General features: G+C 41.9%; 3 protein-coding genes across 3 annotated transcripts; 1 reads left to right on the top strand and 2 right to left on the bottom strand.

The window, feature by feature from the left end:
* Positions 1-3,702: 3,702 nt before the first annotated feature.
* Positions 3,703-28,492, bottom strand: SPRED3 (sprouty related EVH1 domain containing 3). The gene is made up of 6 exons (XM_075186859.1): positions 28,273-28,492; positions 12,905-13,073; positions 11,088-11,256; positions 9,471-9,550; positions 8,397-8,558; positions 3,703-6,960 (listed from the first exon to the last, which is right to left on the bottom strand). Exons 1-6 carry the CDS (start codon positions 28,281-28,283, stop codon positions 6,283-6,285), a joined length of 1,269 nt encoding a protein of 422 aa, XP_075042960.1. The 5' UTR covers positions 28,284-28,492; the 3' UTR covers positions 3,703-6,282.
* Positions 28,493-35,875: 7,383 nt separating this feature from the next.
* Positions 35,876-46,267, top strand: GGN (gametogenetin). The gene is made up of 3 exons (XM_075186860.1): positions 35,876-35,939; positions 39,585-42,012; positions 45,978-46,267. The coding sequence occupies exons 2-3, from the start codon at positions 39,632-39,634 to the stop codon at positions 46,132-46,134; spliced, it is 2,538 nt and encodes an 845-aa protein (XP_075042961.1). The 5' UTR covers positions 35,876-35,939; positions 39,585-39,631; the 3' UTR covers positions 46,135-46,267.
* Positions 46,268-46,519: 252 nt separating this feature from the next.
* PSMD8 (proteasome 26S subunit, non-ATPase 8) lies at positions 46,520-56,702 on the bottom strand. Its single transcript, XM_075186861.1, has 7 exons — positions 56,538-56,702; positions 52,805-52,877; positions 52,488-52,590; positions 50,010-50,175; positions 49,832-49,932; positions 48,073-48,184; positions 46,520-47,720 (listed from the first exon to the last, which is right to left on the bottom strand). Exons 1-7 carry the CDS (start codon positions 56,664-56,666, stop codon positions 47,583-47,585), a joined length of 822 nt encoding a protein of 273 aa, XP_075042962.1. The 5' UTR covers positions 56,667-56,702; the 3' UTR covers positions 46,520-47,582.
* Positions 56,703-72,089: the final 15,387 nt, after the last annotated feature.

The raw sequence follows: 72,089 nt of genomic DNA on the forward strand, positions 1-72,089 counted from the left end.
ACACAGTACAAAGACTTGCCTATGCTTTTACTGCATTGTCTGCGTGTACGAGCCCTGGGTTGAAAGTTTTTGAAACCAGATTTTGTTTTATTAAGTTTTAGAGGTGCTAATGGTACATCAAAATACATTTAGGGTTGTAGGTATAGAAAAAATTCTGGCTTTTACCCCATTCAAAAAGGGCATTAAACCACAATGACGTTCTTCTTATAAAGAGGTTTAGACTGCACCATATAGAATGTGGTTAGGTATGATGGGGATAGGTCAGTGTTGGCTAACCTGTGACACTCCAGGTGTTGTGAAACTACAAGTCCCAGCATACCCTTCCAGCGATAAGCTGCTATATATTGGCAAAGCATGCTGGGACTTGTAGTTTCACAACACCTGGAGTGTCACAGGTTAGCCAAGACTGGGATAGGTAATTTAGGGCATGTGGCTGGGAGCAGGTACAACTGTAGGAAAAACATCAGCCACCTTTAACTTAAAGTGGCCGGGTAAATTCACAGAAACTAGCTTGGCCACTCAGCATTTTAAATAGGTGTCTACATGGTTAACTTAACTCATAGAGTTAAGGACAGAACACAGTTTGTGAGACTACACCCCATCTGTTACATCCTCAAGACTACCATTATTGTGGAAATAATAAGTAAAGTGAGATGAGTTAGACCACCTTCCAGTGAGACCACTTTTCCCATGAGTGAGACAGTCCTTCCATTGAGTGATAAGTGAGATCATCTCTTAGGGCTAGATTTACTAAGCTGCGGGTTTGAAAAAGTGGGGATGTTGCCTATAGCAACCAATCAGATTCTAGCTTTCATTTATTTAGTACCTTCTACAAAATGATAGCTAGAATCTGATTGGTTGCTATAGGCATCATCCCCACTTTTTCAAACCCGCAGCTTAGTAAATCTAGCCCCTAAGGTGGTTTGGCAATCTGCTTTCCAGTGAGACAATATTTTTATGAGATATCCTTCGAGTGACACTGGCTTCCAGTGACTGAGACTGTCTTATCATACAGTCCCCCAGCTTATAAAAAAACAACCCACACAGAGGCAGATCTAATTTTTTAAATAAATTATCAGTATTTCACGTGCAGGCTCAGAATGATTGTTCTGCCCAATCAAAAATCTACCAGGTTACCAGTCACCTACACGTGTGGGCCTCTAATGACCCCATTGTTTGGTCTGAGTGCGAGCCTTTGCAATTTCACCTAGGTATGGCACATGTGCAGCATCCGCCTGGTGAGTGGGTAGCTCTAAGGCTTGTTTAGTCATTATGCGTTTGGTGTTTTAGTGCACCAAAACCACATTGCAACTGCAGCTATTTGTACATGCGTTTTTAAGTGCTTTTTTAATGAATTAACTCTGAATGCAGATGTTTGAATACCCTTATGACCCACAACAGGACTAATTTAATAGTATAGAGGAAAGAGCAATGATGTGTCTTAACCCAAACCAACCAATCAGAGATCGGCTTTTTGCAGTCTAATGTAGTCAGACTTATAAAGCTGTTATCTGATTGGTTGCTATGGGTTACTACGTGCATCATTCTATTAAATAAATACAAAGGTGTTTTTATGTTTAGTGCAAACCTTGACAAATGTAAACAGGCCCTTAGGACTTTGTAAGGCTGATTTCTAATGAGTTCCTATTGAGCCTTTCAATGAGTGAGACCATCTTCTCAGGAGTAAAACTATACGACAGGAAGTTAACCAGTTTTGTATGAATAACAATGCTACTGCTGTTTTAGTCATTAAGCTGTTATGGCTGATAAGAATGTTTCTCAATATCAACCTTTGCCCGGAGCCGCCTGGACATGAAACTGCACATTGTATTGTGCCATGCTTACAAGCTCAGCCCACTCAGATAATAGTCATGCCTCTGCAAAGGTGCTCAGAGTAATAATGGCTACTTTGGCACGCTGAGTAGGGGGAGGCAGCTCACCCCTATAAATAGAAGGTCATATTCCATCCCAAGTAGAACATTACTTCAACAAATGGAAGATCATGTCCCTGATAGGTGATATTTCCATTTCATGGAAGATTATTCCTCTATTAGGAAGTAGCACCACTATATGGAAGTCTCCCAGTAATAAATTATTATGTCCACACACATCCTAAAAATAGTACACTCAAACTGAAGCTTATTATGTGGGAGAGTACAACCAAAAAGAATGCTAAGGTGTATATTTAGTTAACTGCATGTTTGATTGGTTGCCTATAGCAACCAACCAAATTCTAGCTGCCATTTTGTAGAATGCACTAAATAAATGAAAGCTAGAATCTGATTGGTTGCTATAGGCAACATCTCCACTTTTTCAAACTCGCAGTTTAGTAAATATACCCCTAAGCCTTCTCTTACTGTGGAAACAGCAAGTACCACCCACATTATGGGCACAGTACCACTAAACCTATGATAAAACCCTAATAAGGGACAGTACCCATCTACCCTTTACATGCACATAATATAAGGTCAACCCTTTATACTATATTTGTTGTGTCGATTTTCCATTGCTTCCGTCATTAACAAACAAAACCCGAACAATGAAATTAGCAAAAAAAAAAAATTAGGAAATTATTTTCTCCAAGATGAATGCCCTAAGTTTATGTGACAGTAGCCTGGCTACTAAGTTCATCAATGCCAAATTTTACCGGGGAGAAATGTGATTATCCGTGCTGTGATCAACTATGAAATCAGCGCTGCGGAATTAGTGGCGCTATATAAATAAATGGTGGTGATGATGGTGATGAAATCAATTAACTGTACACAGGTTTAGAGAGCAATACCTAGGATTTGTGTGGTCTGATTTTGAAAATTCTTAAAAGGGGTTTAGTTTGCTGAATATTCCACACTTAATAATAAGATGACTTGCATGTTATTGATTTTAATTTTCTACTGCCATTTGGTTTAAAATAGACATTGATGTTACTTCTAAACTGTCTAGCTGGAAATTCAGCTGATAAGTATAAATTCAACTTGAAAAGAGAGTGGTCTGAGCTTGCTTTTTCCCCTCCCTTCACTATACACTACAATGGAACTTTGCAGACATCCACAATTGTTGCTAGAGTTTAACTTTATTGCCACAATGTTGGAGCTTTCTGCAAAACAATTATCTCAAAAGGTGGGACCACACCCAAGCAACTCAACACATATTTGAAGCTGAATTTCCCTAATGTGTTGGGAGAATATGGGAATGCTCTTTACTATAAAATGCCACTACCCTTGTAAAGAACTTTGAATGCTCTGTTTTTGTTTGGTGCAGAGTTCAGCGACTCTAGTGTGACACCAACAATTGTGCTGTAAATAAAATTATACGTTTAAATGTTGTTTTCCAGCCAAGGGGCAGCAGAAAAATGTATAAAATGATTGCGTATCTCTCTCTCTCTTTGGGTTCGCCCATTAGACAGTCATCTGTTATTGTTAGAAGGTAGTGGGTCTACAAAACACAATAGCACAAAAGGTGATAGGACCATTTCACCAACTGGAATTCAGCCCACTCAGGTGGACCACGGATAAATAGAAGTTTCCATGAATCAGCCATTTGTTCTTCATGGAAGCTTTCCCCTCCAGAAATGGAGACTTCGGGCTAGATTTCCTAAACTGCGGGTTTGAAAAAGTGGAGATGTTGCCTATAGCAACCAATCAGATTCTAGCTGTCATTTATATAGTACATTCTACAAAATGACAGCTAGAATCTGATTGGTTGCTATAGGCAACATCTCCACTTTTTCAAATCCGCAGTTTAGTAAATATACCCCTTCATCACAATTTGAATGCCCCTTCTGCACTGAAACCGAAAGGTAATAAGGAAAAGATATCTTTATATAAAAGTTATACGTCCAAGTGTTTGTTTGGTCAATTAGGAGACTGTGGAAATTAAATGGAAGATGTAGCCTCAAAAATGTTCAGATACAAATAAAGAAATATCCAACCAACTTATGGAAAATACAACTAGGTTACATGCCAAAATTGTTTGCAGGAGACTAACATTTTAACTAAGAATTCTAGTTTGCTCCACACCTCATTCGTCGTTGCTCAACAGAATATGGTCCCACTCATGACAAACAGGTCTCACTTACAATGATTGTCTTTTTTAAAAAGTAAAAATATCATTAAAAAGAAATATATATGTTGTGGGTCTGATATATGAATAATAAAAATGCAGGTATTTGTATTGTTTTAAATTGTTTTAAATTGTTTGTTTAAAAGTGTGTTGCTTGCCTAACCCACTAACCCTAACTCCACTCAAAAAGAATGTTACCTTATTAGAATAATTATACTGAGTACTAATATTTACTGAAAACTTCTCGTATGTGAAATAGAATTTTTACCTGAAATCGCCTGTTGAAAACACACACTTTGTTGCTGCCATTTGACAGATATGAATAACCAACCTTCCTTAGTAACACCTGAAACCATGGAAACAACCAGTCCACAGTTTGCTTCCATGGTTACAGATGTTGCTAAAGAAGATCAGGTCTCCACCTCCAATCAGACAAATGTCAGCAACTGAGTGTAAGCGGGTCATTTCAAGCAGTCCTATAGCAAGGATCAGGAGTAATTCCAGTAAGTTGTAGTACCCAGGAAAATGATTTTAATTAGGCAACATCACTTTTGAGTGCTGTTGCCCAGGTCTTTATAGACATCAACAACAAACAGTGCAACAACCATACAGGCTGTCAACGTTACCGTAGCCAATCTACAGTTTAGGTGTATGTAAATGAAGATCTGTTTTTTGTTCCCGGGGAAGTGACCTACAGAAAATCCTTGAATGCATACCTTTAATGTAAGAAGTCATATCCCTAGGGTCTAGCCTCACTTAATATGATACAAGCTTGATTTGACCATTTAGATTGCAATCAATGACAGCTATGTCATTTACTTTCATAATCAGCGGCACTAAACTTGCATTGGAACACTCTTACCCTCCTCTGTTCCTCACTTTGTGGGCAAGCTTTTTGGTCAAAACAGCTATACAAAGTGACAGCTTTTGGTTTGCATTCTTTTAATTATGCTTCAGTTTTTGCCTTTGTATAGCTGTTTTATTTTTATAGTTTTATCCAATACAAGTGTTCTCTTTTGTCGATATGATAAACATGGATTTAAAAGGAAAATACACCAAAGATCAGGCTCTGAGTATAAGGACACCACTGCAGGAGGTCCAGTTAACACTACTCCGCCATGAGACAACCCACGTCAAACAGCGATTTCCTTTACAACAGTTTTGAGGAAAGGACCCCAGCATCACTGTTGTAGATACAGATGGCATCTTGTGATACTCTCCCACATCAAATATCTCTGTCACCTTTTATGCCTCACCTCTGCAGTTCCTGGGCCACCGGCCAACATTGTTTACAGTATGGATGTAAAATTGCACAAAAGACCAACTTCAGAACACGCCACATTCTTTAGAATATTTGATACCATCCTCAAACGATGTGGAACGGTCAAGTGGTTTCTGTTTTGCCATAGTGTCAACTTTTTACTGTGTTAGTGTTGCGATAACTGTCCCTACATGGTGTAGCTGCAACTGTTATCACTGTAACTTTTATGCACTGGATATTAGAAGCTATTTATGTTATCACTAATGAGCCGATAATGTTATCTGTAGCTTAGTAAACCTGTGGCCGACCCATTACATGGATGAAGCAACAGATTACCCCAGGTGAGACTACTGTGCGTGAATCTTAGAGAGCCACAGTGGTCTACAGGCACAGGGGTTTTTACATAAATAAAGCTAGATTGACCCGAAATGTTATCTTTGTTACACCAATTACATGACACTGCTTAAATAAATACCTTTTCAATGTTAAAATATATTGTTTTGGTTCCTATTATTTCATACAAACTAAAATATGAGTTAGAGCAAATATCAGAGGGTGTGTAGGCATCAACAATGAATATATGAGTAATATTCATGGTTTGCTCAGATTTGACACAACTCCGCCAAAAAATGTAGACAGTGGAAAATGTCCAATGGTTTGGCTTCTAGATTAAACTAGATCAAAACTGGACCTAGGTTTAGTTTGGTCTTCTGTGGAATCTAATCCCCAACCTGTAATACACTGTTGCCACCTGCTCCTGATAGAATTCCCCCTGTTTTTTTTTTGGTAGGCCACTGCCTTGCAACTGTATCCGACTGAAATACACATATCTCCGGGTCAGTCACATGACCTGCGCGCTCACAAAGGATGGCGCAGTTCCTGCCATATAAATAGGTTCTGGCTTTCAGGAGATTGGAAACTCAATAATACACTATCCTCCTTTCCACCCTTGTCACCTCCTCTCACCGCACAGCTTTATGCTTCCCGCCGCAGCAGCCACAGTGTTCCCCGCACCAGTGGCAAGCCCGTAGCGGGAGGTAGCAGCACATGCAGGGAACCACAAGAGATAATGCCACCAGGGCAGCCCAGCGTATGCAGAAGTGGGGGTGCCCTGGGTCACAGGAGCAGGGGTCCGAGTACTCGCCCTCTGAGTCTGACATGCAGTGGTATAGTAAGCTCTCAGCGCACCACATGCAGGAAAGCTGGTAGACACAACGTCCTATAGGGTCTGGAGCGTCTTGGCACTGGCCTCTGCCGTTCTCTTCGCTGCTAAACACGTCCCTGCAATAAACACACCGGGCAGTGGCCGTGTCCTCATCCCCCGCCACGTGAGAGTGCTCTTTGGACTTAGGAGAAGGGGTGCCATGAATCCTGCAGGAAGGGGAGCCCCTAGGGTCTTTTAAGGGCCCCTCGCTTTCTGCTGTCGTTGTGCTCGCTGCTCCTGTAAAGTGCCGGTCCTTGGCTTTGCTCCCGGTGGCTTTTTGGAAGTGGACTCTCAGGTCAGACTTGGGCTGCTCCGGCCGCTGGAGAGCCGCACGGCGATAATCCTCGTATCCCTTCGACACCCACAAATCTTTGCAAGGGTTGATGCTCTCGAGTTCTTCCTCGTCCTGGAAAGAGAGGCGCTGCAGAGGCTGAGACTGGGAGAACATGGAAACTCGCATTAGCCAACAAAACTTAAAAGTTTTTTTTCCGTTTTAGACGTTACTTGTGTCGCATTCAAAACAGAATACAAGAGAAGTAAACAACAAGCAAAATACTGCAGGCTGGAGATCAGTAGATCTGGATCCCATGCCGCACAAAGAAAACAATGAAAGATACAAAAGACATAGGGGGCTTTTCTCCTCGACCACAAATGTATACATAATTTTATGGAAAGGTGCTCTACTGCTGTCTCTAGCAGTCCACTCATCTATCAATAGGTGTTTTTCACTACAACAGCAAATACCCAGGTCCCTCAGGGGCGCAAGCAAGGTTTTTAAGGGGGGGTTACGGTTACCCCCACCCCCCCCCCCCCCCAAAAAAAAGCAGCTCCGTTTCGGCACCCCTGTACTATACAGCAGCCGCGGTGCTGTCAAAGAAGCGTCCGCGGCGGTGCTGTATACAGCACCGTCGCGGACGCTTCTTTGACAGCGCCGCGGCCGCTATATAGTACAGTGTCGCTATGTAGGGGCACTTCTTTAGTGGAGGGGAGGGGTTTCTGGAGACCCTGAAACCCCCCCTGCGTGCACCCCTGTCCCTATCAGCATTATTTGTAGTATTTAGACAAATGCCTCTGAAAGAGGTGAGTTCTCTGGTCCAGACAAAGGCTGTTAATGTAAGTACCCGTCTAAATTAGGTCCCCAAGGTGACCTAATTTAGACGGTCTGTCACCTGTTACCTTTGACCTTCTTCCATTCATGAGGTAAATTAGATATTGGTGGCCTAGTTATTGATCTTGGGCCTGAGTCATTAAGGAAAGTAAGGCAAAAAAGGTATTAAATGCTCACCGAGACAAACCATGTTACAATACAAGGGGTGGAAATTAGTTTGTTATTTTGCACATAAGATAAATACTGACTGTTTTGTCAGCTAGCGCACAAATACTTGATAGCTTTATTTTTACACTGAAATGTAAAGTTGATCTAGGACATGCCCTACCCCAACTATAAATATGTCCCCACATTTTACGTTTACCTCCCCCTCCAATCCAACATGGTTTTGCCAAGATGCAAAGTTACTCCTTTTTTTTTGCTTTACTCTCCTTAATGACTCAGCCCCCTTGTGTCTATTAAGGCTCCTTAAAGTGTACCAATACTCAGTGAAGTAAACACATGAGAATTACATACGTGGTCCTCGTAAATTGATAAGCAGCTATCTCATGATTATTGGTTCAGTCAACAAAACTAATTTCTCCATTGCGTGATGGCAGCCATTTTGTGACTATGTAACTTAGTGATCTGATATGCTGCATTTTCATGAATATTACTTTAGTCCACAAAATGTCTGAACCAGTGAAAATTGTGTGTGGGGGCAACAGGTAGACTTATAATGTAGATTGATAATGGACTGGTGAAAGGTTCCCAGAGATAGGTACCTGTGAGGTTGGACTGACTGATGGACCAGTGCTAAACCCAAACTCTTCGGACACGGGAGATCGCACGTAGCAGCTGGAGGACGACTCGCTAGTGACAATGGTGATGTGTTTTGGTAACATTTCCTTCTGGCTGTTAGAAGATGATTCACTGTCTGTGGGAAGCTGGGAGAGGAAAAGGTACACAAGATTTACATATAGAAATACAGGAATATAGGCGTGATGTATGACCCAATGAGAACGCAGGATGAAACCATGTGACACATGATCAGACCCATATTCTATGGTAATCGTTCATGAGAAACTCTTTGTACTATGTTGGTTAATGGGACTACATGCAGTCAAAAGAGCTAAAATATTGCGGTCAAGGTCATAGATTCAATACTGTACAATGATTTGGCCATTATTTGTGTTATTCTGTATCAAGCCTGCAGTACCTCTGTGTTACCAGGGGTGCCGCTGTTAAGACTCTGGATATTTTCTCCTCACCTGCAGGAGCTAATGTAATTTCCCTGTTGGAAAACCTGCACCCTCATCCTTTACTATATATTCCTGCCCCTCCCCGTGCACCTTGCTGGTCATTGTTTGCTGTTTGCCTTATGTTGTGCCCTGGACATTCTGCTCACCATTGTTTGTTCCTGTGTAACTCTGGCTCTACCTTCTACCATCATTCCAAATTCACAATTAGCCTATATTCCTTCAGCATCCTGCTTGCAGCAATTGCCTATGCCCTGTAATCTATTGCATTATAAATTTCCTTCTTTGCTCCTGCAAATTACCCTTTATCCAGTTTATCTTCAGAGGCTGTTTATTTCTACCCAGCCACATCCAGGTTCTGTTATACCTGGACTTTGATTATTCCCTGCTATTCCTGGATTGTGTTTGTTTATTGCATTACTCTGTCATGTTGTGCAACTGAGTGTTGGTGCAGCAATAAACTGATATATCTCTCACATATCCTGGACTCCTTAGCTACCGTCACAAACACACCAGTTAATCATAACAATCTGTTGAACAGACTGGTGTTAACTGGGAATAGAGAAGTTATCATTAGTGGGGTTTTGGCTATAAACTTACTGGCAAGTCATCTTCCAAAGCTCGCGCTTCTGCCCGAGAGGAGGAGGATGATGATGAAGACGTTGAATGTGACAAAGACCCTGTTGGGAGAGAATAAGTGAGCAATCAGATTATAAACTGACAGGTATCTAGAACAAGTGATCTAGATTATCTGTAACCAAAGACTCCATGGGGGGGTATTCAATTGTTAGCGTTAACGCTGAAAAACGAGCGCTCAAAAAATATTACCGTTTATACGGTAATATTGTGCGCGAAAAGCGTTAATACGGTAGTTCACTCGCCAAATTTCAGCTCGCAGCTCAGGGAGCAGCGAGCTGAAATTCCGCGAGTAATTACCGTATTTACGCTAAGATTTTTTGAGCGCTCGTTTGATAGCGTTAACACTAACAATTGAATACGCCCCCATGAAAGTAAAATTAATTCAAGTTCCCCCATGAATCCATCTAATTCGTAATTGATTGCATCGTCCACCAGTTTGGACACACATGGTAACAAATTTAGGGTTGTGTCAGCAGCTGTTGAACGCTACACTTTTCCATCTAGAAAACAGCAACGTTTATCAAAGATAAATCACTGTCGTAGAGACACATGAGGGTGAAAGGGAAACACTCTTCCTTTGTCAGACAAGAGGGCCTGGAAGATGCGCCAAACATTCCTTTCCACGATGAAGCATTCTGGTGTGTCAAAGAGTAGAATCAACAGTTTGTTCCAGTATCTGCTGTTACGTGAGCTACAACAATTCAATAAAGTTATTTTTAACATTTCTGGAGACTTTCTGGGGGCTCACACCTTGATGAGGACTCTGAGCATGCCCATTGGTAGCGTTAGGTTCAGAATCTGCTGACTGTAAGCTGGAAACATCAACCCATTGTTTTCATAAAAGACGGAACTTCAAAGGAAGTTTATACATTTTAAGGTTGGTCATACTTGATTTTTTGGTCATTCCTTGTCCACACACTAAGCAATATACACATTTGAATGCAATAACATAACAATAAATGATATTGAAGCATTAGATCACTATCTGTGTCTAATGGACTGCAGGAGAGATTCAGAAAAAAAGGCATTGGGTTAAAAGTAATTTTGTATGCCAAGGGGCACTGATGCACAGGTAACTGTAAAAAGGTGATGTTTGTACAGCAACCAATCAGATGTTTGCTTTCACTTAATAAGTTGTACTAGAATAAAGTTACAACCCCACCTCCCACCAGTCGCCCTTCCCCCAAATGAGTGAAATTATGTCACTTCTCCGGCGGTTTGGTACCCCCTAAACTTTGGCACCATAGACTACAGTCTAGGTTCCCTTAATGGTAGCGACAGCCCTGATTATTGCTTTATGAAATAAGGCAAACTTTGTACCATTTGTAACCACCATTGACCACGAGGGGTATCAGTACTGACAATGATGGACATTTCTCTTTTACTTGGACAAGTAAGAACAGCCACTACTATATATATATATATATATATATATATATATATATATATATATATATATATATATATATATATATATAATTTACATACATATTTTTACATATATATATATATATATATATATATATATATATAGCATGCAGTTTCTTGTTGCATAGCACAATACGCTGTCTTGCAAACCTTCAACAAGTTCCTCCATAGCAGCCTGCACACTCCTCTCGAACGTTACTGCGTCTGCAGGACTCTGGAAGGTCAGCCCGAACTTATTCTCCTCTACTTTCCAGTGATGGAAGATGGGATTGGCTTTATTGTACACTAGACCCTTTTTCAGGACACACTCTAGGATAGTCTGTGGAGAAAACATGTGTACAATGATTACCCACCAGCACGATTCATACATTTTTTGTATAGTCTGCAAATAAATTATTTAGCTTCTACCAACAAGCTTGAAATCATAACAAGGGGCCCGATTCATTAGTGATCTTATCTTGTGCAAAAGTTAAGATGCTTATTTTTTAGAAGAAACGGGGAGATAAGAGTGAAGTTAAGATGGATTTTCATCTTAACTTAAGAAATTCTTCACTTACGCAGTGGATTTTGCTTCTTATCTCCCTTTTCGGGGGATGCATGAGCGGATTTGCCTAAGATAAGCAAAAAACGGCAGATAAAATCACTAATGAATCAGGCCCAAGGACATTGTTACAGGTTCTCATGCATTCTCTTTGTAAGGGGGCAAAGAAGATACAACCCAGAACAACTAGCATTGTGTTTTGCACATAAGTTAAATACTGACTGTTTTTTCATGTAGCATACAAATACTTGATAGCTTATTTGTACACTGAAATTTAAAGTTGATATTTGTGTGCTACATGAAAAAACAGTCAATATTTAACTTCAAAACAGAAAACTAGTTTGCGCCCCTTGCATTGTAACATGGTTTTGTCCAGGAGACTGAAATAAGAAGTTTCTTCAGTTAAGATCCTTAATGAATCAGGCCCCAGAACAGGCTGTCTGCAGTGCCATCTACTGAATGAAAGTGGTACTGAGGGTTTTCTGCTACATTCCAAAAACATACTGACTTGTAGGTTAACTGGCTTCTGACAAAGTGTGTGTGAGTGTGTGTTTGTGCGTGTGTGTCTGTGTTAGGGATTTAGATTGTAAGCTCCAGTGGGGCAGGGACTGATGTGAATGAATACATAATCTCTGTACAGCACTGTGTAATATGATCCGCACTATATAAATAAACTATAATTGTAACGAATATCAGGTACAGAAGTTCATGGATAAGGTTGATAACTTTTTACATTGGGTAAAGAGTGCTCAGAGATGCACTTCTATGCTGAAGTGCAAAATGTGTCCCATTAGAAGAGTAGGCTGAGACCCTATCTCTACCAGAACTGGTGCAAAAATCAAGTTCGCAAATGTCTAGTGATCCACTGAGAGTTTCACTCAACAAGACGGATCCTGCAGCCAGAAACTAATTCACCTCCAGTGAAGACAGCATCCTATCAGTGAGACGGAATTAAGGGCTCTTGCTCTTAGTCATTGCGTTCTTCTGGCCCTTTAACAAGTCCCCATCACAATACACTGGAGGCACACATTTTGAGCAATAAGGCAAAATTCAGACTATAATCTCACCAGGAGCTAGTAATTTCACTGAGGCATGAGGCACAAATTACCTAGTAGTACCTCATGCCTCAGTGCTATGAAGTGCCTCATATCTCAGTGATATCACTAATTACTAGTGAGTTGAATGGCTGAATATTGGTTCATTCCACAATTCTTTTGTCTGCAATGTTTGTAGGTGACCTGTCCACCTTAGCACCCTGGCATTATTCTTGGTCCCAGGGATTCTATAGACATGTAATAATACTCCTATGTTAACCGATAGTACAATATGAAAATTAAAAAAGGTAATACTGAGAGTGAATATTGTGTAGACAATGGAGAATAACATCATCTGTTTTGTATGCATTTCATATGACGATGATACGTACAGTCTGATCTCTCAGCCTTTCCCCGCGGATAAGGTAGTCTCGGTGGGAGGTGTCTGGTCTTCGCACCTTGCAAATCATTACGTGACTAAGACCTCCTCCTCCCATAGGCACCCAGCCCCCACTAGAGTCGTCTCTGGACATCACCACAGCTCGAACTCTCACGATGTAACTAAAACAGCGAAAAAATAAAGGAAAAATTTTATTTGTATAGGGATGATTTTTCAAAATTTCTAAGAGATCTTCTGACAAGACATTAATAACAGAACAGGACCGGACAGTGCTGGGAGATTCTCTATAAGGTAGACAGATCTCTTCACTGGACATTATTAGGAGTGGATGAGATAGTGCTGTTTTTCTATTTTACAGCCATGGGTATTTAGAGAGCTTAGTTCAATTATATAAATATTTTATATATTAATAATATATTCTATTTACATCACTGTAGAAGCAGAAAAGGTTGTATGAAACAATTCAAATGTGGCATTCAAACATGTGGTATAACCTCTTAAAGGTGTGCATTTATTTTAGGAAGATTGGAGACAACATTTTTGGGGGCTTGGGCCCTTCATCGGGAACTAACAGTTACAAGCAAGTGATGAATATAAATAGCAAGTACAGTATCAGTGACATGTTAATTAGGTAATAGTATAATTATAAAATGTGTAAATGCTTATTATATCAATACATATTAATCTAAATCTTGATGAATGTATCATATTATTATTATTATCGAAGATTTTTAAGGCGCCACAGTGCTCCGCAGCGTCGTACAGTAGGGAAAACAGTACATACTTAAAAGATGGACATACAAGGTTGACAAAATAAATGCAGACATGAATACAAAGGGTATGAAGGACCCTGCTCATTCGAGAGCTTACATTCTAAGTGGGGGAGGGCACAGCTGAAACAAGAGGAGTAAATGTGTCTCAGAGTGGAGATTGGGACAGCTGTGAGGGTGTATTAGTGTGAATAGTGTTATCAAGGATAAAGTCACCTATAAAAAAGAGATGGGTTTTTAAAGAGCATCTAAAGATTTGAAGGCTGTGAGAAAGACTAAACAAGTCAAAGGTCAGACTCAGAGGTAGACCTAAGAGGGCGGAAGGGAGAGCATTTTGATATGAGATTTTTTACATGTATGCAAGGATAGTATTGCTGAGGGCTTTGTAGGTAAGGGTGAGTAATTTGAATTTGATTTTGGAGGACACATGGAGCCAGTGTAGGGATTTGCAAAGTGGTGCAGCAGATGTGGAGCAGTGAGAGATGAAGATCAGTCTTGCAGCAGCATTTAGGATGGATTGAAGTGTGGATATATATGTGTCAGGAATGCCAGATAGCAGGAGGTTGCAAAAGTCAAGACAGGAGATGATGAGAGAATGGATAAGAGTTTTGGTAGCATGTTGGGTAAGAAAAGGGCGTATTCTGGCAATGTTTTTAAGGTGGAGTTGACAGGACTGGGAGAGAGTCTGGATGTGAGTAATAAAGCAGTGGGTGGAGTCAAGTGTGACACCAAGGCAGCAGGCTTGGGAGACTGAGAAAATTGTGGTGTTATTGACAGTGAAGGAGATTTGAGGGCAGGTGGTGACTCTGGAAGGAGAGAAGATAATAAACTCTGTTTTGGACATGTTGAGCTTTAGGTAGCGTTGGGACATCCATGTGGAGATAGCAGAAAGACAGTTGGTTACACGAGATAGTACAGAAGGAGAGAGGACAGGGGAAGATATATAGATTTGGGTGTCATCAGCATAGAGGTAATATTGGGGGCCAAATGAGTGAATTAGTGCCCCAAGAGAAGAGGCAAGACAATGAAAAAAAGTAAAGGGCCAAGAATAGAGCCTTGTGGGACCCCAGCAGATAGTGGGAGTGGAGGGGAGGATGTGCCAGAGGTAGAAACACTAGAAGAGCTGTTCGATAGGTAAGAATTAAACCAGGAAAGAACTGTGTCATGAAGGCCAATGGAGTGAAGGGTGTGTAGGAGAAGAGGGTGATCAACAGTATCAAAAGCAGCAAAGAGGTCTAGGAGAATGAGTATGGAGAAATTACCATTCGATTTTGCAGTAAGTAGATCATTAGTCACTTTTTTGAGAGCAGTTTCAGTGGAATGTTGGGGGCAGGAGCCTAATTGCAGAGAGTCAAGAATGGAATGAGAGGAGAGAAAGTCAGACAGGTGTTGTACACTAAACGCTCAAGTAGTTTGGAGGCCAAGGGGAGGAGAGAAATAGGGCGGTAGGTGGAGAGAGAGGCTGGATCGAGAGATGGTTTCTGTAGAATAGGTGAGATGAGCGCATGTTTAAAGGAGGATGGAAATGTGCCAGTGGAGAGAAACAGATTGAAGAGGTGAGTTAGAGGTGGAGGAGAGTGAGCGGAGTAGTTGGGAGGGAATAGGGTCGAGTGGACAGATTGTAGGGTGAGATTATAAGATGAGTGCAGAGACTTCGTCTTCAGTTACTGGAGAGAATGAATTAAGGATGGATTTCGGAGTATAAGCAAAGGTGGTCAGAATGAGCGGAGTGAGTGAAATTTGGCATGAGGAAATATCTTGTCAAATGGTGTCAATTTTGTCTTTGAAATGGGTGGAAAAATCATGGGCAGTGAGGGAGGAAGGAGGAGAAGGTGCAGGTGGGCAGAGAAGTGAGTTGAAGGTGGCAAAGAGGCGACGTGGGTTTGAAGACTGGGTGGATATTAGAGATTTGAAGAACGTTTGTTTGGCAATTGAAAGGGCCGTGCTGTAAGATGAAAGGATGAACTTATAGTGGAGGAAATCGGGATAGGAATGAGATTTCCTCCAGTGGCGGGTGCACTTTTGCAGGTAGCGGGTCTGTTTAGGGTGCCATGGTTGGGGTTTGGATTGTCGGAGACTATATGTAGTAGCTGGAGCTGCAATGCCTAGGGCTGAAGTGTTTTGTTGTAGAAAGAGGCAGCCTGATTAGGACAGGACAATGCAATCATTGGAGAAAATAGTTGTTTTAGTGAAAATGAGAAGTGGATTTGGTTTAGAGTACTTAGGTTTCGTTGTGCATGTGTGTATGTGGGTACAAGGGGAAGGGCATGAGGTAAGGTAAGGCTGAAGGAAAGGAGGTTGTGGTCGGAGAGTGGGAAGGCTAAATTGGAGAAACTAGAGATGGAGAAGACAAGGTTAAGAGAGTGCCCATCACAGTGGGTGGGAGATGAGATCCATTGGGAGCGACCAAAGGAGGAAGTAAGTGAAAGAAGTTTATTGGTAGAACGCAAAGTTGTCAAGGAATTGGGAAACTGGACCTGGGTGGTGATAAATGACAGCAACACGAAGGTGGAGAGGATAAAATAGACGGATAGTGTGGACTTCAAAGGAAGAGAATGAGAGTGAGGGTTCAGAGGGTATGACTTGGAAGGTGCAGAGAGTAGAATGCCTACTCCACCACCTTGTCTGTTTCTGGGTCTGGGGAGGGTCCCCCATAGGAGAGAGCTGCAGGGGATGTAGTGTCAGAGGAGGTGAGCCAGGTTTCTGTAATGCCCAGGAGGTTGAGGGATTTAGAAATCAATAGATCATGGATGGAAGTAAGTTTGTTACAAACAGATCTGGCGTTCCATAGTGCACAGGAGAAGGGAAGAGAGCGTAGTGGAGATATGTGGATAAAGTTGATATTATTTTTTTTTAACAAACAGCTTACATGTCAATGAATGTATGAATAAAATGTATCAATAAACAAATGATAACTAGACTGAAATCTAAATTTCTAAGGAGTCCTTTCGTACACAGAGGGCCTAGTTTGGCTATCCATTTTATTTCACATGCTATTAACCTTTCCCCAAGCTAAATTACTGTAATATCTACAAACGCAAGTGTGACGCATTTTATCACATTTATAAATAATGTTGCGCTGAAAACGTCTCTCTGCCACAACGACTTCTCCGGAATTGTTACATTACAATGTATCGGTGGCTTCTTACAACTGATGGCATTAAATAATCCTCAGCCTTTCAAGAACACCACTTGATTGTTTAATTATATTAAAGATATTGATAACATTCAGGATAAATATTTATTTAGATATTCTCTCTTTATACTGCAATTCCTGATAATTACAAAGTGTACAGGTAGCATTATATATCAGCCATAGATTTTTCTTTTATGGATTATTCTATGGTTCCCCATTCGTGCCCCCGTATGTAGACCTTTTTATGGAAAATATTGATCAAGTATTTTCTCTTGATCATCGAATCTATAAAAGCAGTATTCATACTTACCATAGATATATCGATGATATTTGTGTAGTGTTGATTGAAAGTATAGAAGAATTCAGTTTGATGATGGGTACAGCTAATAAACTTCATCTATCAATTTAATGTGATTTTTCAGTAAGTGATCATAATATAACCATTTTAGATGTAGTTGGTAATGGGGTCTATCCAATGACATATCATCACCATTTATTTATATAGCGCCACTAATTCTGCAGCGCTGTACAGAGAACTCACTCACATCAGTACCTGCCCCGTTGGAGCTTATAGTCTAAATTCCCTAACACACACACACACAGACACACAGACTAGGGTCAATTTGTTAGCAGCCAATTAACCTACCAGTATGTTTTTGGAGTGTGGGGGGAAACCGAAGCACCCGGAGGAAACTCACGCAAACACGGGCAGAGCGTACAAACTCCTCACAGATAAGGCCATGGTTGGGAATTGAACTCATGACCCCAGTGCTGTCAAGCTAGGTACAGACTACATGGTTTTCGTCCAATAATCGGCTCAATCAGCCGACATACGACCGCTCTTTCAAAAGTCGGGTCAGTGTGTGTAGTGACACGATGGTCGAAAGTCTGCCCAAATGGATGATTGTCGCCTCATTTAGTTGGTCGTACCGTTAAATATTTTCGTTCCAATCTCGTTAACGTTGTCTAGTGTGTATAAACTTCCGACCGATCCACAACAGTGAGTACGAAATTACAGTCATTGCTCACGACAACATAGCTGTAAAAAGTCGCTAACGGGACAGCTGCTCTTCCCTTTATCGTCTAAAACAAGGCTAGTGTGTATGCAGTCCATGGACCGAGCGATCGGACCATCGATCGCATGTAAAATCGATCGGCATAAAAAGTTGGTGGAAAATTCTGTAGTGTGTACCCAGCTTCAGGCAGAAGTGCTAACCACTTAGCCACCGTGCTGACCAAAACCTACTGACCATAAAGCTTTTTTGAAAGCAGATAGTTTCCATTCTAAATTCTTAATTGATAATCTTCTTAGGGGTTAAAGGTAGCTGATAGTGGAGATAAAATTTGATACACATGTTGATAGTCTCACTAATAAATTAATTGAGGTTACAACCATGTACACTCAAAAGTACCTAAAATCATTAAAACACATGAAACAAACTCAAAGTATTAACTTGTAAATAGAGCAAAGCAAAAGATAGAATAGCACAAAATAACTTGTGTTTTAACATACAATATTAAAAAGTAAGACACCTTTTAATTCATAATTTGAATATATTACAGAATGTTCCACTTATAGAAATTCTTCCTTTATAAAACTAGAATGACTTTCAAAAGCAGCAAAAATGTTAAGTGATTAAGGGGTATATTAACTAAACTGCGGGGTTTGAAAAAGTGGAGATGTTGCCTATAGCAACCAATCAGATTCTAGGGGGGGTATTCAATTGTTGCCGTTAACGCGCTAAAACAAAAAAAAAAACGAGCGCTCTAAAAATATTAGCGTTAATACGGTAATATGCGCGTAAATACCGTTAATACGGTAGTTTACTCGCTGAATTTCATCTCGGAGCTGCGAGATGAAATTTAGCGAGTAATTACCGTATTAACGCTAATATTTTTAGAGCGCTCGTTTTTTTTGTTTTAGCGCGTTAACGGCGACAATTGAATACCCCCCCTAGCTGTCATTTATTTAGCACATTCTACAAAATGACAGCTAGAATCTGATTGGTTGCTATAGGCAACGTCATTTTTAGAGGCAAATATGATCTGGCTTTCACATAAAGGGATAATTTTTATTTCATTTCATTCATGTTATAGTTCAAATGCCATTTAACTTCTTAAAAGTCCTTGCGCTGTGTTGGCCAACAGAAAATTTAAACTTTCTTGCTGAAACATAAATGTTTCTAATCTAGATATAGGTGAAATTAGTGTTAAACCAGAGATCTTTTCAACACAACATTTTTTCATTGCGTGAAATAACTCTGAGCCGGCCCAGGAACTGACCATCCGCCAATGGACGCGATTGCCTGCAATTCATTTCTGAACACTAAAGACATTTAATACTGCCTACGACTTGAGAGGCAGAGCGGGGGAGGGCAGGGGCGGCCTAACCTAGGCAATAGACAGAGGTTAGAGGTTTAAGCTCACCTTAGGAAGTCACACTGTAGGGTGCAGCTAAGTATTTATGGTAGATGTAAGGTGATTGGGTCCCAGCTGCTTTGGTATTCTTAATGCTTTAATTGAATTTTGTGGCACAGCGTTTGGACCACATAGATCCTCAAAGCCGGTGTTACTGCTGCCGTTATTCTTGGGTCATTTGTAGAGTTTGACGAACTTTACAAACGTGAAGCATCAAAGCTGCCACCTCTTCAGGGTACAAAACAAATAATACAACCAAGTGTACCATGCTCCTACCAGGAAGAGCTTTTATACTCCAGCCAGATCACACCCCTTTAAACATGAGCCACAATTGGCAAAACCGGGCTTCCGGGCTTGCTCAGAATTGGACCATACTCTCCAATGAGACGCAACTTTCAGTGTTCTGGGACCCCAAGTGTCAGTGTGTCTGTGTTCTGTGACCTCAAGTGTCAGTGTGCCCATGATCTGGGACCTCAAGTGTCAGTGTGCCCGTGTTCTGGGACCTCAAGTGTCAGTGTGCCCGTGTTCTGGGACCTCAAGTGTCAGTGTGCCCGTGTTCTGGAACCTCAAGTGTCAGTGTGCCCGTTTTCTGGGACCTCAAGTGTCAGTGTGTCTGTGTTCTTGGACCTCAAGTGTCAGTGTGCCCGTGTTCTGAGACCTCAAGTGTCAGTGTGTCTGTGTTCTGGGACCTCAAGTGTCAGTGTCCCTGTGTTCTGGGACCTCAAGTGTCAGTGTCCCCGTGTTCTGGGACCTCAAGTGTCAGTGTGCCCATGTTCTGGGACCTCAGGTGTCAGTGTGCCCGTGTTCTGGGACCTCAAGTGTCAGTGTGCCCGTGTTTTGGAACCTCAAGTGTCAGTGTGCCCGTGTTCTGAGACCTCAAGTGTCAGTGTGTCTGTGTTCTGTGACCTAAAGTGTCAGTGTGCCCGTGTTCTGGGACCTCAAGTGTCAGTGTGCCCATGTTCTGGGACCTCAAGTGTCAGTGTGCCCGTGTTCTGGGACCTCAAGTGTCAGTGTGCCCGTGTTCTGGGACCTCAAGTGTCAGTGTGCCCGTGTTCTGGGACCTCAAGTGTCAGTGTGCCCGTGTTCTGAGACCTCAAGTGTCAGTGTGTCTGTGTTCTGTGACCTAAAGTGTCAGTGTGCCCGTGCTCTGGGATCTCAAGCGTCAGTGTGCCCATGTTCTGGGACCTCAAGTGTCAGTGTCCCCGTGTTCTGGGACCTCAAGTGTCAGTGTGCCTCTTATTTAGGTCAAACCTGGAGCTGAAATTATGTGCAAAAATAATTTGTGTGCCACTACATGTGCTACATACCTCATACATCCTGATACAATAGATGTAACTAGGAATACAGTACAGCCTATGCATTCACTAGGAGCCACTGACACCACTAAGGTATAAATACTTTCAAGAGGGCAAGGAGTACGCTGGAGAGGGGGGCCCAATTTGGTGACAGGGCGGGATGAGCTCAGTGTTCTTAAGTTCACAGCAGGCCCATAGATTGTAACAGCAAGGAGCTAAACCTGAGGCCGATTCCTTCCAATTAATCAGAACAATCATTAATCTCCCGTCCATGTTTGGAAGAGTTCAATGTGTAAATACAATACTCTAAATCTGGCGCTCAAAGATTGTGGACTGTACAGGTATATCTGAAATAGCTGCCCCAGTCCAAGGCAGACATAAAATTAGCATATTTATACCCATATGCTGAGCCAGCGCATCTCAAGATCCGTGCTGATCAGCACCAGCAGCATATACGCCAGGCACACGTCATGGACACTTACACCCAGGCACGGGCTGACGGACGTCAGCCTGGGGGGCACACGCCGCACAGGCGGCCGCATCACATTTATATTACTTCCGGGGGGCGGCCGGCCCTAACAGCCGTGATTCTGAGCGGCCCGCTGGGGGGGCCCAGCCCGCCCCTGCTTACACCCCACTTGTGCTCATCTTTATATCCATTTCATTTATGCGCAACAAATGCATTCACTATTTGGCATCAATAATACTTAAAAACCTCTTTAATGCAGTAGTAACAACTTGCGTACAAAAGAAAAGAAAAATAATTTGCTTAAAGACTGACAGAATAATATACGCCCCAGTGATCGAATAATGCACCAATTAGCATCAGCAGTACAACTGCAAACACCCAATCACAAGCTTCCGCATCATCATCCGCTATTTGCTCCTTCTCCCAACCAGCAGCAAATAATGCAGCTTTCTCTGTATATATGGATCCTTTTCCCACTCTGCATCCGTTTCAAATTGCAAACATACCCTCACTGTACTACATTAAAACGCCCCATCCCGCCCCGTCCGTCAGGTATTGGTGCGCCCTAGGGGGTAAAAGTATCAATCTACAGTATTTACAAATTGCCGATTCTCTGAGATTTGCCTGCGGTATTTAAAATTGCAATTTTATTAAACACAAAGCCAGCCGAGTTTTGCCTTTATTAAAATTGCCGTTTTGCATGGCGCCGGCAAATCGCAAATATTCACCCCAGCAGCTGAACACTTCCTGACAATAACCAGAAAACGCTGAATTAGAGATCTGTACTACATGTAGACCAGAGTCCAAACCACACTTTATTGAACGTAACATTCCAGGTTAATGCACTTCTTCCTGAGCCAGAAGACATATAGATCTTAGAGAGAAGCTCAGCTTTGCTGAGACCTCCTAGAAGGGCCTGATTATCCAATGGGATGACTAGACTGCAGTTTAGGGTGTGAGGCTTTTTGGAGAAGGGGGGCGCAAAATTTTGCGGGTGAAAAATTCTTACAGGAAGCGGTATAAACTGAAATTCATTTTAAAATATAAGAGAATAATTATTGCTAAAGTAAAAAGAAGAAAAATTATATTTAAAAAATAAATCTTTTCTAATCTTGACGTATTCCCATTGTAAAGACTGAAGACGATGAGTCATCCTTGGGCGGGCGCTTGAGGATAAGCGAGTAGCAGAGACAAGGATGGAAACAGGCGGAGGCGAAAGAGGCCCCTCCCGCCCAAGTTGAGCTAAATTTCAAAATACAGGAACATAAACATTGCTGGGGGTGGGGGTGCAGGGAACCGGGATTTTCAATTACGGATGAATTTGTGTTTATCTGGCATGAACGGTGAGGAAGCGCTACAAGCGTATTAGCCTAGGGCAGCCTGAACCTTTAATCAGACCCTTCCTCCTTAACCTGAAAACAACTCAGAGCTAAGGCGAGCAATTATTGTCTACAGACTACTCAAAACCTTTATGAATAAAATGAACATTAAAAAAGTAACACAAGAATTAATAGTTCAACATAAGGTAACATAGTTTAGACCAGCAAAGTATATATACATATCACATTCAGCAGTCTACAGCCCATGTTCTAGAATCAATTCTACAGATCTATTGTAGAAAGATCTTCTGTATCAACTGGTTCTCTCCGTCTCCAACTCCCATCCAATAAAAAAAATATACCACTTGATCCATCTCCCGGAAGTTACTGTTCTGCCCACTTTACATCAAAATTCCTTAAACACCTGGGGGTAAATGTATCAAGCTGAGAGTTTTCCGGCGGGTTTGAAAAGTGGAGATATTGCCTATAGCAACCAATCAGATTCTAGCTGTCATTTTGTAGAATGTACTAAATAAATGATAGCTAGAATCTGATTGGTTTTTCAAACCCGCCGAAAAACTCTCAGCTTGATACATTTACCCCCTGGTACGTTTCCTCTAATTTGCTATTTCTTAATTAACTCTGCCTTCAATCCATGCATTGTATTTTACAAAAAGGCTCTCTTTAAAGTATCTAATAATAAATATACAAGGGCCATCACCCACCTCTAGTTCTTGTAGACCTATCAGCTTCTTTTTGATATATATCACCAATTCATCCTCATCCAAATCATAATCCCACAGGTCTAATAGACATTTCTCAATCCTGGTTGTCATCCAACAGGAAATCTCCAACAGATCCTTTAGTATCTATACTTATGTGTAAGCAACTCTGCCGTTACATTTCCTGCTTCTGTCCTTTCCTCGCTATTGACACAACTAAATCAATAATATATGTACTCATCACTTCCCATCTTGATTATTGTAACCCTTCATCAGACTTATACTTATCATACTCAGTTAAGCTGGGTACACTCTACAGAAATTTCAACCAACTTTTTATGCCGAGCGATTTTACATGCGATCGATGGTCCGATCGCTCGGTCCATGGACTGCATACACACTAGCCTTGTTTAGGACGATAAAGGGAAGAGCGGACGTCCCTTTAGCGATGACTGTAATTTCGTATTCACTGTTGTGGATCGGTTTGAAGTTTATACACACTACACAGCGGAAACGAGATTGGAACGAAAATATTAAACGGTACGACCAACCAAATGAGGCGACAATCGTCTATTTGGGCAGACTTTCGACCTTCGTGTCACTGCACACACTGACCCGACTTTTGAACGAGCGGTCGTATGTCGGCTAATTTAGCCGATTATTGGATGAAAACTGTGTAGTGTGTACCCAGCTTTAGCTCTGTCCATCATTCTTAATACTAGTCCTACTGCCTCTGTCTCGTTACATTCACCAAGACACTTCTTCTGTATGTAAACAGAAAAAAGCTGTATGGATAGTCCATTGCCAAGTCCTCAATATTATTTGTTGAGGAATTGGCAAAGTTCATCCTTGTGGATAAATACGTGGCTTCTCCACTGTAAACGTAACCACCTGGGTGTTTTGGGTATCCTTACCATATATAACTAAACTGTAAGCTTAGTGAACAGTGGAACTACAGTTTTATTGTATGTTCATTTATAATATTCGTATGTTCCATATGCTTCCCTGCTTCTAAAGCATAATTATGTTGTATAATTAGGGCAATCAGCTCGGCTTGGACCAAGTGACAGGATCACAGTGCAGTTTGGTCATACAAATCAGATGAGGCATTTGGGACTGGCTGTAGGATCACTTTTGGCCTACACTGCTATCTGCTAAAGAGGCCAGAGCTTGTCCACATACACAGGTCAATGTTGGTCACTTTTCCAAGATGATTTAATGGATTTAGCTCTCATTTGGTGCCACACATTCTGGGCCAGTTGTCCAATACTGCCTTGTGCATGGCCAGCTTATATATCATATAGAGACAGCTAATCAGTGAACATATTTGACAAGACAGGAGCAGACAGTACCAGGTTTCTAACGTAAGGCTGGGTACACACTACAGGTTTTTTCATCCGAGTATTGGGCTACTCATACGATAAACGGCTGTTCAGCTATATATCTACGCTCCAATAATGAGCGATTATCCTTCCAAAGCTCATCATACCGTTTGATTTGATTTTATAAACAGACTAAAAATCCCGTTCAACGATGGAACGATGTTGTGTCATTCCTGCAGTGTGTACGCACTCATGGCCAGATCTACATAGATTTTACAGAGTCACTATCTTTTCAGCCGATGGTTATGACAGATGAAGAGCACAGATCTGAAGGTAAATCATGTAAAACGTGTATAGTGTGTACACATGAATCAGCATGCTGATCGGGACTTTCAGTCGTTGGTAAAATCGTTAACGATATCGCATCGGGAGAAATTTTCTGTAGTGTGTACCCAGCTTTAGAAAGAAAGCTCTTGATTGATCATTATCATCCATTAGACAACGCTGGGTTTCTATAACAAAAATAGAGGAATCTCTTAACTGGTCATTAATATCAGGACAGGATCAGACAGTTCTGGGCTTCTATATATAATATAGAGAGATCACCTGACTGGTCATTATTATCAGGACAGGATCAGACAGTTCTGGGCTTCTATATATAATATAGAGAGATCTCCTGACCGGTCATTATTATCAGGACAGGATCAGACAGGTCTGGGCTTCTATATATAATATAGAGAGATCTCCTGACTGGTCATTATTATCAGAACAGGATCAGACAGGTCTGGGCTTCTATATATAATATAGAGAGATCTCCTGACCGGTCATTATTATCAGGACAGGATCAGACAGGTCTGGGCTTCTATATAGAATATAGAGAGATCTCCTGAACGGTCATTATTATCAGGACAGGATCAGACAGTTCTGGGCTTCTATATATAATATAGAGAGATCTCCTGACCGGTCATTATTATCAGGACAGGATCAGACAGGTCTGGGCTTCTATATATAATATAGAGAGATCTCCTGACCGGTCATTATTATCAGGACAGGATCAGACAGGTCTGGGTCTCTTTATACACTCGATGGTCACTTTATTAGGTACACCTTTCTAGTACTAGATAGGGACCTACTTTACTCCAACAACAGCCTGAATTCTTTGTGGCATGAATTCAACAAGCTGCTGGAACCATTCCTTAGAGATTGTGGTCCAGGGTGACATGACGTGTTATTCTGCTGGATGTAGCCATTAGAAGATGGGTAGACTGTAAACATAGAGGGAGGCACATGGTCAGAAACAATACTCAGGTAGGCTGTGGCATTTAAACAATGCTCAATTGGTATTAAGGGGCCTAATGTGTGCCAAGAAAACATTCCCCGCACCATTGACACAAGGCAGGATGGATCCATGGATTCAGGTTGGTTACGTCAAATTCTGACACTACTATCTGCATGTCGCAGCAGAAATTGAGATTAGTCAGACCAGGTGATGTTTTTCCCATCTTCAACTGTCCAGTGTTAAGAAGCCTTTAACCAATCTAGTCTCAGTTTCCTGTTCTTAGATAACATTAGTGGAACCCGGTGTGGTCTTCTTCTGCTGTAGCCCATCCACTTCAATGTTCGACGAGTTGTGTATTCAGAGATGCTATTCTGCATACCACTGATGTAATATATGGCTATTTCAGTTTGGCCATTCTCCTCTGACCTCTCTTTCGCCCCACTGTTGTGCGTTACAATCACACGAGATCAGCAGTTTCTAAGATCTTCCCCCCCCCCCCCCCCATCATCTAGCACCACCAATCATTCCACGGTCAAAGTCACTTAGATCACATTTCTTCCCATTCTGGTGTTTGGTCTGAACAACAACTGAACCTCTTGACCATGTCTGCATGCTTTTATGCATTGAGTTGCTGCCACGTCATTGGCTGATTAGATATTGGCATTAATGAGCAGGTGTACCTAATAAAGTGCCCACTGAGTGTATAACACGAAGAGATCTCTTAAATGGACATTGTTATCAGGACAGGATCAGACAGTGCTTGTTTCTATATCTAATATAGAGAGTTCTCCTGACTGGACATAATTATCAGGGCAGACATCGCTGCATTTCTATATATAATGTAGAGAAAGCTCCTAACAGGACATTATTATCAGGTTAGGATCAGACAGCGCTTGGTTTTTATATATAACAGAGAGATCTCCTGACTGCGCGTTATTATCAGGACAAGATCAGACAGTTCTGTTTTCTTAGAATTAAAAAATAAAGGTAATAATATCTATTTACCCATATGACAATAAATATTGTTATTGTAACTCACTAAATATTTTGCTAAAAGCCACATATTAGTAGAATATTCCAGTACTAATGTGTCCCTAAAATTAAAAGCATTGCAATATTTAAATGTTGTATTGATGCTATACACATATATTGTATTATATTACTTAAATACATGACATAAGAGTCGTAATGTTACATTTGGATGATAGCTTGCTATAATACCATGCAAAATATACTATAGTATCCCAGAAATCTACATTTCTTTATCTTGTTTTTTATTTTATTTTATTATGAGTTTATGTGTTTTCTGACAAAAGTTTAGACCATATTTTTATCATTATCTTTGTATTCTTTAACATTAGTGCACCGATGATACATAGCCAATAATGTATATCAATAGGGTTATAATAACTAAGTGATATGCAGAACTGTAACTTCCTGGATGAATCACCCTTGATATTCCAGCTAGTGTTGCCAGGCTGACTCGAGGCTCTTAGGGGGTGGATGAGAACTGATATTATCTAACATATCATATCTAACAGTGCAATAAGACAACTAGGTATGTCATTAAGGACACACAGGATATTAGCAGGATTTATGGGCAGCACCAGTCACCCCCTAAAGTTCTGGACCCGATTCCTGCCAGGACAAGGAGACAACCAGGGAGAAAAATGGGATCTACTGCAATCACTGAGCACCATACCCCTGTAACAGCGACGGATTAAGGGAAGACAGTTGATGCATTACAACAGCTTGCACTTTTCCTTATTTTGTCATGTTGCAAAAATGAAACGAAATATGTTATGTGCAGATGTGCATTATCGAGCAGTGGTCCCTGCTAGCTGGCAGTGAGGGACCAGCTAGGGGCTAAACAGCTGATTCCCCCTTGTATGAAAACATGAAGCATCTCTGAATGGAGATTTTTTTTTTGTGAATGGCTGGTCACATGACCAGAGGTTCTTCTTTGTGCTCGCAGGTGAGAGTGTGACAAGGGTCCCTAATTCCCGGCTTGTGGGCTGGAGATCTGTGTGTTGGGTCTGGCCTGGGAACTGGCCATCACATCTGCAGAGACACACACACATGCACACACATACATACATACATACAAACACACACACACACACACACACACACACCAAGAGGGAGGGGGGAGAGGGTGGGGAGGAGAAGCAGCTAACATGGTTCCTCAAACTGATCACAGCCCTTTTTTTTATGAATGAATCCAGATGCAAATAGGGTTGATTCACAAAAATCTGCCCCTTCCTCTTCCCCACCTTGAACGGCAAAGTAGAGAGCACACGAAATGGGATTGCCCCCCACCCCCAGCCTCCCCTTCCCATGCCTTTCCTGAGTGCACACATATTTCAGCCGGGAACAAGCAGCTATTTCAGGACACAATACAGAATAACAGAAATCTGCCAGATTTAGGCAAATGAAAACAGCAGCCATGCAGAATGACAGGGGGATCATGACAGTCAAATGGTGGAGGTGGTGGTGGTGACTATGACTTGGTGCTGTGTTTAATGTCTAGATCTGGGCACTGAGGGTCTATATAACAGTATTCTATGGGGTACCTGGCAGCTGGGGTGGTCAGTCAAGGGTGCAATGATAGAAAAAAAGGCAAAACTCACTCTCTGTCCATAGCTGATTGGGAATCCAAGAAGGGATTTCTCTTGTATCCTGTGATCCTGCCTTTGCCAGTGTAATGTGTAGGGTGGATAAATGCAATTCCTGGCAGAAGGATTTATTTCTCATCTCCCCTGCTTTTTTCTCTCCTTCTGCATTTTTTCCTGGGCATCATGATGTGGCTGTTGGAGGAGCAGCCATCTTCCAGGTAACAACATCTCAGATCACCCCCATCCCTCCCTCCTCCTCCCCCCCACCCCCCCTCCTCTCTGCCTCCTGGGCTGTGTCTGTGGTGTGCTGCACCTGGAGGCTGAGCTGCGATGATCAGCGGGTCTGGCTGCTCCCAGAGCCGGGGATGGAGAGCTGGGGCCCGGGAGGCAGTGGGGTGCTACAGGGAATGGGGGGTGCATGAAGGAGCCAAAGAGAGGGGGGGAGGCGAGACTAGGCAAGGAAGGAGCCTGCACGGTCCTAGCGCTGGGCAGACATAGGGATGCACCTGTTTCTTTATAATATATATAATATAGCAGGACTGGTGGACCCCTCTAAATGAACTCAAGCATTTCCGTAGCGAGGGGAGACAATGCAACATTTAACAATTTCCTAGCTGGGAACTAGCCAAGCACACACTGAAACGGTACACATTGTTATTAGATGAGGGAGACTGTGCCCTCAGTGGTCCCAGGTTTTTAGGGAGAGATAACTGACATCTTAAACTGCTTCTAGTAGTCAAGCAGGAACGTGGCAGTTAAAGGGTGGGGAGGGTAAAATGATACTGCCCTCCACAGTTCGACTCTTGCATTGCATGATCATGCCTTCTGCAAGTACATATGTGTCTCACTCATCCTTTAGAGATGAAAGCAACGAGGGTTCCTTTTTAAATGTGATGAAATACAGAGGGAATAGCAAAACACAGTTCATTTATTGGATGTAAGAGGCCTATAGTTTCAGGGTTTGTCTGTATGGACATGGACAATGATTTGCACAATAGACGTGGCTCTGCATGCGGTTGGCGGATTGGTTGTGGCCCAGACGGTGGGCCAACGTGGGTTATATGAAATGGGGTTCAGCGATAAAATGTGCTTAGTTTATAGGTGCAGAAATAAGATCTTGCTTTGTGGGAGGGGGTCATAATCAGGGCTGCCAAGAGGTAGTTGGAGCCTTGGCTCAGCAGTTTCGCGCACCCATCTCCTGGTTTTGCTACCTCCTATCACCTGATGTATACATCTGTGTTGTGTTTCAGTGAGGCAGTTGTCTCAGGGCTTCTGTGCTGCTGGTAAAAGCTGGGGTGTATAACAACACAGGCTTATAGGAAGCCAGAAGCTCCCTGCTATTGGTCCAGACAGTCATCTGCTCTCGTTTTGAAGCTACCTAATGGGCCGATTCATTTGTGGGGGCCCTGGCTGGAGCCATGGGGCCCCTTACTGCTCTGGGCGCCATGCGGTGGCTACATCCACTGCTTTTTTAATCTGTTTAATTTGCCATGCCCATAAGTCAGGCCAACTCCCATGTATCCTCCTCCCCCTCAGTGCCCCTAACGATAACCACGTACAAGGGATGGAGAGTGTACATTCCAGTAGGATTAATGTAGGTGCCCACACAATGGTTGGCACAAACACCACCAGCTTGGAGGCAATGGTAATAGGCACTCAGCCATTGTTTTCTAATACAGACACTATAGAGGATACACATTAATATGTTCACACACAGTTTGGGGCTGGGTTTGAATTTATAAACCACTCCAATGCCAGGACTAAAGTATGAAGGATCACTACACAGTGCTATATTTCTATGACAATCCATCTCACAGGCCAAGTCACATATACGACATAGACTCATTTTATTTTATTTTATTCTGTTATAATATCAGGCTTTAAAAATACAGCAATGGGTTTTCATTTTTATAAAATAGTCTTTGCTTTGATTATACATCACATAATGCCATGCCACATAAGAACCCTAAGGTCAGAATTCCCCTATTTCCTCTTAGTCAATGCGCTATACACACAGGAGCACTACAATATTGCTACATTTGACCCTTTTAGTAAATGTAAATAACTATGATAATTTCTGCCACATTGGAGTCCAAGCACCTACATGGTCGTACCTGCTGAATGTTCCTTCTATAAGGCCTAATTTTGTGCTTGAAAATATTTTTGGGGCAAACAAAAAAAAATCATTAATGACCATCATTTTTTATTGACATGGTATTTATGGAACATGAACATTTATTAAATTATGTGTTAATTATTTATTAGGAGCTGTTTAGAGGAAAATTCGGTTCAAAAACTGAGTTAAGCCCATCCGATAGCATGGTGTATGTTATATGTAGTTCTACCACATAGTAGACTAAAGTTCATTTACAACCCTTGCAAAAGCACAGTACACATGCTGTTTTGTGATGTCACACAGCTCCGTTCTCACAAATACTTTTTATCGGTGAGTATTGATTTGCAGGCTAGGTTGGCGTTCCTTAAATATCCTGCCCAAACCTATCCCAGATCAGACAATTATCTATGTATCACCCCTACCCAAGGATTATAGGGACACACTGCTAATTTGCATACACAGGGGGTGATTTAAGGTAGGTTGTAAAGTTGTGGCTTGAATGCGGACGTAAACCTGCATTGGCAAGATTGTAGCCTTACTATCTTATGATACGTACAACTCAAAGCATATAAAAGGGGATGCCTCAAGATACTCTCCGAGTGTTTTTATTGCCCAGCACAAGTGCTGTAGCCTGGGCTTGTTATTGGTGATGTGAGAGACAATGCATGCAGACTCTCCCTGGAAAAGCAACACCCAGCACCAGGTTATGTCAGGCTGACTTCTCACACTATAACGATCAGGTCCTGTGCAGTCCCTCGCTTGAACTGCTGTGCCAGTTTCAGTTCCACTAAAGGCCTCGCAGTACGCAGGGGTCACCATTTGAGATCACGCCTCTTCAATGACATGAAAATACGCTGCTATAGATGCAGGGATTTTCATGCCAATGCCCAGAAGGAATCTGGGGCTTAAAATGCCAACTCTGGGTTGCAGCAGTGCAACCTCTGCACAGTGAGCCACAGGCTCAGTCAATAACATGCTGCATCCTTTTCATTTCATCTGTGTAGACTTGCATCAGGGAATGGCCTGCTGCTGGTAATGAGTTTCCAGCACCTGAGGCTTGTTACCACAGGTTCAAGCCTATATAAACAGCTTCCTGTGAACAGCACCTGGTCATTTTGTTGAGCCTTGCCTCTGTGAACCAGCACTGAGTCCAGCACTTTCTTGGTTGCTTTACCGTGCTTTTACCCCCTAAGTGATAAAAACACACAGACACCAATTTACAAAGCCTTCTAAAAAATAAATAAACACTCACATAGCTCTAGTTTACATATTTATTAGACACCTAAATCCATAGGTAATGTTCTTTCTTCTGGAAATAGTCAAAATGGTTTAAAATATAAAAAAAATTAAATCAGAAAAGAATGATGATACTTGCTCCTTATGGATCCTCAATGTGAATTCATTAACTTATTTGACCTCTAGGGGTCAATAAGTAAACAGCCAGTCGGAGTGGTTTTTGATCCAGCCAATCAGATGCAAGCAGCTCTGATTGGCTGTTTGCCATTTCCCCTTTCATTAATTTTCATTGCAGCTCCGCAAGGTCTTAGATTCTTCCACCGCTGTGCACAACTAGGTGCATTCTCAGATTGCAGGGGCATCTGGCGAGTGGAAGTAGGCGTGCATCTTGATGTGTGCCAGGCAGACCACCTAGATAAACCAACGAAACAGGTACGATTCAATTTTCAATGGTCAAAGAATCCATAGTTTTATCAAAGTTTTCTGAAAAGCATTGGAGAATAGAAAAGTGAGTTGTCACATTGTATTTTTTTTTTTAGTCAAATGATTTACTGATGGTTGGAACCATGGCACCACAGCCATTTCTATATTGATTTCAAGAGGCATTTTCAGCAGACTCAGCAAGGTGGACCAGATGCAATTGTGATAACTGTGCCTGGCAAATGGCTGGTTTATTGGCTAAATAGCAAGTAAAGCCGCAATTTGACATTTATACTTCACTAAGTATATCCATCATGCTCTCTTCCACCCCTCTGCAGCAGAATACCATGTTAGGAGACAGGTGTGTCTCTGAGTAAGCAGGCAGAGGCTGAGTGACATCTTTGCAGATTTCCTGAGCAAAAATGCAGCGTGCGGATTGACCGATTCACACATAAGGGAGGTTCAGGGATTTCACAATAAATAAATTGCTTGCAGACTTAACTTTTTGACCTGTACGATATCCCATCATATAATGTAATCCCCAATCCATACAAGGACATCAAAATACGTTCAGGTTATAGGAGCAGCACATTCATAGTGTTGTATCAGCTCTGCTAATAGCAGCATTATAAGGCCACTACCATAGCAGTGATTGACAGAAGGCACACCTCCCAACTGTCACAGTTTCAGCGGAACAGTCACGATTTTAGGGCCCGCCGGGGGAAGTGTTTGACCCACGGGTGGGAATGTTCGGGAAAGGGTAGTATGTAATGGGCAGCCTAGCACTTTACAGCCCTCTGAGTGTGTGTGACCACTCCCCCTGTTGTGACATGGCCATGCCCCCTGCCCCTCTGCCAGGGACCTGCATGTTGGTAGGTATGAGAAGAGAAGGGCAACACGGTGGCCTAGTGGTTAGCACTTCTGCCTCACAGCACTGGGGTCATGGGTTCGATTCCCGACCATGGCCTTATCTGTGTGGAGTTTGTATGTTCTCCCCGTGTTTGCGTGGGTTTCCTCCAAGTGCTCCGGTTTCCTCCCACACTCCAAAAACATACTGGTAGGTTAATTGGCTGCTATTAAATTGCCCTTAGTCTCTGTGTGTGTATTAGGGGATTTAGACTGTAAGCTCCAATGGGGCAGGGACTGATGTGAGTGAGTTCTCTGTACAGCGATGCGGAATTAGTGGCGCTATATAAATAGATGATAATGATGATGATGAAGGGCAGGGACATGACAAAACACAGGCCAGCTCCTGAGACAAGTGGAGGAATGGCAAACAACTTTTTCTATCATAAAATGTCTTTCAAGAAATGTTTTTGTGTGAATCAGCGCCAGGATGTGCAACAGGAGGTAAAAGTCTAAAACGCCCCAAACTTCACAAAATGGAAAAATGAAACAAGGCAATTTAAAGCTGATGGCCGTAGGATTGTTCTGTATTGAACAGTTTATACCACTAAGTAATATGGGCACACATTGTGAACTTTGCATGAAATTCAAAATCAGTTAAAATAAAAAAAAATTAACTTGGAGGGGAAAAATCTAATTTTCCCTAATGTATACAGCCCCATCTGCCATTCACAGAATCCCATAAATCGTCGCTGGCATTTTATAAGTTCCTTCATCTTGGGAAGTTAAATTTACCTATCACCTAATACATTGTAACTTAAATAACATACAACTTAGGGACAGTTGGTGAGAATTGTACCCAACAATTAAAACAAAGAAAGTAACTAACTAACACAAAAACCCAGGGACATTGACAAGTACAAAGACTCCAATGGACAATGTAGAACTTTTCATGGAAATCGGGAACTGTAGGATGTAGGAATTGATATTTTGTGGGACATATTTCTGATGGTACATACAGTATGCACAGGCCGGTACATACATATATAAAATCAACATTAACTCATGAACGGGAACATTCAGTTGAGAGAGGTGGAGAACCGACATATTTGTGAGAAAGAGCTTGAACATACTTATGGTGGAGAGAGAACATATTTCGGTAATGTGATATACAAGGAAAATTAGTATATTTCTGTGGGTACATGCCAGGAGGAATGGGATATATTTCTGTAAGCATGTGCTAAGTACTGGCGATATATCTGTGACAATACATGAAGAAGTGATACATATTTCAGAGGTAACACATGGAATGCTGGACAATATTTCTGTGGTGGCGCATTAGGAAAGGGATCAGGAAAGGGACATATTTTAGTGTGAACACATTTTTGAGGGATAAATGAAGAAATTGGACTCAACTCTCTTGGACATACAAAGTGCTGAAACTTATTTCTGTAGGGGCAAATGCAGATGTCAAAGATCTATGTAGAGCCAAGATATAGATCACATTAAGAGTTGGTATGACGTTCAGAGGGACACATGAATGTCTAACACACCTGTCTGAGAGCACACATGATCAACTGGGACACATGTCTAAGGAGACACATGAGCTTGGACATGTGTCAAAGGAGACATGTGAGCTTGGACACATGAACTAAAACATGTCAAAGAAGACACATGAGCTTGGACACATGTCTAAGTGGAAACATGAGCTTGGACACATGTCTAAGGGGACACATGAACTAGGAAAATTGTCAAAGTAGACACATGAGCTTGGACACGTGTCTAAGGAGACACATGAGCTTGGACACATATCTAATGGGACACATGAGCTTAGACACATAGAATGGGACACATGAGCTAGAACACATGTCTAAGGAGACACATGAGCTTGGACACATGTCTAAGGGGACATATGAACTAGGAAAATTGTCAAAGTAGACACATGAGCTTGGACATGTGTCTAAGGAGACACATGAGCTTGGACACATGTCTAAGGGGACACATGAACTAGGAAAATTGTCAAAGTAGACACATGAGCTTGGACACGTGTCTAATGAGACACATGAGCTTGGACACATATCTAAGGGGACACATGAGCTTAGACACATATCAAATTCTAAAGGGACACATGAGTAAGGGGACACGTGAGCTTGGACACATATAGAAGGGGACACATGAGCTAGAACACATGTCTAAAGAGACACATGAGCTTGGACACATATCTAAGGGGACACGAGCTTAGACACATCAAATTCCAAAGGGACACATGAGTAAGGGGACACGTGAGCTAGAACACATGTCTAAGGAGACACATGAGCTTAGACACGTCAAAGGGGATACATGAGCTTGGACACATAGAATTAGATATGTGTCTAAGCTTAAGGGGACACATGATCTTGGACACATATCTAAGTGAACACATGAAATATAACACATGTCAAAGTGGACACATGAGCTTGGACACATATCTAATTCCAAGGGGACACATGAGATTGGACGCATATATAAGAGGACATGTGCTTGGACACATATATAAGGAGACACTTGCGCTTGAACAAATCTAATGAGATACATCTAAAGCTAATACATATTTTGGACAGCTCACATGAACACCTCTGAGTAGACAAATGAAGACATGGCTCGTATTTCTAAGGAACTTATGAACAGATACATGAAGAGCAGGGACATTTTGTCTGACTACCAGCTGGGACATACATGAATGTCTAACACACCTGTCTGAGAGCACACACGATCAACTAGGACACATGTCTAAGGAGACACATGAGCTTGGACATGTGTCCAAGGAGACACACTAAGTGGTGATACACATTCCTATGAGAGCCAGGAGGGGCAGAAACACGTCAGAGAGGACACATTAAGAGCTGGACCATGTATCACGGGCAGGTCACGTGTGGTCCTGCTCCGCGGGTGAGGGTAACGCTTAGATCGGCGGCTGCGCGAGGGGGCGTGGCTATGAATACGTCACGTTACATCACTCGAGCAACCTCGCTGGCTCTGCCCGGGAGTAAAGAGGCGGTTGGGCTGCAGGAGACCAGTGCGGCAGGTAGGGCTGTATGTCTACAACTGCTGTGTGTAACCGATGCAACATGTCATCATTTGTTAGCAATTAATAGGTGCAAATGTCACTAGAGCCCTGCAGAAATATACCTGGAAAACAAAATGCAGATAACTACTATTGAAGTGATAGTAAGTAGTTATAGAGACGCTGCAAGAGATACAGGTACAGATAGAAGCAGGGGTGGACCACTGCCCCCTGCTGTCTGAGACAGCAACTGCGATTTCTTTCCATTTAGGATTTCTGTAGTATAAGGCAGGGGGTAAGTAAGCTTTTTGCATCATGAACCCTCTTATAATGGTAAATGTTTTCTAAGTACCCCTACTGTGGATCAATTTATCCTAAGAGCCCCCCGTCCCTGTGTAAATGTAGTACATCCAAATGAGTATACACATTTACCAAATGACCCTTTGGGGCGTATTCAATTGTGAGCGTTAACGCTGAAAAATGAGTGCTCGAAAAATATTACCGTTTATACGGTAATATTGCACGCGAAAAGCGTTAATACAGTAGTTTACTTGCGGGATTTCAGCTCGCAGCTCAGGGAGCTGCGAGCTGAAATTCCGTGAGTAATTACCGTATTAACGCTAAGATTTTTCGAGCGCTCGTTTGTTAGCATTAACGCTCACAATTGAATACGCCCCAAATTTTTATGTCTTAAAATGGTTGAAAGAACACACCTTCTATTTAGTTTTGAACATGTATTATTCATGAATTATTAGGGGGGTATTCAATTGACGGCAGGATCACCGAAAATCCCGCGCTCAAAGAATATTACCGTTAATACGGTAATCCTGCGCATAAATACCGTTAATACGGTAATTTACTCACTGGATTTCAGCTCGCAGCTCCCTGAGCTGAAATCCAGCGGGTAATTACCGTATTAACGGTAATATTCTTTGAGCGTGGGATTTTCGGCGATCCCGTCGTCAATTGATTTGTAAGGTACCACAGTGCTTCACATCAACAGGCAGGGAAAACAGAGGATACATCAAACAGATATATAAGGTAGAACAAATAAATGCAGATGTGAAAGCAAAGGGTCAGGAACACACTGGTCATGGGAGCACTTACAATGTAGAGGGAAATTCACACAGCAGCAAGGGCATACCAGTGGGAGTATAGGTGGGGTAGAGTAGTCTCTAATATAGAGGTCTATTCAGAGAGCATGGAAAGATTTGAAGGTTGGAAAAGAGTCTGATCAGGCGAGGTAGAGATTTCCATAGGTAGCATCACAGGAGATGTCTGGTAGGCGGAAGTCAGAGGTGATTATTAGAGAGGAGACGAGGTGTAGGTCAGAGACAGATTGACAAGGGTGTGAGTATTTTCCATATGAAGTTTGAGATGTACGAAGAGGTGATGTTGAGGGCTTTGTAGGCAAGTTATTTTCAATTGGATTCTGGAGAACATAGGGAGCCAGCATAAGAATTTGCAGTGTGAGTGTCATGGCTAACGGCTATTGTCATAAGCTTGTAGAACGGGTGGTAGAGGTCTTCACCTATAGCAGCCACCTTTCCCGTAGAGCATGTTGCGCTTACAGGTACTCAGATGCCCCTTGGTCTTATGCTCTGCATAGTACAACCTTATGGATATAACTGTAGCACGGGCAAGGGGATGACGGCAGGAGATAAACAAAGTCATAGACAGGCCGAGGTCAAAGGGCATAAGCAGGTAGCAAGCAAGGTAAGGTCCAGGGAAAGGGTCTGGTCTGGCAGAAAGACAGGATATCCGAGTCACAGGCAGAAGTCAGGGTCACCAGTAATAAATCATGGTCCAATAAACAAGCCAAGGGTCATAGACTGAAGGGTCTATCCAGGAGTACAGGAACAAAGTACAAGAGCAGGTCAGCAGCCAGGAAACAACGCTATAACCGGCAGGGAGGCTAAGCCCTCCCTGCCTTAAATACCCAGACTGTCCAATCAGATTTAAGGAGGGCTAAATGGTTTGAATCAGCCACCTGAGGCTGGGAATACACAGTTAATTTATTCTGCACATGCGCCCGGCTACCACTAATACCGGGACGCAGAACTGTCAAAGAGTGCGTCCCAACCGTTGCCACGGTGACTGCCAGGACCTCACACCCAGAAGTGACATTGTGGCCGTTGCTATGACAGCTGGGACACAAGCAGGAGGGACGAGTTGCGGATCGCCGCGGTTTGTAAAAGTGAGGTGGTTGGTCTGGAGCGGAGAGAGAGAGATCAGTCTTGTTGTGGCATTTAAAGGATGGAAGCAGGAACAGAGAAGTGAGGGGATGCCAGATTTTAGGAGGTTGTTGTAGTGAAAGTGGGAAATTGGATGTGTTTTGGTTGTATGTAGGTTAAGAAAAGTTCAAATTCTAGCTGTATTTTGAAGGTGGAAGTGACAGGACTTGGAGAGTAACTGGATGTGAGGTTTACAGCAGAGAGCAAAGTCAAGTATGACACCAACGCATGGTGTCTGGAGACTGAGGAAATTAAGATGTTGTTGGCAGTGAGGGAGGTTTGAAGGCATATGGTGACTCTGGGAGGAGGAGAGGTGATAAGCTGTTTTGATCTGTTGAGATTTAGGTAGCGTGGCACCGTCCATGTGTAAATAGCAGAGAGAAAGTCATACAAGATAATAGGAGAGGTCAGGGGATATTCGGTGGATTTGGGTATAATCAGCTAGAGGAGGTACTGGAGGGTGAATGAGCGAATTAGCTCACCAGGAGAAGATGTGTACCGTGAGAAAAGGAGAGGGCAAAGAACAGAGGCATCTGGGAACCCAAGAGATAGTAGGAGTTGAGAGGAGGATGTGCCACAGATAAAGGCACTGAATGAGTTGTTGGAAGGGAGCTAGGAAAGAACCATGTCATTCCATAAACTGTTCTTTTCAGCCTAGTTTAACTGGTAGAAGTACCACTTGAACTTATCTGATGTACACCTAGCGGTACATATACTACAGATTGGGAAACTCTGGAGTACACAATAAAAGACAACTTAGACTTTATTTATTTACAATATTTAGACATTTTGAGGTAGCAAACACATTTTTATTAACCAAATACAGTAGGGACTGTTATCACAGTATATCATAGATAGTAAGGTGAGCTAGGCACCTTTACCTCTTTTGTCTCGTTTTATTACTATGTTTCTTCCCAATTATAATGCACTTTGCCGATACATGAAGCCATGAGTCCTGTTTTCAAGGGAACTTGTGAGGAGGTAAGAAACACATAAAACGGGACACGTTTCTGATGAATCAGACCAAGAGCTGGACATATTTCTAGTGGAGCACATCTGTAGGAACCCACCAAGGATTGATACATTATTTTTTTAGGAAGATATTTCTTAGGGGACTATGCTGGACTTAGGCAGGCCTGTATGGTGTTGGAATTTAAAGTCTATTTATCACAGTGGATGAAACCATTGGTTTGTCTAAATCAATATTGATGAGAAGTTGGCCTAGTTTAGTAGTACATCGTGACATCAGAGATGCATGAGGTAGTTTGTAATATCACTCTTTTTTATTGAATTTATGGTAAATGGTTCACTTAGTAACTTTCACCCTTGGCAACTGAGCTCCTAATAATCTAGCCATGATCAAAAATTAGGTTCCTACTCTAAATAGTAGAATCATCACTTATATATTTGGCATTCTTTCTATGTTTTACAGATGTACACCTCAAATTCTGTTGTCTAGGTGTACAAAGAGCAGCGAAAATGGGTAATACACAGTCGGAGGCAAGTTCAGCGTCAAACCCAACAAACATCTTAAATCAAAAGGTGGTGAAAGGAAGACATGATAGAAAAGAGGCTGAAACATCTGTTCCAGTCTCTGATGTATCCTCTAAAAACTTGGTAACTCCGCATGTAGACAAAGAGCAGAGGTGGGGGAGGTTCTTGACAGAAGACGTAAGAGTGATAAGCAAGAGAGATCCTTATTTGAAAGTGACAAATAGGAGAAATTGTCAGACTAGCTCAGAAACACAGTTAAAATTGGAGCCACCCAAAACATCACCTTTAAAATGGCCAATACATAATGTCAAATGCCAATCAAACCATGTATCTACTTTGGAAAAAGAGCAAGGAGAAAAAAAGTTTACAAAGTCAGAAGTTCCACCGACAGAAACGGAGGACAAACATGAAGATAAGATTGATGTAAAAAAGAAGGGAACAGGTATTGTGACATTAAAGACGACAGCTGCCATGCTGCCGCCAACATCAGGACTTCCATCTCTAATGCCTTCACAGAACAGTCAGCTGTGCGCCAAGGCAACAGCTCATAGAACAGTTTCTGTGAACGAACATTTCTCAGAGCTACCGGAAAAGTCTTTAGATGTCAAGCTCCTCAATTCTAACAAACCTTGTGAAGTCCAAAAAACACAGCAGTTGGACTCAGTTGTGAACCAGCCGTTAAAGCCTACAGACACGGGTGCAGCCAGTCCAGGGTGTTTACTAAGAAATCACAGGCTTAACACCAAGGACATGTTCGATAATGTATGCGCGAAAGCTCAGCCTCCAGAGACTGGACCCCCTCTATCAGGTGGTAACCAGAAAGTCGTCAACAAGGATAAAACTCAGGCTGTTACTGTGAAACCATCACTTGCTGCACAATTGGGGCTTCCCAAAGCACATGCCAACACTGCACCCTCTGTGAACATTCAGGAAGTAAATGCTGAAAACATTAAACAAGACACAGCCGAGGCGCCAAATATGGTTTCCCTGAAGATACCTCAGAGGAAACTCCCGCCTTTAAGAAAATGTCAACCATCTTGCAAGCCCAAAACAAAAACGCCAGAAGCAAAACATTCAGCGCCATTAACAAGTTTCTCGTATGCAGACGCCCTCAAGCAAAGTTTGCCGGTAAAGCCTCCCCAGAAGCTTTCAGATGATTGGCCTGTGAGCATGCAACAACGGCCTTCAACAGTTGGCAAAGATTTTGCAACCGCACATAAATCTCTTGGTAAAGGTGAGAAAAGTGTGTCAATAAAGCCATTCAACGGACGGACAACCAAGGAGGAGAAGCAGGGAGGGGTTTGGAAAACAGAGAACATAAAGGGAGTGCAATTCAGGGGTAGGGTTCAAGAAATTGGTCACAGAAACACAGAGGAGGTCCAGGAGAAGATGACCGCAACAAACCTGAAAAGGACTGAAGGCAGAAAGCAAGCAGCAATGGATTCCGACAAACCCGTGCATCCACCATGTTATACCTTCACGGATGAAAAGCCCAAATTTGACTGGATTTCTCCCAATAAAATACCAAATGATCATTTTCAGTTCAGTGGCTCTTGGAATAGGGAGGAGAAAACACGGCCAGGGCGCAGAAAGGAACAAGAACATAAAGTATATGACATGTTCATTTCTTGGGCAGGAGGTACCATTCCTGAGAACCTCCCAAATCCTTCAGCTAAGGCACAAAAACAAAGAAATTCCTGCTTTTTTGGAGCTGGAAAGCAAGGATTGTCCTCTGAAACTTACCCTGTTCCAAAACAAGGCAAGTCTAAACAAAAATTCACAGACAGTGCCCAAACTTATACTTTCACGAACCATGAAGGGATTGTGAAGAATAAAACAGGGTCGACTTTCTTGCTACCGACTCTGGAATCTGCGTCATCAAAGGGGCATTCAAGTCAACAGCCCATGACAGATATTCCTGTATATCAGGTGCACCCTAGCAGGAACACCCAAACAAAAACACCACAGAAGCAGCCTAAAGGCAAGCCTGCCCCATGCAAAAACATTTTCCCATCACAAATTGAGGCAAAAGACCAGACCTCTTTCATACACCAGATCACGGTCTTTAATTTGAGAAAATCAAGCCCTCCTGTTCCTCATATCCAGCAGCTGCAAACAGGAGAAAATACAAATTCTAATAACTCAGAACAAGCTCTCCCGGCATCGGATAAATCACCTTCCCAGGAGCCCACCATCAGTCCAGAAACTCAGAATGACAGCGTAAGTCAGGATAAAGATAATCTGGATGGAGCTCCAGAAGATCAGCCTTCCAAAAAGTGGAAAGATTTCTATGTAGACAAACTTTGTACTATGAAATGTATCTGCAAACATTGTCCGGCAAAGCTTCCCCCTAATGTAATAAGCTGGTAAGTATTTTGTATCGGTAAGTGATTTTCTCCAAATTTCAGAAACAAAATGTATTGCAAAACATTTTAAATACAAGTTAGGCTACAGCTACACAGATAGTTTAGCCACCAGGCTACTGTGTGTTTGAACATGCAGACAATTATTGTCTACAGCTTGACTTTGACACCAGCATTAATTGAGTTGAGATAGATACCGGCTCCCCCATGGCTTAGAAAATATGCTGATATATCTGCCTTGACTTTAGGGAGGGATTCACAAAAATCTTCTGTTTTTACTCCATGTCGACGGCTGCAGCACACCCCTGCCTTGTTACCATGAGGCGTTTTACAGTACACAACTTACTACTCACCACGGTAACAAAGCGAGGGACGGTCTGATGCCCGAATAGCTCCTCCCTTGCTTAACACCGAGTGTAGGGGGGGGGCTGCTGAAAACTGCAGGCAGCACATGGCACACTTTGGTGCTCATGCCGAGTTTGCTTGATACGTAGGCTGTACCAAATATGCAAAATTGGGCGAATTGCAAGATGCACGAAGCTCTGCACCAGAAGCATTGGATCCACATTTACATAAGGCTTATATCAGATATACTTACACCCAATTTTAAAACTTTTGTTTATATAATATAAATTCAGGATTAGGTTGGAATAAAAAAAAAACTAAATAAAAACTCTCAAATACAGCAAGTATAACTGTCCTTGTGTACGTATAAAAGAAATAAAACAAAATCTTGCTAAAGTGCACTAAAAAAATAATATATGCCCGATCAATGCAGAAAGCACCTGTCAGCATCAGGGGTGAATTGGCAACAGCCGCGTTGTCGCCCTCATCAGTGTGTATTTGCATCAGCCCTCAGGCACCTGCAATTGATACAGCTACTGACAGGTGGGTATATGGGTTTCAGCGCAGGTCATCATCATTTATTTATATAACGCCACTAATTCCGCAGCGCTGTACAGAGAACTCACATCAGTTCCTGCCCCATTGGAGCTTACAGTCTAAATTCCCTAACATACATACACACAGACAGAGAGAGACTTAGGGCAATTTAATAGCAGCCAACTAACTTACCAGTATGTTTTTGGAGTGTGGGAGGAAACCCACACAAACACGGGGAGAACATACAAACTCCACACAGATAAGGCCATGGTCGGGAATTGAACTCATGACCCCAGTGCTGTGAGGCAGAAGTGCTAACCACTTTGCCCACATCTGTTCCCAATTATACGAATTCAGCCTGGCTGTACTTGGCCTACATTAGACCGCCCCTTCCCACCATGGTCCCACCTCTCCAATCACATACAGGCGCAAGTGTTAAATGGAAGCAAATCTACGTATACACACACACACCCCTGTATTGTCTGTAACTGCAGCACAAATTTGCAGATATTGCGATACATCCAACTTCGCACGAGCAGCTTTATGTTTTGGGATTATGACTCCACAATCCCAACCAATGCAATCCTAACAGGCGTCAGCAACACTTAAATAAAGGGCGAGTACTAGGTGGTAGGGGATTTGGGAAGTACTGGTTGTTTAGGAAAACATGAGTGGGTAATTTATTGCATGGGGTAGTGGGTGTGAATTACCAAGTAGGAGGGTGGGTGGTGAACTACAAGTGTGTGATGTACTGATGTTCCACTCTTTGTATGTACACATTAATCACAGGATAGACACATCCAGTTACAGGAGATGGTAGTGTATATTTCATATATAGGAAATCATTTCCAAAGAGATCACTGCCATTGACATTACAAATAAAACATTTTATTACTTTGTTCAATACAATGATCGCTCCAGTGTTACATTTCCATTTCATCAGTCACAGTCACCTTAACAAGCAAAGTGCAACTTTGTTTTCAAATGAAGAAATGTAAAAGTATAATTGAAGAGTTTGAAGTTAAATTATAGATATATTCTGGTGCTCAAAGTCAAACATGTTTATGGGGGGTATTCAATAGACGGCGTGATGGCCGAAAATCGAGTACTCAAAAAATATTACCGTTAATACGGTAATTACTCGCCGAATTTCAGCTCGAAATCCAGCAAGTAAATTACCGTATTAACGGTTTTTACGCAGATTACCATATTAACAGTAATATTTTTCGAGCGCTCGATTTTCGGCAATCACGCCGTCAATTGAATACCCCCCATAGAACGTTAAAGAACCCAGGGATGGCAGCATCTTGTGTGCTAAACAAATGTTCCTGAGACCGCAGCCATCAATTCACCAAGAACATCACTGCTTCGCACTGCCGCGATTTCACCGATTTCTAGCAAAGTGATAGGATGCGTTCACCTATATGCACCATACAAAATCCCCTATGTGGTGGTGATATCACTGGTTCCCAATACTCCTGAACATTGGTCTGACTCACAAGATGGCTGCTTCCCACTTTGTATAGGCTATATTATAAATCACATCAACCAAGTCCTTAATACTCACATCTGCCGGGTGTCTGTGAAAGGTGCATTTTAAACGGTTAGAATACTTAAGGACTTCCCTGGCTCCTTCATTCCTCTGCCATTCATGTAAAGGAGGGTCAGATGTCGGCAGTTTAAACTGAAAATATGGCCCTAATACTGTGGTCTTAGGAGCAAAGCACAAAAAAGGATTAAGTGTCTAGTTAGCACTGTACCTTTTTAGCATCAACCTTTTTTGTTCATTTTCCTAACTGAATCAGGCCTTAATTTTGCACCTTGACAAAACCATGTTGCATTGGAGGGGAGGTATATTTAAAATCTGGGGACAGATTTATTGTTGGGATAGATAGTGGCCTAGATCAACTTAAATTTCAGTGTAAAAAATAAAGCATTTGTGTGAGATATATGCAAAAGTAGCCAGTATTTTCTTTGCGTAAATAAAAAAATAAAAATAAAATAAATATGCACCACTTGCATTGTAGTATGGTTTGCCCAGGAGCAAATTTACTCCTTTTTTTGCTTTGCTCCTAACTCAACATCAGGCCCTTAACGTTTTAAAAAAAGAGATATTATACCAGAACATTACTTGCAAGTATGGTAGCAGGTTTTAGAGTATGACCATGGGCTCACTTTTCATTTGGTGCCTATGACTGATAATATTCAAAGCTGAAGTAGGTTATTCAGAATATTTTCATTAGAAAATATATTTTCATGGGTCATTATACAAAATGTACATTTATAAAAGAATTAAACCAAACACAAAAATGTGGCATTTCCACTTAACTCTAGCATAGATAGTTGTTTTTAATTTGTCTTTCTGGCTAAACCATAGTTGCCTACTCTCCCGGAATGTTCGGGAGACTCCCGAAGTTTTGCGAGTTCTCCCGGACTCCCGAGAGAGCAGGCAAAAATCCCGGATCCAGCTGTCGCCGTTGTTGAAGGGGGGCGGAACTAAATGCAGCATCGTGGCCCCGTCCCCTGCTGCGATTGGCTAAGCTTGACAGGGGTGGAGCCTAATGGTGTGCTACGCCCCCATAAGTAAATGTAAATGGGTGACAGTGGCCTAATGGTTAGCACCTCTGCCTCACAGCACTGAGGTCATGAGTTCAATTCCTGACCATTGCCTTATCTGTGTGGAGTTTGTATGCTCTCCCTGTGTTTGCGTGGGTTTCCTCCGGGTGCTCCGGTTTCCTCCCACACTCCAAAAACATACTGGTAGGTTAATTGGCTGCTATCAAAATTGACACTAGTCTCTCCCTGTCTGTCTGTGTGTGAATGTGTGTCTATATTAGGGAATTTAGGTTGTAAGCTCCAATGGGGCAGGGACTGATGTGAATGGGTTCTCTGTACAGCGCTGCGGAATTCGTGGCGCTATATAAATAAATGATGATGACGACGACTGTGGCAACATGGTTAGCATTGCTACAGCAATGGAGAATGTGTTCCCATGCCAACCATAGTACTATATGCAAGGAGTAGTTAGGATATTGTATGGGAAGGGCTTGCAGTATGTGCACTCACTCTACTGGCTTCACACACAGGTTGTCCGTGTCGGAGAACAGGCTGGCAGAGCCCATGTGGATCACTACGCTAAAACTAGCGTCCTCTCTGGTCACAGGAAGCAAACTCCTGCTTGATCACCCTGCTCTCACTGTCCCTGAAGACGGCACCGACGATCAGAACGAGCAGCAACAGTGATTGTCAGAATAAAGATTACATTTTGCAAAGGATCTGGTAAGATTTCTGATTTTGTTTTTTTATGGTACATGGGCCAAACGTAGGCAGAACATAAAGGAGAGTCCTGGGATTATACAGTATAAAGAAAACGTGTTTAAAAAGGTTATTTCAATTGATTGGAAACACATTCAGAACGACATAGCAGGCTGTGGATGAACAGAGTTCATTTCTGCTTTGTAAAAGTCCCAATAATAGTCATGTAACCTTCCATTCACACAGCTAATAAGTAATCTACATCTCCTGCCCTGGGCAGGTCGGTCCCATAGTACACAAGCTGTAATCTTCATGTCATACCTGCAAGACGAACGTTGTATTTAAGTTACAGACTTCAATAACAGATCAGGTCTTCACAAAAGATCAGTTTTTATTTTCATTTTAACATGTTTTAAATACAAGGTTTAAACTCTTAGTCTTTCTTTAGGTCCAGTTAAATACAGACCTACGGTGACAAGGCCGTACACTCTGTTTGTGCTGCCCTAAGCCATCGCAAATGGACACTCCCCAGTCTGGTAAATTGAACACCCCACAAGGCTCTGGTATAGTTTTGGACCTAACAAATGAGTGGCTGGGTCTGACCACTAGTAGAAACAGAAACAAGTGGTAATACAAAAATCTGTTGTAAGGTGCCCGAAAAGTGCTGCTCTACGCCCATACGGTAAGTTCAGCCCAGAATAGGTGGTCACTGGTCGCCCATACATCAGGACTGAAGAACTAAAACACCACACTGGAGAATGTAATGCCCAATGAGCATCTCAGCCCTTGTCCACATGAAATAAATGACTAAGTGTATTGCCACACAATCACTTTATGCTCCTGGGGTGAAGATATAAATAGATGGCATTTAATCCCTTCATTGACCAACCCATAATAATCTGTTACACAAGCACTAAAACACAAGTAATAGTAGATTTGCAGTATATTAGTGCTCTTATGACCAGAACAAAAAAGTTAAACAGAGTGTGGGCTGGTGAATGGAAGGATTGAAGCAATGTACCTATAAATTAAGTGCACAAAGTGCTTGCTTGACACTACCCTAAGCTGAACTGAAGAGAGCAGTGTTTTGCCAGTAAAAAAAGGAGTTATTGCAACAGAATTAGCATGTGGTGCATTTACTAATGTGATGCAACAGAATGGTATCTCCTTAAAATCACTGAATAATCCCTCTGTGCAGAAAAAAAATAAAATAAAAAATCTTGTATCATGGAGAAAGGAGGGGGAAGGGTGCAATTGTAAGTTCTCCATCAAACTGGCCTGGGGAGAGGGCACCGTTTCATTAATGTATAATGTTACAAAAGTTCCCTTGGCCCCCTATCTATTGTCTATAAAAATAAGAGTAAGAACGGCGAGTGAACAGACAGACCAGAAAAGAGAACACAAGTGGGAAGTTGGCTGGAGGGACTTCCCATTGTTTATACGATCATCTCCAGCTGGCGGGCATATTCAATCACTTGTTTGGCTAGTTCTGTGGAAGGGATTGTGGCCTCCTCCGGATTCTGTTGTTGGCTGCTGAAGCTATAGTAGCTATTTGGGCCCAATACCCAACCGCGCTGTAGAGACAACAGAAAGACTTTTAAGCACAGGCAAACTTTTCACATCTCTCATGCCAAGCCTGCACCCCAGATCAGTCCAGTTAACTAGTACCCATCACATACACACAGCGGAGACGGAAAACCAGTCATGGAAACGCAGGCTATCCACACGTCATGTCAATAAATCTATTGCTAGGCAACACAGAGAAGCATTCGGAGCCTAGAAGTGATCCTTGTGCGCTACCGAACAGCAAGTTATCAACCTATTGGTTTGATTCGCCCATCACACTGGAATACAACCATTCCAGTGAAAATACTCCTGAATATCAGTTTAAATTTACCAGGCCACCGATGTAATAGACATACGCACCTTCTTTGCATAATCTGTCATTTTTTTCGGAGTATTAAAGAATAATATCCTCGTGGCCTCGTTGAATAGGATCTTTTCATAGGCCTTCTCAATGCACCCCGCAATCTCATCTCTGCAACGGAAAGACAGTTGTGTTACTTGGCACCACTGGTCTGTGGCTGGTGTATGTGGGCTGGTGCAGATGCTTAAAGTTTTATAGCTCATGAATATATGCTATTACTGGGTGCAGGATATCTGCAAGGAACATGTAAATCTTTTATCATGTAACCCAGTGTGATCATACATACTAGCCCTACACACACCTTCATCTAATTAACAGAATACAGCTATCTTGGGGAGAAGAGACTTTATTACTGTACCTCCCCCCCTTCCAATTTATGGCAAACTTAAATGCTGCATTTTGAAAAAAAAGGAAGTAAAATCTCCCTACCCCCCTGTGTCTATTAACAAAAAACACACCAGTAACAATGTTAAGACATTTATAAATATCCAACTGACATGGATGCCTCATGCTTTCCATTACACACCTGATAGAGACTGATCACTACATGGATATCACAAAAACTGATACACATTGATCACTATACATAGGTCACAGTTACATTGATTTCACAACTGATCATATCCAGGTTGTGGAGGTCTGTGTTGTGGTCTCCATAAGTTTGTCTTTGATCTGATGCACTCTCACTCAAGCACTACGGCAGTTATTTTTCACATGCAAAAACTAATTCTGTGTCAGCCATTTTCCCGGAGACCAACTTTGTCTGATAATTATCACTCCTACACAAAATGGCAGCTACACAGAGGACAACACTGAACCTAAAGCTACCCCCACTGAAATCTAATACGGTAGATCGTAAAGTAGATGGAGTTTTTCAGTGATTGATACCCGTGGGCTTCTGAAACCGCAGGCAGCATTTTATTTGTTTTGGGTGGGTGGGACAGTGACACATGTAATACCAAAGTAATAAAGATATAGAAAATATATATATATATATATATATATATATATATATATATATATATATATATATATATGTGAGAGTAGGTGCTTTTGAAATTAAGGGACCAATAACATTGGGTTAAGAGCTCACATGTCTTGCCCAAAACGTGGACCAGTTCCTCATTTGTATTGTGCTAGATATGTACAGTGGCTGGGGTAACCATACAGTGCATCTATTTTCTGGCTTGCACATGTGTATCCTATTTATCCATCCCACAAATAATTATTTAGGTGTAATGTTACAAAGAAAACTTTATTAAAATTGTAGCCTTCTTGTCTGAAGTCGGTTGTTTATATCAAAGAATCACAGTAAAATAATTAAGCGGGAGCACTGGATTAGCCATTCAGATAATAAATCCATACATTGTTTACACACTACTCTATCACCTACCAGTCTCTTTACTCTTCTCATAGACAAAGAAGCTCATTACCTGGTTAATACTAACGTATATGACTGATTAAGGGGTTTTATAGTGTGAGTTTGTGTCAGTGTCACCAAGCACCCAGTCCCTCCTTAGCCCAGCACATGACAATGATCACTACTGAAGCTCACTCCAGCTTCACCAACTACGGCTCCTTAACTTGTTGCTCTCAGATAATGAAGCTGGGGAAGTCACGGGTATAATGGCCGCTGTCTACAAAACATGCAGTAACCAAAACAAATGTTGTATTCAGCGAGTTAGTTCTACAACTCGTACAGGACAGGCAGGTGATCCATGGATCAGACTCAAGTTAACGACTAGCTGTGCGACTGACCTTATTGTGTCCAGCAGGATGTCGATGAAGAATGTGTAACTCTCCGCAGGAATATTCCCTTTGGCCAGAAACACTTTGTTGTAACTTCCCTCCATCAAGTACTAAAGGACAGAGAAAGAGGGTATGAGTGCGATGCTGGTGGAGGACTGCTCATGCCCAGGGACCGGAGGATAGATACCTGCTCTAGGGAAACTGGGTGTTTTATGTATACATTTGCCTGGATCTCCTTGGCAGGTAACCGTTCCAGCTCCGTGTGGAATTCAGCCACTCTGTTCTGTGACAAGAGGAAGAGGAGATTGAGTCCAAGCAGCTGGTGTTTGTACGCAGATTCTGGGAGCTCTTCCCTGCAATAACAGAAACAGCACGGTCACTATTTAAATCATGGTCACCCTCCAGTTCTATTCATTATATTGGCTCTGCGAAGAGTCCCTCATGGTCCCATTGTGACTAACATGCTGACTTCAGTCCATCTGCAGTCTGATAGGGTCTTCCATATAGCAACTAATGAACAGCATACCTTGTACACATTACTGGGCTCTGCCACAGTAGTTTCAAGAAAAAAATATTAAACAGCTGGACTACTGCATCCAAGACCACTCAATTCCTGTGTATTTAGTTTGTTATTGTAAGCATTATATTGTATCAAGTGCCAGAGTAAGAACTTCCTTTTGGATACATGTGTGATTCTTCTATCACGTCACATAAACAGATCACAGACTGACTGTATTAATCAGAGCACCTTTAAACAGCTTCATTTGCTAAACCATAACCAATCTTTTTATAAACTCCTCCTTACACTACATTAGTACTTTGGTGGAGATCCCTCAACATTTGTCCAACTTGCCAGGATCTCGACACATTAATGAGCAGAGCTGGTGCTGACCGCCCTCTAAGGATGGCCAAGCAATGGAAGACTCAACACAGGTAGAGATGATAGCCACGTGCTGACTGGATGGCCACCATCGTCTTCCATCATGATATCACCTGTTACGCTAACCGTGCAACGACTCTGCCATTAGATCCTTAGGGCACATCTTATTCTATTAAAGCAGCTCCACTTAGCCTCTGTATTCTATGTACCACCGTCTTCTTTGCAATGTATCACTAAATATTTACATTATTATTTGCAATGGTCATATTATAATTGCCACATTATGCGACCGTGCAGCCTCCAACTAACATCTTTTCTTTAGTTCCCTAGTTTCATTAAGTTCAGAGAATTTCTAAACAATAACATCTAATAATAAATTAAATTGTTTACAAAAAAGAAAACGAGTCACCGAAAAACAACTCACCGAATAGACATGAAAACGGCAGAGTAAATGGGTAAAGATGCTGCCTAGGTCTAGGATGCTGATGGTGAATGATGTAATCAAGTCTTAGTCCTTACACCCATTTGCGTTGCACAATACAAGTGGAACCGAATATCAGATAAGCCCATGTCACACATACAGTGAACCACAGATTTAGTGGCATCCGGGATGTCATCGAAGCTTCACCAATGCAGTCACTTGCGGCATATCAGAAGTGTTCTGAAAACCGCAACACTACCAAACTCTAGTAACATTATTAGTGGGTATTGGGTCATAAGAATAGTTCCCAATCTCAGACCCAATTACATTTATGGTACCAGCATTCAAATAATAGATATAGGGGGGGGGGGGGGGAGGGGGAGCCCACAAAATTGATGCCAGTGGATATGATGCCTTAATAAAACAAACAGTTCATTTATACAATTAAGTGAATTTTTGTTTCACTCAAGATCTTTCTTAGAGTTTTATTTTAGATTAAACAATGTTTTGTAATAAGGCATTATATAAAAGGTATTGGCATTACATAACCTATCCAGCATCCTAGCCCATTTACTCTCATATACTGAGGATTTTCCTGTTTTGCTTAACCTTTCCTTCTAGTATAATTATTTGAAATAAAATATGAGTTCGTAGGATTATCCGAATGTTCTTTTGTGGTTTGCTTTGCATATTACGCCGGCATCTTTGTTTAGTCTTCTATGAATCTGTGCAGTGCAGTTACTTTGGGAAGTAGAACATCCCTGCTATGGGGAGCAGTGACTACCGTATGAGGCATGCTATGGATTTGATTAGAAGACCATATAGTTGAATGTATGCTAGAGAGGAGCGAAGTTGCAGTGAACTTTAGCACAAAGGAACAGTCCATTTTGCAGGGGTGCAAAGTCCTGGGGATGCAATTATCCTGTTTCACTTACACTATGCCATCGCACAATCTGTTTTTATATCCGATTCTGCATTGACTTTATAGTCCACAAAGAGTAGAGATGATGACTCCCAGTTCATTCTGCTATGTGACGTAGGACTGGGAACATTTAAGGCCAAATTTTGCTGTCGATAATTTTGCAACCGAATGCGGAGAATATTTTCCCCAACAGTTTAGAAAACTTTACTCATTTCTAATATATACAACTAAAAATAGGTGCGAAAAAAACCTTTACTGTACAAATATATGGTCAGTAAGCGTTAATGTAAAGATCCCAGATTGAGGGGGTACAGCTTAATGAAAGCTATGTAGTAAAAACTCACATTTGCACAATACAGAAGACCAAGTGTAAACAGTTATAATAACAGCCCTGCATATATACATATATTTGCTCTTACTGCAAAACCAAGTGTAATCTTACTTATAGTCAAAATAATAACACTTCAGTTGTGCCATATATCTTTCAAAGGATGGGATGTCCTTCTTCAGAATACTCCACTGAGCCCCAATTTCCAGGATGTCCCCTGAAAACAAAATAAAGAATTATTCTTAATAAAACAATACATTATAAAACGGACAGAACATAAGCTCTGAACAGCAATGAGCACAGCATGGGAAGTTACAACACAAGATTACTATGGATGCCCGACTGTACCAGGTATCAGACAAGCTCTTTAATGCTTAGTGATTTTCTCCTGGGAATTTAGGTTTACAATTTATAGAACAAGTCCTACTTACTGGCCAAGATAAGCTGCTGCTTGGTCAATTTGACATCAGTAGTTGGTAAAAAGTTCTGCTCCAAGAGAGCCAGCTGTAACAGAAGAAAAGAAAATGATTTAGAGACACTGGCAACTTTTAGTTAAAGATGCCCATACTTAGGCAAATACAGCTGCTCAAAGAGCATAGGGCAGCACGGTGGCTCAGTGGTTAGCACTTCTGCCTCACAGCACTGGGGTCATGAGTTCAATTCCCGACCATGACCTTATCTGTGTAGAGTTTGTATGTTCTCCCTGTGTTTGCGTGGGTTTCCTCCGGGTGCTCCGGTTTCCTCCCACACGCCAAAAACATACTAGTAGGTTAGTTGGCTGCTATCAAAATTGACCCTAGTCTCTCTCTCTCTCTGTGTGTATGTTAGGGAATTTAGACTGTAAGCTCGAATGGGGCAGGGACTGATGTGAATGAGTTCTCTGTACAGCGCTGCGGAATCAGTGGCGCTATATAAATAAATGGTGATGATGATAGGGCAGCCAAGTATACATTTAGTTATAAACATATATACAACTAATGCGGAAGGACAATTTTCTGCAACATGAATGCTGATCGGGATTGGCATCAGTTTTGTGCCCACATGCTGCCATATAAGGCCAATTAGAACTATAGAAAAGGTCTTACTGCCCATCAAACTTGCAGGGTGTATGGGCACCTTAACGAGTCAACAGACTCAAGATACCAAACAGGCATGAAACAGCTGAACAGACATGGTAGTAACTGGAGCTTACACTATGAGGGGAATTCAATTCTCCGACACAAGCGGACGAATATCACCGTAACATCCGGCTGCACTTGATTCCCAGTACTACGGTACCCGAATATCACAGATTTTTACTGCGCACCCAAAGTATTACCAAGTTTAACAATGTCAGAAGATGTCTAAATCATAAATATATATAATCCTGGCAGGCCTAAAAAGCAAAATATGCTAAGGAGTAGGGGCCTGATTCATTAAGGTTCTTAAATGAAGAGGATTCTCATTTCAGTCTCCTGGACAAAACCATGTTACAATGGAAGGGGTGCAAATAAGTGTTCTGTTTTACACATAAGTTAACTACTGACTGTTTTTTCATGTAACACACAAATATCAACTTTAAATTTCAGTGTACAAATAAGCTATCAAATATTTGTGTGTTACATGAAAAAAAAGTCAGTAGTTAACTTATGTGTAAAACAGAACACTTATTTGCACCCCTTCCATTGTAACATGGTTTTGTCCAGGAGACTGAAATGAGAATCCTCTTCATTTGAGATCCTTAATGAATCAGGCCCTAGAAGAGGGTGTAGGAGATCAATTACTGGTGTAACGAGAATAACCTGAAAAATGGATGTAACTTGTGGCATAGCCAGACTGTTAAATTGGTCACCATAGAAAAATAACTGGAATATGATTCTAGCGTGATATACTATTAATACGATTTATTTTTATGTTCAATCTCTATAAATATGGTGGACACAAAACAGTGAATGACAGCAAACTAAATAGAATGTATGCACATAAATTTGTAATCTTTGAACTGTCATCATGAGTCATGTATTTGCAATACAATATTTTGTAGGCAAAAACAACATCCTAAAAGAGTAGCCTATAAATTCGCTAGCAACCAGGTGGCACAGTCAAATCATAATAGGAAAACCATTGTCTGAAGTTCAGACATAATTTAGGTGCTAAAACAAAGGCTGAAAGAGTATGTCTGTATGTATACAATATATCTATCTATCTCTCAATCATAACATGACACAAACCAGCCTTTAAGAGAGAACAAAATAGCAGTGCTGAGGAAGAGAATATGACAGCAGAGCATGTGTACATTAGGTGTTATACAGAACACACAATTGCAAGGTACCAAAGGGGGTCACACATAAATGCCCCCCTCCGAGTGTTGCTCACCATGGCTAGACTGCCAGCTCAAAGGGGCCTATTTATCAATAATTTTTTTCCTGAAAATTTCCCGAAAATGGCCGTTTTTGGGGAATAGCTGCAAATCTAAGTACCCTGCAAATTTATTGGTGCATCGCTGCTTTGCATTTTTTTTCGAAATACATAGCAGTCTCCATAGAGGTCTATGGGGACTGCTATGTAACGCAATTTAGCAACTTTCGAAAATACTTTTACACATACTGTAATGTACGCAAGGCTCAGGCTGGCGTACATTACCGTTTCTGATTGTTTTCAGCACTGTTAAGCTCTGCTCCAAAGAGCAGAACTTTACAGCCCTGTCACATGACCCAGGTCCTTAGGGTCAGTGCGGTTTGGATGCCTGAGTTATCAATTGGCGCATGCGCACAGGATTTGAAAGTAGGAACGAAGATGCCCCCCCAGATCACATTACGAAGATGGAGTGGTAAGTAAGTTTTTTTTTCCACAGGAACAGCAGTTTATCGGAACTGCTGTCCCTGTGTATGTGTTATCAGAAATATGAGAAATAGTTCAATTCTTATCAATGTGATAAGGATTAAAAACTATTTTTCATGTTTTGCGGTCCTTGTTAAATATGCCCCAAAGAATCGAACTGCTCCAACCCTGTATCTCTAACCTCATCTGAAGTACCTACAGAATTTCCCTGTGCATGTCAATTACTGCATATGCACACAACAAATAAAAATATCTAATAAGCATGGCCGATTGAGGGCAACTGAAGAGAAGTTTAAGAACTTATGTATTTAGCTGCTCGGTCCTAACCAAAAGTCTGTCTGTTCTATCACTTCCTTCTAGCGAGAGGTCCATGACGATCTGCACCTTAAAATAAGTAAACAATCCCCACCTCTTTCCAAAGTCATAGCACAAACATTCAACATAGTTATACAATGAAAACCATTGGTTTCAAGTATTCTTCTTCAGCCTCCTGCCCCCTGATGAAGTAATTCAATTGTGGTAAACAATTGATAAAATGTACATAGTCTACATAGGTGGGATGAAAGTCTCATAGCATCTTAAGAGGACTTCAGACACATAGAAATTACATCTGGGGGCTATATTTACTAAACTGTGGGTGTGAAAAAGTGGAGATGTTTCCTATAGTAACCAATCATATTCTAGTTATCATTTATTTAGTACATGCTACAAATGACAGCTAGAATCTGATTTGCTGCTATAGGCAACATCTCCACTTTTTCAAACCCGCAGTTTAGCATATATATCCCCTGGTCTAAAACACGCAAGGTGACAGATGGCTCAAACAAGCCCCGTCCCCTTCTGTTCCCCCGAACCCTGGCAGCCCGCTAGCCCTCCTGTCCCCGCCGCCCAGCCCTGGCAGCCCCCTAACCCTCCTCTCCCCCTCATGTCCCCAAGCATAAGTAGCCCCCTGATCCAGAGGCAGCCCACCCCTGATCCAGAGGCAGCCCCCCCCATCATGATCCAGAGGCAGCCCACCCCCCTGATCCAGAGGCAGCCCCCCATGATCCAGAGGCAGCCCCCCCCCCATGATCCAGAGGCAGCCCCCCCCCATGATCCAGAGGCAGCCCCCCCCCCATGATCCAGAGGCAGCCCCCCTCCCCATGCTCCAGAGGCAGCCCCCCTCCCCATGCTCCAGAGGCAGCCCCCCCCTGATCCAGAGGCAGCCCACCCCTGATCCAGAGGCAGCCCCCCTCCCCATGCTCCAGAGGCAGCCTCCCCCCTGATCCAGAGGAAGCCACCCCTGATCCAGGGGTTGCTTAACTCTACACTCCGGTATCCCTGGCTCCCGTCTCCGCAGCTTACCTTCAACTTGCCCAGCACATCCCCGCACTTGCTCAGGTTGGGGCTCTTCTTGTTCCACTCGGCTTTCAGCAGCTCATACATGGCGGCCACTTGTCTAAGCCCAGCAACGTCCGCCCCGTTCACCGCCATCTCCACAATGAATCGGCAACTGCAAGACAACACATGCCGCAAATTACGTCACCGCGTAGAGCTCGTACGTCGGCACGCAACGTCCTGGGTGCTCGATGTTGCCATCTTGGAAAAGGTCAGCTGAGGAAATGGACTGTTCTTTACCCTGAACTTAAGAACATAACAGCGAATGAGGGCTGGGCAAAGCAAGCGGTGTATTTTATAGCGACCCTATCGTTAATATTTCTTCAAAACGTTGTGCTTGCTCGCCTTGCCCTCAGTAAACATGGCGGACGCTACACACTAATACACATCCGTATTTATGACTGACATAGTGTCACTGCCCCGGTGACCTATAGCTGCGATATGTAGATTCATCGTTACTGCTTAACTCTATGGCTCAGCTCACGAGTGAGGTGATAGTAACCCAGGACTGCCAGGTAGAGATCTAGAAGGAGCTCTGTCATGGCTGTGAGAAGCTATATGTACACTGTAGGCCTCAGGTAGAGGTGGAAGTAAGTCCTCTTTTTGGGCATAAAATACACCTAGCCTGTTCAGTATGTGGCTTAATTTCCTAGGAGAATCTGGCCTCACAGCAATTTGTATTGGTTAGTAGTGCCCATACTATGACAAAGTAAGGGGTGGGCCAGGGGCAGAAACAAAGTACTGGGGCCAAGAAGTTGTTGTACCGGAGCCCGAAATTTCACTTGGCAGCCCTGACTGTATTCAATCTTGGCATTCTTTCCTTTCTGCTGCATTACTAGCCTCTGCGTTTTGTAACCTCCTCTGGGAACTCACAAATACTCCATTTCATCATCATCATCAACAATGAGGTTCACTTAAAAGAGGGGTATAGCTTAGACTCGAACTGGCAACTTAAGTCCGAATGTTCCTTAGGACCCTTGCACCATTGTTCATTATTATTATCTTTTATTTATAAAGCACCACAAAGGGTCCGCAGCGCTGTACATGAACATTACATTCCGTGTACTGCACTCGGTAAATGACCTTCCACCCCTTATAGATACCTTCTGTCTGTGTTCCCAGTGAACATTTGCTGGATATGACAGTACCTTAATTTTAGATACCTTTTTTTTAGGACAAACTTGTTTTTCTTTGCCAAATTTTGACTTTATATTTTTTTAGATGAACATAGAAAATGGGATCAGGCGCAAATGGGGCGGTACTAGAATTTTGGTTTTTTGTTGTATGTTTCATGTTATTCGGGCATTATTTGTTACTGAGGTAACTGTTATTCTAGTACCGCCCCATTTGCGCCTGATCCCATTTTCTATGTTCATCTTTATACTGTGGAAATTTAGTAGGTATTTCTAAGGGGGATCTTTAGGCTGCATTCCCCATCCTATCCCCATCCATATAGGAGCGCAGGAGGGACTCTATATCTATTGTTTTATATTTTTTTAAGCTTAACACTGTAGCACAACTATATTTAGACTGTCCTCCTGGCGACAGAATGGAGTTTGATATCAACTACACAAAGGAATGTACAATGAAGGTGAACAGCAGATATTAGAATTGTGCAGACCCTGACCAATCTAGATGCCGTGTTTTTATTAAAAAAAAAACATAAAAAAAGTAAATGTCTGTACTCTTCCCTCTATATGCACAATTTCTGGAAAATGTTCTTTTCCCTAACTACCCCAACCTCCCTCACAGTCTAACTCCCCCCTGTGATCATTATCCACATAGCTAAAACTAACTTCTACCCGTAGCCCAACTCTAAACTCCCCCTGCTGTCTACTTATAATCTACCCCAGCCTTCAGTCCAACTCTAACCTCCAATAGAGGCTAATCCTGACCTACCCCCAAATAATACCATGAAAATGGACCAGTAGGAAGTAGTGTGGGAGGAGGGGGCTTTGCAGTAAGTTCCTAGAGTTTTTCATTACAGAAACTTCCCCATGTGCCCTACTTTACATCAACCAATTTCTATTATGCAGCACCCCCTTGACTGACCACTGTTTAGTAGAAAGGGGCCCTATTGTTGGCTTAATTCAGATTTCCACCTGTAAAAGAGGAGCTATCATGGGTTCAAGTTTGAGTTCCATTCACCTTGACTACTGATGTCAGGACATGAGTCAAGTGCCACGTCTAGGTACAAGCCACTCGAGATAGCCTTTACCTTGGTGGTAGTCGAATGGAGAAAGATTACTGACCTACACCGGGAATGTAAGTGGAGCAAGCTCTATCCCAGTGATAAGACAGGGAGGATCCAGGTATCACTGACTGCCATATGGAGCTGAGAAGAAACTAAAAGAACAGGTGAGCCTGTTGGGACCAAGACTGGTAATGTTAGTTTAACTTGTAGAAAGAGTGCAGAGACTGCTTACCCGAGTCAGACGAGAAGAGCGCAGAGACCTGTGTACCATATTAGCCACCTGAGAGAGTACAGGTGATAGAGATAGTGTAGAGCGACAATCCTCAAGGTAATTGAGTGTGAGCTCTGATGTACACTTGTGGATTAATGTTGACGTTCTATATTACTTGTAACTAAGTGAATGAGATTTAATCAAGAGATGGTGTGGAGCACATTCTTCTATCATCTATGTTGTTTATCAGCCTGTGCTTATTCAACAATTGTACGGTTTGCTCGCTTACTCAAACCATTTCTTCAGGAACGCAGCTAAAGTCCTGTTGTCATACTCTCCACCATTGTCCGATCTCAAGACTTTCAATTTCAGACTAGTTTGAGTCTCCAACATGCTCTTGTATTCCGCAATTTTGTTGACAACATGACTTTTGGCTTTGATGAAGTTTACGTGCGCCATCCTTGTGGCATCATCAATAAGTGTCATGAAATATTTGTCGCCACTAATCGATTCCACCTCCATTGGACCACACACGTTGCTGGGCACTAGAGTTGGGTTCACATGGTTTCAGTTAAGTGAACCATTCTTGTTTGCAGCTGAAGTGCCTAGTGGCCCCAGAGTCCTTTTACCAGCAGTCCTTCTTGTGGCCGTCTGCAACATTCAATGCTGCCTTGTTTGGTTTGCCACGCTTCTTCTGCGCTCCACTCGAATCCTTCAGCCTGCATTCAGAAGACGTGTGTCCCATATTGTGACATACAAAGTACTTGTACTTCGGCTTTTTGGACTTGGTATCTTTAGTGAGCAAAGCAGAACCTTCAGCAATTGTCTTGATGGGAACGCATTCTTGAAACTGCAGCAGCTTGGCCCTCACCATTTCTGTCGTCAGCCTGGACTCCAAAGCTACCACCAGGAAATCGAACTCTGGCGTCAGAGTTTGCACCACTGTCATCCCAACTTCTGCTTCCTTCACCTGTGCTCCCACAGATGCCAATTTCTGGGCTATTGACAGCACTTTGTCAGTGTACTTGTTCATGTCTTTCCAGGCACTTAATTTTGTCCTGTACAATGTTCGCCTCAAGTTTATTCTCCTCATCAGAGTTTTGTCCTCGTACACCTTTTGCATAACTGTCCACATGTCTTGTGCAGACACTTTCCCATTGATGATAGAATACACGTGCTGTTCTACAGCCAAGCTGATGGTCCCCATGGCTCTATCTACTTCATCAGCGTTTGAACCTGCTCCTAGATCAATTGTGACCTTCCACAACTTTTCCCACCTGAGCTACATTCCCATGACGAATTTCCATGTTGCGTAATCCTCTGAGCCTTTTAGTTCTGCAAAGCTCATACTGACCCCTGTATTTTGCTTTTTCCCTTGTATTATATAAAGGACTATTCTGAAGAATCAGCTTCCTTTTACACCTGTGCTTCTCTGCTACCGTTCTTTCATTTAACGCTTTTTTCAATGCGTGGTGCTGGGCCCATAACCTATTGGCAGATCCTTTTGATGTCTGTAAGATGTCAGCATTGTTGGATAGGGATGTTAGACCGCACAGCGTTAAACTTATCCCTGTGTGTACCTGCATCACTGCTGTTGTTCCTGTTCTCAAATAAACCAATAACTTGGTTAAGTTTCACGCTGTGTGGACTAACGTCCCTGTGCAACACTGTTGACACCTTACAGACAACAAAAGGTTCTGCCAATAAGAAGCACCTACACCCCCACACCAGTGTAAAAGACAAAATTAGATAAGCGGAGAAATGCTCCACTTAAAAGTTAATGCCAGACAAATGTTCTCTATTGAGGAAATGGAGGGTGCTTTTTTGTTAAATTGAATGTTATGGAAGCACAATACAGCCTCAATTCTTCCATGTTCTTTTTTTTTTTTTTTAAGAAATGTTTCCCTTATTAGCTAAGCTTTCCAGTATGTGGATAACCTTTTACGTCTTTCATGTGATTTATGATGGCCCATACTCAGCAATATCCAAAAATACTCTAAGGATCTAAGTCCCGCATGCCTCCTTCATGCCCTAACATGCCTGCTACAGATGAAGATGTTCTCAGCAGAATAGCCTTGAAGACCACCAGTATAACAGCAATGCAATGACAGGTTTTTCACCTACTGTTGGGCCAATCACACAATAAAGGACCGTTTGGCCCAGTATTGCATTAGTGTGTATGCTCCAAAGATGAATGATTATTGTTCCAAAGCACATTGTATCGTTTGATTTTATTTTATAAATGGACTAAAAATCTCGGTCAATGATGAAACAATGTTGTTCCAATTCTGCCGTGTGTACGCACTCAGTACCAGCAGTGTAGGCAAATCTCCATAGAGTTTACAGAGTCACAATCTCTTCAGCCGATGGTTATGACAGATGAAGAGCACAGATCTAAAGGTAAAACGTGTATAGTGTGTACACATGAATCGGCTGCTGATCAGGCCTTTCACTAGTAAAATCGTTAACGATATCACATCGGGAGAAATTTTCTGCAGTGTGTACCCAGCCTTAGAATTACTTGATGAAGACAGCATGGTGGCTCAGTGGTTAGCACTTCTGCCTCACAGCACTGGGGTCATGAGTTCTATTCCTGACCATGGCCTTATCTGTGTGGAGTTTGTATGTTCCCCCCGATTTTGTGTGGGTTTCCTCCGGGTGCTCCGGTTTCCTCTCACACTCCAAAAAACATACTGGTAGGTTAATTGGCTGCTAACAGCCACAGACTAAATTGACGCTAGTCTGTGTGTGTGTGTCTGTCTGTGTGTGTATGTTAGGGAATTAAGACTGTAAGCCCCAATGGGGCAGGGACTGATGTGAGTGAGTTCTCTGTACAGCGCTGTGGAATTTGTGGCGCTATATAAATAAATGGTGATGATGATGATGATGAAGGGATTTCCGGTTGTACTGCTGTACCATGCAAATGCCACAAGAGGGAGACAAAGGAGCAACAATATACAACAATTCAAAATCACTTGTGTTGCAATAAAGTACAGATGCACAGATCCGTTATAAAAACTGTCGCATCGTTGATGGAGACTATCGCATACAAATATAATAAAATCAGGGTCGTCAGATGTTTATAATTTACTATGTCTGTAAAATGAAAGAATAATTCCACCCAAAACTGAAAATGGCATTTTGGGCTGAGTACTATGACTGTATCCAAAAACTACTTATTGTACTTTCTGTGGATGCGCTGGGCACTGGATCTGTTGGGTATAGGTAGGAACCGATGGCTGGAAATGTATCCAGTTATTCCGTACCTGCCAGGATAATCCTGCCACTGGTTGCTGTTTATTACTTCAATATTAATCCATGCTTGCAAACAGATATTTTACTGTAACTATGTCATTATATACCCCACTTCAGCTATGAGAATACATTAATCGGGATGGTCCTTGATGCCGCAGTGCTAATCACCACGAAGGTGCATTATAAGAAGGGAGAAATGATAAGAGTGCTATGTCTGATGGGGTTCTCCTTGCTGTGTAGAGCTATTGACAGATAAATGGTTAAATGGTCACTCCTACCAATGACTCACATGTATGACATATGATTAATTATGCAGGACTAGGTTAATAAACAGCAAACCCTACCCATGGGTCAATCCTTAGCAGGGGCAGAGCTTTTTATTTAGGTGGGAGCAGTTTACTAATTGTATTATCCTCATAGCAAAAAACATCATATTAATCTCTATCTACCATTGTAATTTCCAACCTTCTGTGTCATTTTGTCCTTTATATCCTCCCCTCTCACTCTTTTGCTTGAAGGAATTTTGCATCTTGGATGTGACTATTTCAATTTGTTTGTATTCTCTAGGTGTTATACATGAATATTTATTGGAAAGGAGAATGTAGAATACATTATAATCCAGGTCAGTAAATATCACATGACACATCACATGATGGGCTTCTAGTGTTGTACTGTCCACTGCAGCTATTTTAAAATGTTGACAACTCTCCATTCACTCTTTTGTATTCTTTTCTCAATGTCTGCATTTTTCTTTCTCACTCAATACACATCCCTTTTATTTCATTGAGCCAAATCATCCATTTGATGCAGTACATGTGTTGCAATACATCCCTGTGGTCCCACGTTTGTTTCTCCCTGCGGGTCAATTGTCCCCTTTTATCCGCTGCACACCTCAATTGCTGCAGTTCATATTGTGGCCCTTGAGTCAAATTATCTCTCATTTGCCATACTCCCTGTGCCATATGACTCTTGAGACATTTACAGCCCTCTCCCCCAAGCTCCTCTTGTAGTTCACAGTTGGATAGTTACAGGTTCCCCAACCACAAACAGGCACTCCCGTCATTCTCAATGTTGGTAGAATGGAGCTGACATGTGAGAATCCTGTGACAGGGGAGGGGTGGGCAGTGATGTAGTACGTCTGATTGGTTTATGGACTCTCTGGGTCACAGGTACATTTACTGATCAGAGAGGTTGTGCAGTGCCCTCCACTGTGCAGAAAAACCACCTGCCACATCAGAGATGGCGAATGTCTGACATATTGCGTCAAGAGATGTCGCCTTAGAATTTACTCTCACCGTCTTGTTTCACGCAAGCGTAAAGTGTCATTCCTTGATGTTATATTGTAACCATTTGTTTAGTGTATTTAGCCAAATGACTAATTGAGTCAAGCCATTCCATTGTATAATCAAGGTAACAGAGACTGTGGGGTAAATGTATCAAGCTGAGAGTTTCCCGGCGGGTTTGAAAAGTGGAGATGTTGCCTATAGCAACCAATCAGATTCTAGCTGTCATTTTGTAGAATGTACTAATATAAATGATAGCTAGAATCTGATCGGTTTTCCAAACCCGCTGGAAAACTCTCAGCTTGATGCATTTACCCCTGTATGTCTAACAGAGAGAGAGAGTGAGGTCTGACAGTCCAAAATGTTTTATTGAAACTTTAGTCACTATTCAGTAAATGCCTCCTCACCAATACATAGATCTAATATGTGCCTATTACAACTCCGACAGCTCCCATTCAAGATGGCTCTATAATCATACTTACCAACTTGTTCTCCTCCACTCCGGGAGATCACAAATTGCGTCATGTTGCCTCATGCCCACGGCGCAATGACACGGTCGCGAAATTTCACAGTTGGAGGCAGGGCCAACATGATGCGATTCGTGACATCCTATCCTGGAGGCTGGCATCCAGCCTACTTCACTAGAAAGTGGATGCGGGAGAGTGGCCTTCTTATGGAAAACCTACCAGGAAGTCTGACGGAATTCTGGGAGAGTGGGCAACTATGTCTAAAACTTGAGAAAGAATTATATTGTAAGGACATGGAATAAGAGTGAAATGACAGTCTTTTTAAAATATATTTAAAAAATAAAAAAATAGCTTCATTTCTGATTTGAATATATTTTGTAAAATGTAAGTTCCATACATACATAATACTTATCAGATACTAATATGTAAAAATAGTTACAATTAAAAGGTTCTAAACAGTTATATGCATTTAATTTCCCTGTATTCAGTTATAAACTTCAGGCTGGTTAAGATTAAACAGCAGGCTGGTCATGTGACTGCATTACATCATAAGCAGCCTTTGTGATGTCACTCAGCTGGGTATCAAACACTCAGATATCAGCTGCTTGTGAGCCAGTGTGTCCAGTACAAATCCACTCTTTATGTATGGGACCGCGCGCTGGATTTCACATCTCATTCTCTAAGGTAAGCTTATTTTATATCTGATATGTATTATACCGTATATGTAACTTACATTTTACAAACTATAACAAGATATGGTTAAAAAATAACATTTCTCCAGATATAAACTGGGACAAATAACTAGTGGTTCTGGCAAGTGAAGCTATTGCTTTCATAAGTTTTTAGAACTTAGAGCATACTTGCCAACTCTCCCGGAATGTCCGGGAGACTCCCGCATTTTGTGAGAGTCTCCCGGACTCCCGGGCGAGTGTGGCAATCTCCCGAATTCTGCCCACTTCACTAGGAAGTGCCCCACTTCCTAGTGAAGTGGGCAGAATTAGATCCCAAACGCCGCGATTCCCGGTGAATCGCGGCGTTTGGCCCCGCCCCCGCTGTCAAATGACGCAATTTGCGTCATGACGTCACAGGGGGCGGGGCCGAAATGACGCGATTTCGGCCACCCCGCCCCTTCACGCCCCCCTCCACTGGCTGGCTCCCGGAAGGGAGCTGAAGAAAGTAGGTAAGTATGACTTAGAGCTGGAGCTGTTGGACTTGGTACTATCTAATACAGGCCTGGCCAACCTGTGGCTCTCTAGTTGTTGTGATACTACAAGTCCCAGCATGCCTTGCCAGCTTTCGGCTGGTTATTTGCTAGCAGAACATGCTGGGGCTTGTAGTTTCACAATGCCTGAAGAGACACAGGTTGGCCAGGCCTGCATTAGATAGTACCAAGTCCAACAGCTCCCAAGTTCTAAAAACTATTTAACAAACTTCATTAGCCAAAAAAAACTGTTGTTTTCTCCAGAGAATGGCTATCACAGGGCTTCACTTAATTTATCAAGGGGTTTATCTCATTTCTCCTGAATTAACCCACTTTTCATTGGTTACCGCAGTTCTCATGGCCAATCCTTGGTTCCCAGAGCATAGAATAGACCCCACTATCTGATAGACGGGTGAGGGGCCATTTAATTAATAGTGATAATATCTTGGTAATCTTTGACTTAAGTTTCAATAAAACATTGTGTACTATCAGACCTGACTCTCTCCTATATGACACAGTTATTTCTTAAGACTTATTTAACTACTTTTAATTGGATGATCTTTATCATTGAACTAACAGTCTTAAAAAGATTTAGTATATCAGCATTGAACACTTCGATTTCACCACACGTTTTATAACCTGATGGTGTACACCATGTTTTAAATGTATTGAACCCTGAGCTTGCAAGTGATCTTTCACTTATTTTATATTTTTATTTATTTAGCTTTAGTTATTTTAATTTATTGTCATAGTGACCTAATAAATACACACAGTTATTACACTTCTGAGTATTTGACATACATCATTTTACCCTCATTTTGCGCCTGTAGACATTTTTATTTACGAATATTTTCATATTGTTGTTTATTGCTATATCTTGGCACCCCCTGACCTGTAGCATTTGATAATAAGTTAAAAAGCACCTGTCACCTACGCACAGACACTGGGGGCAGCCATGTTGTGGCCAGAAACTATGGTCATGAGAATGCAGCCAATCAAATCACTCGGAACCAGTTATGTCCCTGAGGCACTTTGTGCCTACTGTATGGATAGGCTGCATTGTAATTAAGTTTGGTTGAAGACACACAATGGCTGCCTCCTCCATGTGTAGGTTACAGATCATGTTTACCTGTATGGGTGGGAATCTATGGGAAACTTTAGTACTTTGAAGTGTTTTTAAGATGTCATTACCTTCATTCCAATCATACTCTCACAGGTGTAATAGCCAGGTATATTTGGAATAGCTCCTTGTGGTGACCCAGCACTATGTATTAGATCTTCAAAAATCTTTTTAAAGGATACCATACAAAGAAAAACAATCCCTGAGTCATTTAGAATTTTCACTGTCATCTTACTGTTGTGTGTCAACTTCTAAAAATACTGAATGTCTTCATATTTTAAAGCAAAATCACCAGTAACCATATTACAGCAAGTTTACTCATTGCTATAAAAATGAAATCATTTTTCTCATCAACAACATGAATATTCCAATAGAAAACATTATTTCATTTGAAAACTGATTTTTTTTTATTTTGAGGTGGTGGGGGTGTTGTGCTTGGAACACCACTTGGGATCATTTACTAATATGGGAAAATTAGCGCCCATTAAAAGATTCCAAACCGTTATAAAGATACATTTCATTTCCTTGTATTCAGTTATAAAATGCAGGTGAGATATATAACAGCTTTGACTAAGCTGATCATGTGACTGCATGACATCATAAGCAGCCTTTGTGATGTCACTCAGATATCAGCTGCTTGTGAGCCAGTGTGTACTGTACAAGTCCACTCTTTATGTATGGGACTGCGCCTGCTGGATTTCACATGTCATTCTCTAAGGTAAGCTTATTTTATATCTGATAAGTATTGTGCATGTGTGGAACTTAAATTGTGCATCATTTATGAAAATAAGATTACAAAATTACACCTGCTGATATGTTTGGGGACAATGACATTAGTGGTTCTGGCAAATGAAGCTGTCTTTTTAAATATATATTTTAAAGACCGTTATCTCACTCTCCTTCAATGTGCTTTTGACTTATTTTACAAGTTTCAGAACCATCTATAGTGGGTGCTAATGGACTTTGTGATAATATGACTCATGTTGTATCTGATGTACGTGTGAGGGGGAATATATTATATCTCCTGTACGGGTGAGGGGACACATATTATATCTGATGTACTGGTGAGGGGACACATATTATATCTAATGTACGGGTGAGGGGACACATATTATATCTGATGTACTGGTGAGGGGACACATATTATATCTAATGTACGGGTGAGGGGACACATATTATATCTGATGTACTGGTGAGGGGACACATATTATATCTAATGTACGGGTGAGGGGACACATATTATATCTGATGTACGGGTGAGGGGACACATATTATATCTGATGTACAGATAAGGGGACACATTATATCTGATGTACAGGTGAGAGGACACATATTATATCTGATGTATAGGTGAGGGGACACATATTATATCTGATGTACAGGTGAGGGGACACATTATATCTGATGTACAGGTGAGGAGACACATATTATATCTGATGTATAGGTGAGGGGACACATATTATATCTGATGTACGGGTGAGGGGACACATATTATATCTAATGTACGGGTGAGGGGACACATATTACATCTGATGTACTGGTGAGGGGTCAAATATTATATCTAATGTACGGGAAGGGGACACATATTATATCTGATGTACGGGTGAGGGGACACATATTATATCTGATGTACGGGTGAGAGGACACATATTATATCTGATGTACGGGAAGGGGACACATATTACATCTGATGTACGGGTGAGGGGACACATATTATATCTAATGTACTGGTGAGGGGTCACATATTATATCTAATGTACGGTAAGGGGACACATATAACATCTGATGTACAGGTGAGGGGACACATATTATATCTGATGTACGGGTGAGGGGACACATATTATATCTGATGTACTGGTGAGGGGTCACATATTATATCTAATATACGAGTGAGGGGACACATATTATATCTGATGTACTGGTGAGGGGTCACATATTATATCTACTATACGAGTGAGGGGTCACATATTATATCTGATGTACTGGTGAGGGGTCACATATTATATCTAATATATGAGTGAGGGGACACATATTATATCTGATGTACGGGTCAGGGGACACATATTATATCTGATGTACAGGTGAGGGGACACATATTATATCTGATGTACGGGTGAGGGGACACATATTATATCTGATGTACGGGTCAGGGGACACATATTATATCTGATGTACAGGTGAGAGGACACATATTATATCTAATATACGAGTGAGGGGTCACATATTATATCTGATGTACTGGTGAGGGGTCACATATTATATCTGATGTACTGGTGAGGGGTCACATATTATATCTAATATACGAGTGAGGGGTCACATATTATATCTGATGTACAGGTGAGGGGACACATATTATATCTAATATACGAGTGAGGGGTCACATATTATATCTGATGTACTGGTGAGGGGTCACATATTATATCTAATATACGAGTGAGGGGTCACATATTATATCTGATGTACAGGTGAGGGGACACATATTATATCTGATGTACGGGTGAGGGGACACATATTATATCTGATGTACTGGTGAGGGGTCACATATTATATCTAATATACGAGTGAGGGGACACATATTATATCTGATGTACGGGTCAGGGGACACATATTATATCTGATGTACGGGTCAGGGGACACATATTATATCTGATGTACAGGTGAGGGGACACATATTATGTCTAATATACAAGTGAGGGGACACATATTATATCTGATGTACAGGTGAGGGGACACATATTATATCTGATGTACGGGTCAGGGGACACATATTATATCTGATGTACAGGTGAGGGGACACATATTATATCTGATGTACAGGTGAGGGGACACATATTATATCTGATGTACAGGTGAGGGGACACATATTATATCTGATGTACGGGTCAGGGGACACATATTATATCTGATGTACAGGTGAGGGGACACATATTATATCTGATGTACAGGTGAGGGGACACATATTATATCTGATGTACAGGTGAGGGGACACATATTATATCTGATGTACGGGTCAGGGGACACATATTATATCTGATGTACGGGTCAGGGGACACATATTATATCTGATGTACGGGTCAGGGGACACATATTATATCTGATGTAAAGGTGAGGGGACACATATTATATCTGATGTACAGGTGAGGGGACACATATTATATCTGATGTACAGGTGAGGGGACACATATTATATCTGATGTACAGGTGAGGGGACACATATTATATCTGATGTACAGGTGAGGGGACACATATTATATCTGATGTACGGGTCAGGGGACACATATTATATCTGATGTACAGGTGAGGGGACACATATTATATCTGATGTACAGGTGAGGGGACACATATTATATCTGATGTACAGGTGAGGGGACACATATTATATCTGATGTACGGGTCAGGGGACACATATTATATCTGATGTACAGGTGAGGGGACACATATTATATCTGATGTACGGGAAGGGGACACATATTATATCTGATGTACAGGTGAGGGGACACATATTATATCTGATGTACGGGAAGGGGACACATTGAAAGTTCACATCTTAATCTCTAACACCATTCAACAAGGATCACAGCAATATAATTTTGTAGTTCTAACATCAAACAGAAACTGTAAGTGATACAACGTCTTGGTTGAAGAGTTTTCAAGTTCTTAGGGACATCCAGGTGAATTTAAGTTTTCCACTTACAAATGGCTTTCATTCATTGGCTTGTACGTACTCTCCTGCAGCTTTTACGTTTTTCTTTCTAGCATCTTTCAGTGCTTTTCAGGCTTTATACGAGCGGACAGAGACGTTTGCCCAGGGAAACAACACATATATTATATGGACAAAAGTATTTGGCCACACCTGTTAATTATTGAATTGAGATTTTTCAATCAGACCCGTTGCCAGAGGTGTACAAAATCAGGCACCTAGTCATGCAGTCTCCGTTTGCAAACACTTGTGATACAATATGGGTTGTTCTGAAGAGCTCACTGACTTCAAGCGTGGTACTGTGATAGGCTGTCACCTTTACAATAAGACGGTCCGTGAAATTTCATCCCTGCTGGATATTCCACAGACAACTGTAAGTGATATTATTAGAAAGTGGAAGCGTTTAGGAACAACAGCAACTTAGTCCCAAAGTGGAAGACCACATAAAATCACAGATGGGGGTCAACGACTATTAAGGCACATGATGCGTAAAAGTTACCCGCGCTCTGCTGATTCCATAACTGAAGAGTTCCGAACTTCCACTGACATTAATGTCAACACAGAAACTGTGCGGCACGAGCTTAATGGAATTGGTTTCCATGGTCGAGCAGCTGCATGCAGCCTTACACCAACTAGACCAATGCCAAGCGTCGGATGGAGTGGTGTAAAGCACACCGACACTGGACTGTGGAGCAGTGGAAACGTGTTCTGCAGAGTTAGCAAAACAAGTGTAAACCGCTGACGTGGCGCCTCAATAGATATGCAGCCTAGTGTGTATCAAAGAAGACCCACTAATGCTTCAATAAATCGATATGTTACAAAAAACAGATTGATACATACATATGGCACTGCCTATACGTCCACTGTGTCCTGTAGCGGACATGTACAAAGGTGCTCTCCAAGCAGATCTCTGCAACGTAAAATCATATAACACAGAGACAATAATGGTGAAGTATGTTCAACACATCAGTTGTTCAAATACGAATCACCCTTTTCTGTTTGGCAGTCAGATGGGCGAGTCTGGGTTTGGCGGATGCTGGGAGAACGTTACCTGCCTGACTGCATTATGTCACCTGTGAAGTTTGGTGGCAAAGGTATAATAATATGGGGCTGTTTTTCAAGGTTTGGGCTAAGCCCCCTTTCTCCAGTGAAGGGCAATCTTTGGAATACCAAGTCATTTTGGACAATGCTATGCTTCCAACTGTGTGGCAACAGTTTGGGGAAGGCCCTTTTCTATTCCAACGTGACTGTGGCCCAGTGCACAAACTAAGGACTACAAAGACATGGTTTGATGAGTTCAGTGTGGAAGAACTTGACTGACTTGCACAGAGCCCTGACCTCAACCCCATCTAACACCTTTGGGATGAACTGGACCAGAGATTGTGAGCCAGGCCTTTGTCATCCAACATCAGTGCCTGACCTCATAAATACTCTACATAATGAATGGGCACAAATTCCCACAGAAACACTCCAACATCTTGTGGAGCCTTCCAAGAAGAGTGGAAGCTGTTATCACTGCACAAGGGGGACCAACTCCATATTAATGTATATGTATTTGAATACAATGTCATTACAGTCCCTGTTGGTGTAATGGTCAAGCGTCCAAATACTTTTGTCCATATAGTGTATATCCAGAGAGCAACTTTATGTCATATCAAAGGACAATGAAAAAGGAACAACTTTGATGAAGTCATGTTATGGTGGAAACTCTCATGTTTCCAGATACTGGTTAAAAATCCCTCTTACTGTATCATAAATGTATTTGATCATTTTAGCATTATAGCGTTTTCTGTTTTTATCAAGCATGTTAGTCAAGTTGTTCCCCGTTACATAGATATCTATTTTTAGCATTAATACTATTTATATATTGTACACTAGCTATAGAGTGGCATCCATCATTCAACGTCACTGCAATCAGTCCCCGTACTCACCAGCCCTCAGTACAATTATTTCAGTCTGTTGGAAATGCTTTGAAATTTTGCATTAATTTTGGGTGTGGGGGGAGGATGGAAGGGGTAGGGAGCCACAACACCGCAGAGGACCCCAAGCAACATTTGTGTAAACCAACTGAGAGAATAGTGGCTGTTC

Source organism: Mixophyes fleayi, chromosome 9 (assembly GCF_038048845.1).
Source record: "Mixophyes fleayi isolate aMixFle1 chromosome 9, aMixFle1.hap1, whole genome shotgun sequence".
Classification (NCBI taxonomy): Eukaryota; Metazoa; Chordata; class Amphibia; order Anura; family Limnodynastidae; genus Mixophyes; species Mixophyes fleayi.

Excerpts from the sequence above, each read along its gene's own strand:
- SPRED3 (XM_075186859.1), bottom strand. Across the intron at positions 11,257-12,904 it reads AAAGGCTGAGAGATCAGACT|ACTATCCTAGAGTGTGTCCT; the intron begins GTACGTATCATC and ends TTTTCTCCACAG. Across the intron at positions 9,551-11,087 it reads TATGGAGGAACTTGTTGAAG|GGTCTTTGTCACATTCAACG; the intron begins GTTTGCAAGACA and ends CTCTCCCAACAG.
- GGN (XM_075186860.1), top strand. The coding sequence starts at position 39,632 with ATGGGTAATACACAGTCGGAGGCAAGTTCAGCGTCAAACCCAACAAAC. Across the intron at positions 42,013-45,977 it reads CCCCCTAATGTAATAAGCTG|GTTGTCCGTGTCGGAGAACA; the intron begins GTAAGTATTTTG and ends CTTCACACACAG.
- PSMD8 (XM_075186861.1), bottom strand. The coding sequence starts at position 56,666 with ATGGCGGTGAACGGGGCGGACGTTGCTGGGCTTAGACAAGTGGCCGCC. Across the intron at positions 52,878-56,537 it reads ATGTGCTGGGCAAGTTGAAG|CTGGCTCTCTTGGAGCAGAA; the intron begins GTAAGCTGCGGA and ends CTTCTGTTACAG. Across the intron at positions 48,185-49,831 it reads ATCCTGCTGGACACAATAAG|AGATGAGATTGCGGGGTGCA; the intron begins GTCAGTCGCACA and ends TTTCCGTTGCAG.